Source organism: Cricetulus griseus, chromosome 7 (genome assembly GCF_003668045.3).
Source record: "Cricetulus griseus strain 17A/GY chromosome 7, alternate assembly CriGri-PICRH-1.0, whole genome shotgun sequence".
NCBI classification, from domain to species: domain Eukaryota; kingdom Metazoa; phylum Chordata; class Mammalia; order Rodentia; family Cricetidae; genus Cricetulus; species Cricetulus griseus.
Genome location: NC_048600.1, coordinates 129,309,393 through 129,379,927, shown reverse-complemented (window position 1 = coordinate 129,379,927; position 70,535 = coordinate 129,309,393). Strand labels below are relative to the sequence as shown.

General features: G+C 47.2%; 3 protein-coding genes across 3 annotated transcripts in view; 2 read left to right on the top strand and 1 right to left on the bottom strand.

Moving 5' to 3' along the window:
• Positions 1 to 6,129, top strand: part of Mxra7 (matrix remodeling associated 7) — a 25,108-nt gene extending 18,979 nt beyond the window's left edge. Inside the window, 1 exon segment of the mRNA XM_027425572.2 lies at positions 4,527 to 6,129. Coding sequence (XP_027281373.2) covers positions 4,527 to 4,641 — 115 coding nt within the window. The 3' untranslated portion in view covers positions 4,642 to 6,129.
• Positions 6,130 to 24,467: 18,338 nt separating this feature from the next.
• Positions 24,468 to 48,662, top strand: LOC113836687 (alpha-N-acetylgalactosaminide alpha-2,6-sialyltransferase 1-like). The gene is made up of 11 exons (XM_035448175.1): positions 24,468 to 24,565; positions 27,805 to 27,925; positions 41,120 to 41,225; positions 45,409 to 45,905; positions 46,664 to 46,832; positions 46,924 to 47,095; positions 47,288 to 47,426; positions 47,688 to 47,791; positions 47,985 to 48,074; positions 48,163 to 48,262; positions 48,471 to 48,662. Exons 1-11 carry the CDS (start codon positions 24,468 to 24,470, stop codon positions 48,660 to 48,662), a joined length of 1,788 nt encoding a protein of 595 aa, XP_035304066.1.
• Positions 48,663 to 67,051: 18,389 nt separating this feature from the next.
• LOC100763224 (alpha-N-acetylgalactosaminide alpha-2,6-sialyltransferase 1) overlaps positions 67,052 to 70,535 on the bottom strand; it is a 37,342-nt gene continuing 33,858 nt past the window's right edge. The window contains exons 2-9 of the mRNA XM_035448174.1: positions 70,039 to 70,535; positions 69,084 to 69,252; positions 68,821 to 68,992; positions 68,490 to 68,628; positions 68,125 to 68,228; positions 67,842 to 67,931; positions 67,654 to 67,753; positions 67,052 to 67,445 (exon numbers count right to left, since the gene is read on the bottom strand). Coding sequence (XP_035304065.1) covers positions 67,254 to 67,445; positions 67,654 to 67,753; positions 67,842 to 67,931; positions 68,125 to 68,228; positions 68,490 to 68,628; positions 68,821 to 68,992; positions 69,084 to 69,252; positions 70,039 to 70,535 — 1,463 coding nt within the window. The 3' untranslated portion in view covers positions 67,052 to 67,253. The remainder of the gene's footprint in view (positions 67,446 to 67,653; positions 67,754 to 67,841; positions 67,932 to 68,124; positions 68,229 to 68,489; positions 68,629 to 68,820; positions 68,993 to 69,083; positions 69,253 to 70,038) is intronic.

The following is a 70,535-nucleotide window of genomic DNA, read 5'->3' as shown; positions in this document are numbered from 1 at the left end:
CCTCGGATCTGCTCAGACAGAACTGTCCAGTTCCCCGGAAGTGGCTAGACTGGAGTCCTGGCCGCCGTGCACGCTAACCCTTTTGAGTTCCCTCTGAGCGGACATGACAGCCCTCCCCTGCTCCCCACATTAGCTCTGTCCCTGCCTCCCTCCGAAGCTTCTCTTGGAGGTGCCGCCTCCCTCTGTGTGACTGGGATCATTGGCTAGCAGGCTTTTGACACCCCTCTCCCCGGCAAGAGGCCTTTCCACTCCACTCCCAAGGTAGCGGAGCAGACAAAGCATGGCTTTTCAGCGCGACGGCATAGAGGGAACGGGGGACCAGCTTGTGGACTAGGCTGTGTTGACAGGTCAGTCTGAAGGACTGTCAACTTTTGACTCATGCAAATAGACAGAACCCAAGCAGAGGGCTTGGAACAGCATATTAGGGCAGTAAGGGAGGTGGGAACCCCAGCCCTAACTTCCTTTCTGGCTCTTCTCGAGTGAATTTCATGGCTGAAAGTATGCATTGACTCCAGCTTCCAGGAGAGGGCGCCAAAGGCACAAAATAAGATCACTTGACTGCAGAGAAGTATCCAGGCTTTTGGTCTTTCTGGGGAACCTCCCGGAGAAGGTGCAGCCCTCACTGGAGACAAAGACCCAGGCAGCAGGAAGCAAAACTTACCTAGGGCAATAGGATGTCACGAGTGTAACCAACCAGACAGCCAAGGATCCGCAAGCTCACTGCCCAGCTGCTCTTGTTTCTCAGAACGTGGCTGGGGGTGGTGGAGGTGGGGTGGGGACTGACCAGTGGAGCCTGTGTCACTGCACAGTGTGCAGAGCACACTGCTGGTCTGAGAAAGCTGCAGAGTCTAGCGTGGCCTCTGCGACTCCAACCATCACCCTTCTGGTCCCCGTGCCCTCTCTGTCCTTGTCCTGTGCTGCTTCTAAAGTAAACCGAGCGAGATACATGAACTTTTTCTCCCTATTTCTCTTTACAGAACGGAAGAATAATGAAGGTGTCCTTAGCCTCCTCCTGAAGGCTTTCTTTCCTTTTGACATCTTAAAAGCTTGATTTAAAAAAAAACAAAAAGCTGGGCGGTGGTGGCGCACGCCTTTAGTCCCAGTACTAGGCAGGCAGAGGCAGGCGGGTCTCTGTTGAGTTCGAGACCAGCCTGGTCTACAGAGCGAGCTCCAGGACAGGCTCCAAAGCTACAGAGAAACCCTGTCTTGAAAGAACAAACAAACAAAACAGGAAGCCCCCAGGGAGGAGCCCATGCAGCCTTGGGGTGGTGGGGAGAGTTTGTCTGCTAATCTGCTGACATGTTGACCCCCCCCCCCACACACACACCTTGGGTTCCCCTGGTCTAGCAAGATCTTCAGGAATGGTTTTGTCTCTGTCCTGCTCAGAGGTGTTGGGGAGGAGGTTGCCAAGACTATGTGCTCAGGCCTTGGGCTTTTCTCACCAGCCATATTTGCTCCCCACACTCCCTCATCCCCTCCCCCAACACCCTGTTCACACAACCGCCCTGTGCTTTTGTTCTCACTGAAGCCAAACCACCAGATTTGAGAAGAGACAAGAGAGGTGAAGCCCACCAGTGCTGACAAAGATGGTCACACACACACACCCTGGGGTCTTTCCTCTTTCTCTCTGGCAGGAAGGATTCATGCCAGGTGCTGGCTTTAATTGGGCCTCCCTTTTTGTCCCCGCCCCCACCCGCACCCCGGGAGTCTTGCTCGGGTCCAGGCCTCTTGTGTTCTTACCAGATTAGCCTAGTCTCCACTTTTCGCTTGCAATAGCAATATTAGCTTCCAGTAGGTTTCTGGGTCGTGGGATTGTGCATTTCCTAGGCTTTTCCTAGATGACTTTGAACCTCACCAGATGATCACCCAACAGCCCCAGGTTAGTTTTTCAGAATTTTATATTTGACAGTATTTATACTATATACCAAACAACTCTGAAGTCTTAGACTTGTTGGTGAAGACATGTTTTTTTCTAAAGCACTAAGTTTTTAGAAGACTTTCCATTTAATAGAAAGCTGTCAATTCCTAAGCCGTGCGTGCGTTCCTGGCGGCCTTTTCCTATGCCTAGTAATTTGGGTTCGGGACTTAGGGCTGAACAGGCAACACCTCAACATGCACAACTCAATGCCTTTGACACAGAGCCAGGTGACCTACAGAGTCCCGCTCACTTGTTCCTGAATAGCAATAGTGAAGTCCCTGTCTAGGCTGGGATTTCCTCCTCACAGGAGAGTGAGCTCTGGATACCCTTAGTTAGGCTTATGCGGAAACCTGAGCATAGCTTTGTGAGCACAAGCCCCACACACTCCTGGCGGCTTGGCTCGAAGCGGACAGCCTGTGTTCCAGCCAATAAAACATTAAGTAGAGGACCTTGGTTACTGTGTGTTTCTTCAACTTGCTTTATTAAAACAAAACGAAGACCTCTTTAGAAACAAACTTTAAACCTCCTCTCATTTTGATGCCTTTGATGTCCCAGCAGAGCACCAAGCCATATGCATACCTGATTAAAACACACACAGCCCAGGGCTGGAGAGGTGGGTGTTTGGCTAAGAATGCTGGCTCCTGCAGAGGATGTGGGTTCTGTTCCCAGCACCCAGATGGTGGTCCACAAGCATCTGTAACTCTGGTTCCCGGGGATCCAGTTCCCTCTCCTGATCTCTGAGGGCATCAGGCAAACACATACAGACATGCATACATGTAGATGAAACTCCTGAACACATAAAAATAAGTATAAATAAATAAGTAAATACCACAGCTCTGTGGGTTTGGGGTGGTGACAGACAGCTGTGATCCCAGTACCTAGGGGCAGAATTTACATAGTGAATTCCAGACTAGCAAAGACTACTATGTAGTGAGACCTTCTCAACACCCACCTCCCCCATAATCCTAAAAATAATAACAGTAATAATAACTACAATAAGTACACAATGATGACCACCAAAACATTATGGACAGCTCATTAAGAGGCAGTGCAAAACGTATCTGACGGTGATTTCATCCGTGGCTCTCAATACCTCCCCCCCACCATTCACCACACCTCTTTTCTTCACATAGTGGGGTACAGAGTGCACCCTGCACCCCCCTCTTCCTCTTGAGCGGAACTGACTATAGACCTGGTTTGTCCAGACAAAGGAGGGTAGGAATTGGGACATCGGTACTTCAACTTCTAGGTGCCACAGTAGACAGAAAAACGGTTTGTCGAGTGGAGGATGTGAGTGTGGAAGGGTAGAAATATCATTAAAAGCACAAACCTAGCCTGGCACACACCTTTAACCCCAGCCCTCAGGAGGCAGAGGCAGAAGGGTCTGTGAGTTTGAGGCCAGCCTGGTCTACATAGCAACTTTCAGGACAGCAAGAACTACAAAGTGAGGACTGTATCAAAGTAAAAAAAAAAAAAAGCATAAGTTGGGCATTGGTGGCACACGCCTTTGATCCCAGCACTCGGGAGGCAGAGGCAGGTGGATCTCTGTGAGTTCGAGACCAGCCTGGTCTACAAGAGCTAGTTCCAGGACAGCCAGGGCTCCACAGAGAAACCTCCACATGTGTGCTGTGGGGCTCACACACACAATAAGAACAATTTAAAAGTTGTTTTTGTTTTTGTTTTTTAGTCTCAGAAAAGAAAAAGCATAAGACCTAACACATCAGGACTGCTTCTCCAGACAGTCCAGTGGCTAACAGCTTTGCTGAAGCCTCCTCGGTTATGATGGACCCACAGCACAGCTATAGAAGACATGGCCCCGGGGAAGAGGCTAAGACCTGAGCCTGCAAGTGTGGCTCAAGTTCTTTCAGGCCTCAGGGCAGTTGAGACAGGAACTACAGAATCAAGAAATCAGGGTAGCAAGATGGAGCCAGGATGCAGTAGCCCTGCTGCTGAGGAGCACAGGGCAGTGTGGTAGAACAAACAGGACCACACACTGTTCCTGGCTTCACTGTCCAGCTCACCCTTGATATTTGCTGTGGGAGTCATTCCGCCCCAGTCAGATGGTGTGATGGAACCTCATAAACCACAAAGCGGCCACAGAAGCATGTGGTCAACACCGAGGTCCATCCGGATACCCACCCACTTTGTGTACATAAGGAAGAAGAGCCTCTTTCTCTAGGCAGCAGAGCCCCAGGGGCTAGATTTCACCCTGTGTCCCCCTTGCCCAGCACTCTTGCCTACACATCTGTATGCCCACGTCTGCATGCACCCATTTCCCTGGCTTCTGGCTCATCCCTCTGAACTGAAGCTGCTCCTAACCCATGCCGGTCTCTTCCTCCTTGCCTCACTGTGAGATGCAAATCAACTACAGGCCCAAGAGGAAACTGAGACCCAGTATTTCAGGGCCGAGTGTGTTCATGCAAAACACCTCCTGCATTTTAGGTGGGTCTTACACTGAAGAGCAAAAGTAGTTAGAAAAGAGGAGAGTTCTGCACCTGGCCAATGGAACAGGCCCCCAACCCCCCACTCCACCGCACCCCACTGCACCCCACCCCACGCCGCCTTCAGTCGGGAGCATCCTTTTCCTCTCATCCTCTCTTTTCAACAGAGTTCAGAAAGAACAGCTGGCTGCCATCTTCCAGCTCATGAAAGACAACAAGGAGACGTTTGGGGAGATGTCTGACTGCGACATGCAGGACCAGCTCCGCCTGTACGACATGTAGGCCTGTCGCCCAGCAAGACCTGACCCAGAGCACCCTGACAGCCCTGAGGGACTTGGTTCGCCCAGTTGTGGTTCCCAGACTACCTTGTAAAAACAGAGACGTGTGTTATATGAGGATTTGCCCAGCCCCTGCAATTTTTATGTCATGTTCAAGGAATCGGCATTGCTTTCCTCAGAGGAGGGAACCCCCGAACCCTGTGGCTTCAGCTCATTGGTGAGGGTCTGGCTGTGTCGTGTTCCACACACCCAGGGCAGGTGGTCCAGGAGACCCTAAGCACACTGTGTAGACGGAATACAATGCTATAGGGGAGATGGGTGCTATCTAGTAACACTACACTCTTCATCCTGTCCTAGGAGCATCTCTGGAAGTATCTGGGGTGGCAGTGAAAAATGATTAAAAGGGTCAGCTGTTACCCTGGGGTAGAACAGTGGGGTCAGTTACCCTGGGGTAGAACAGTGGGCTCTGTTACCCTGGGGTAGAACAGTGGGGTCAGTTACCCTGGGGTAGAACAGTGGGGTCAGTTACCCTGGGGTAGAACAGTGGGTCAGCTGTTACCCTGGGGTAGAACAGTGGGTCAGCTGTTACCCTGGGGTAGAACAGTGGGGTCAGTTACCCTGGGGTAGAACAGTGGGCTCTGTTACCCTGGGGTAGAACAGTGGGTCAGCTGTTACCCTGGGGTAGAACAGTGGGGTCAGTTACCCTGGGGTAGAACAGTGGGGTCAGTTACCCTGGGGTAGAACAGTGGGGTCAGTTACCCTGGGGTAGAACAGTGGGGTCAGTTACCCTGGGGTAGAACAGTGGGGTCAGTTACCCTGGGGTAGAACAGTGGGGTCAGTTACCCTGGGGTAGAACAGTGGGGTCAGTTACCCTGGGGTAGAACAGTGGGGTCAGTTACCCTGGGGTAGAACAGTGGGCTCTGTTACCCTGGGGTAGAACAGTGGGTCAGCTGTTACCCTGGGGTAGAACAGTGGGGTCAGTTAAGAGAGTTGCTGTCACTGTTGAAGTTCACCTTCAATACAGTCACACCTGGAGCAAGTTTGGCACACAGAGAACTGTGCGGGACACTGTAGACAGAAGGAATGAAACACAGCAGGACACAGCATGTGCTTAGCAATTTCAAGACCCCGAGTTCCATCCCCAGCACCAGACACCCTCCTCCGACCACCAGTCCCCCAAAACGACAGAGTGATCTGTACCTCTGTAGAGACAAAAAGGCCTTTTGATAATGAGAAAGTACCAGAAGGCATTGGGGAAAATGCTCCAGTGTCCCCTAGAATAGTGCCTGGGGTGCCGGGAGACCACTCAGTGATGACGCGGATGAGCTACAACAGCCCCTTCGTTCCCACCAGTCCTACTTCTCGTCACCCCACTCTGCCAGAAAGTTCATGGCCTGAGCAAGCAGAATCAAAGGTATGCTGAGGACAGGAAGCAGGAAAGCTCTTAAGACGGACTTTTATTTGCTAAATAAACTAAATCAATATAAAGACATAACTCAAACTATGGAAAGCAGAATTAACTTTTCAAAGATTTAATTTATTTTAACCAGGCATGGTGGCGTACACCCTTAATCCCAGCACTTGGGAGGCAGAAGTAGACAGATCTCTGAGTTTGAGACCAGCCTGGTCTACAGAGAAAGTTCCAGGACAACTTTACAGAGAAACCCTGTCTCAAAAAACAAAACAACAACACAAAAAAGATTTTATTTTATTATTATTAGTTTTTTGGTTATTCAAGACAGAATTTCTTTGTATAGTTCTGGCTGTCCTAGAACTCATTTTGTAGACCGGGCTGGCCTCAAACTCACAGAGATTCACCTGCCTCTACCTTCCAAGAGCTGGGATCAAAGGCGTGCGCCACCACCACCTGACAAGTTTGATGTTTTTTTTTGTTTTTGTTTTTTTTTTTTTTTTTTTTTTTTTTTGTTTTGTTTTGAGATGGCCTCACTATATAGCCCTAGCTGCCTCTGCTTGCTTCCTGAGTGCTGGGATTAAAGGTGTGTACTACCCACTCAGACAAGATTTTTATTTTTAGCTGTGTGTGTGTGTTCTCGAGCATGAGCTCATGAGCACATGAGCAGGCATCCATGTGCACATGGGTTGTGCATGTGAGTGCAGAGCCCCGGAGATGGCTCAGCAGTTCAGAGTGCTTGCTGTTTGCTCTTCCAGAAGATTTCAGTTCAGTCCCCACAGCCCCTGTCAGGCCGCTCACAACCACCTGTGACTCCAGCTCCAGGGGATAGGATCCCCTTCTTCTTGTCCCCATGAGCATGACGCTCGCATGGTACATGCACACATACATGTACACACGCACACACACCCATGTGCATTTGTGCACACTAAAAAGCATCCACAGACTCAGAAGCCATTCTTAAATATTCCTGGCGTCACTGGTGAACAGAATGTTCACTCCACCTCATGAGCCAAAACCAAGAGGAAATCCTATGAACTTACAAGAGTCAAGAGGAAGAAAAATCAACGACGTTGGGGTCACTGAAAATCGTAAGGCAGGTGTGACGGTTGACACAACGGCAAATTGACAAGACCTGGAATTCCCTAGCAGACGTACCCGGTCGTGTCTGGGAGGGCGTTTCCAGAGAGGTTTAACTGAATGTGGACAGCACGGTTCTGTGGGCTGGGCTCCTGACTGACAAAGGGCAAGTGAGCAGAACACAGGCATTCATCCTGACCTCTTTGCTTCAAGCCAACCGTGGACAGAGTGTGGCCAGCTGCACCACACTCCGCTGTCCTGCCATGACCCTTCTTCCCCCTCACTCCTCACAGAAAGGACTGGTTCCCCAAACTGGGCAGAGGAAACCCTTCTTCCCTTAATTTGCATTTTAACAGATCCTTGGTCAAAGCAGGGAGACACTGGGCATGAGTTAGAGACAGAGCAACTTGCTCCACAATCATAAGGGTGGAAGTTTGGATCCCAGTGTCTGTGTCACAAGCTGGGTGCTCCCACAAACAACTGTAACTTCAGTTCTGATGGGGGTGGAGACAGGAGGATTGCTGGGGCTTGCTATATTCCCCCTTAACTGAGAAGGCGTAAGCTCTTGGTTCAGAGAGAGACCCTACCTAAAAGGAATAAGGGAAATGTTAGCCAACACTCAATGCTCTCTTTTGGCCTCCATGTGCACATGAAGGCATGAGTATACACCACACACACACACACACACACACACACACACTTGAGTATGCACACAGAGAGAAAAATACATAAAATAATATATAGTTTTTGAGACAGCTTCACTGTGTAGTCTTGGCTGTCCTGGAACTCACTCTGTAGACCAGGCTAACCTTGAACTCATAGAAATCTGTCTGCCTCTGCCGTCATCACCCAGCTAAAGTAATCTTAAAAGAGGCTGTTCATGGTGGCATATACCTTTAATCCCAGCATGCAGGAGGCAATAGAGGAGGAAGGACCTCTAAGTTTAAGGCCAGAGTGGTTTACATAGTGAGTTCCAGGACAGCCAGGTCTATATAGAAAGACCCTGTGGAGAGGAGGAGGGGAAAGGAGGAAGAGGAGTTGGGGAGAAGAAATAGGAAAAGGGGCCAGGGGAGATGGCTCGGCCAAGTCAAGATGCTTGCCACCAAGCCTGGTGACCTGAGTTCAGTCTCTGTGATCCACATGATGGAAGGAGAAAACTGATTCCCATTAGTTGTCCTCTGATGCCCCCCCCAGGACTGCTGAGTGTACCCCCTCACATGTGTGTGTACATGTGTGTGTGTGTGCGCGTGTGTATAGACACACACACACACACACACACAATTAAAAAGGAATGTAAAGGCAATTAAAAAAATGGCCGGAAGGGTGGCTCAGCAATTAAGAACATGTACTGCTCATCCAGAGGACCCAAACTGGCCTGCCAGCACCCACGTGGGATGGCTCAAACCGCCTGTAACTCCATCGCCATGGGATGTAATGCCTTCGTCTGTTCTCTTCCATCCCTGTCTCTGTCTGTCTGTCTGTCTGTCTGTCTGTCTGTCTGTCTGTCTCTCTCTCTCACACACACACACAGACACACACCACACAAATAAATCTTTAAAAAAAAAAAAAAAAAAAAAAAAACAAGAAAGAAAAAGCAACCCAGGACAGGCAGGGGAAGCAAACAAAACCTACATGTGGCAGGCGACAGCAGAATATCCAGAGCCACAGCGTGGAAGAAAGGACCCTCTGGGACCATGGGAGCCAGCCTCCAAGCCTCTGGCCTCTCCCACTGTACTGGCCCCACACACTGCTCTGGAACCCTGACACCCACCCCCTACCTCACCCCACCCCCCAGCACCCCAGCAGCCCTTACAACACAAAGAGCAGTAGCTTGTCACTTGTGACACACTTGTACAGGTTCAAGACGTTCATGTCTCATTAGCAAGCCCACATTTATTAGAATAACCTCAGGTCTCTTTCCTTAAAGACACCACATACCGCCACCTCTGGACAGCCTTAGCTGGTACCAGGCTTCCTGTACAGAAAGTAATTGCTGTTTTCGGGGGCCATACTGAAGAAACAGGATCTCTCTCTATTGTAACGATATCTCTTTCTGCCAGCTGCCTGAGTCCTGCTGCCATGTTCAGGCCCCCAAATAACACACAGAGACTTAAATTAGGTACAATGCTGCTGGCCAATTACTAGGATTTCTTATTTGTTAGCTCTGTCTTAAGTATCAACCATAACCATTAATCTATATATTTTATAAAGACTTATCGAGGATGCCAGCAGCATGTGTCCTCTCTTGCCAGGATCACATGGCGACTCTCCTCTTTCCTACATTTCCCAGAATCCTCCTCCTCTCCTAGCCCCACCTAACTTGCTTCCCTATTGGCCAACAGTGCTTTATTTATCAACCAATAAGACAAACATGAACTAATAAAAAATTAATTAAAAAAAATAAGACAAACATGTATACAGAAGGACCTCCCCCATCACTCTATTATGTAGCATTGGCTGTCCTGGAACTCACTATGCAGACAGGCTGATCTCCAATTCACAGAGCTCCACCTGCCTCTGCCTCCTGAGTGCTAGGATCAAAGGCATGCCACATCACCACCCAGCTATGGCCCTGTATTTTTTTTAAATTAAGGATTGATTACTTTTTTCCAAATGTGATGATGTTATTATTTACTAATTTTAATTATTTATGTGCACATGAGTGCAGGTGGCCGTGGAAGCCAAAAGGCTTCAGATGCCATGGAGTTGGAGTCACAGGCAACTGTGAGATACTCAGTGTGGTACTGAGAAGAACCCTTGGGTCCTCTGAAAGAGCAAGCAGAGATCTTAATGGCTAAGTCACTTCTCCGGTTTTATTTTCCTGTGTATGAGTGTTTGCCTGCATGTAGGTATTGTTATGTTTTTATTTTAAAAAAAAGGAAAAGAGAAAGCTTTAAGATGAGACATGTTGACTAGTTTATTATACGGGCCCAGCAGAGTAGGGAGACTAAGAGAGAAGAGGAACAGGGGTAATGGCTGACTGCCATGGCCGGTCGCCATAGAGGCAGAGAGAGTGCATAGGTGAGAGAGAGCCAAGAAGAAACAGAGGAGAGTAGAGAGTAGAGAGAAAGCAGAGAGAGAATTTGGAGCTTTTAAAGGGAAGACTGCGCATGCCCACTGAGGTTCCACGCATGCCCAGAGTCTTCAGCAGGCCGTAATGCATGGCGGGTGATGTGGTGATGACATAGCACGTTTTCTTGTGGGTGCCCCGCCTGTGTCAGGGGGCGGGGTCTGTCTCTTAAGGAGGTAGAGCTGATGAGCATCAAAGCCTGAACCTTTCATTCCCATCTCTACTTATTATTAAAAAAGGTGGGGTGTTAGACATGGCAGGTTAAGGAATAAGGGCATCAAATTCTCAAGACTGCTTCCTGCTGATGTGGGGGGTGTTGACCATCTTTGGGGGGCCTGAGAAGGTTGGGGTGCTGCTATGTCCTGGGGTAGCTGGTTGTTTCATTGCAGTCCAAGTTGTACAGAACTCCCTGACGCCTCTTAGACCTGTTTGTTTGGATTCAATTCAGCTCCCTGGAACTTACAAGAATCCTTAGAGTTTGTGGAATCACATGTATTAGACACATTCGCAGCATATTCTTGTTAGAAGCAACTTGGCTGAAAGCATTACCATTTTAAAATTGACAGGTTTTTTTTTTTTAGGACAATGAAAAGCATCTTAACCTTGACCTTATAGTTATGATCGTTTAGTGGTATTGTTGAACTTTATTATGAACAGTAGCATGAGAAATAGAGAAATCAGGAACATTTCATTCTTTTTAATGTCTCAACTCACTTTATCATCACTTAAGCCTTTTTATCCTCAGACCTTTATAACTTTAATTCATACACCTTACATTACCATCTTAGACCTTCCATTCTCAGACCTTCATAACTTGCATTTATCCACCATGCTAGACCTTTCCATCCTCAGGCCTTCGTAACTACATTCTCAGACCTTCATACATCTTACACTTTCCTATCTTCACATAGATAAACCCTAAAATACCTGTTCCTGGAATCTGTTTGGCTTTAAGCTGGCAAGGCTACCATTCGTCAAAAGCATCAGAGTTCTTGAGAAGGATAAGATTTTACCTGAATCAATGAATTAAAGAATAACAGAGACTTGCCATCAGGCTGCATGGACAGCCACCCCCAAGGTCCTCCGTCCATAGTAGCAGGCTGCAGGACACCTGCCTTCTTGCTGATAGCATGTGACCTGTGGATTACAGACTATAGGAAGACTCGCCCACCATTGGCCCAAGCAACGCGGGGAAAATCGATTCCACTGTCATCTTGTCCACGGTCTGGAGTACCTTGTAGCAGTTGAGGTGAAGGGCAGGGTTGCTCAGTGATTAGCATTGTCACTGACTCGAGATGAAGCGTCTTCAGTGCCCATCAGTCTTCTCGGAGGAAATGGGGTGGGGCCAGCAGCTGGCCTATCTCTCTGTTATAAAAAGCTTTTTAACAAAACATTTTAAATGCCATATTCTCTAGATCTCTGAGCATTTGAGGGCTGTCTGTTTAGTATCTCAGCAGTTAAGTTTGCCTTTAGTTAGAGAAAAATCTCTTTTTGTAATAAAAGCTGTACCTTTGTAAACGGCTTACAGGATGCACTGAGTGGTATAAATATTTTGTTAGTTTGAAATAGACCTTTGTGATTTTAAATTTTGATCATCATTTAAAGATACATGAGTTAAATTTAAGTTGTATAGACTTAGCTTATATTTTAAGTATAGTTAAATTAGACCTTTATGACTTTAAATGTTTGCCATCATTTCAAGATACATGTGCAAATGTGTTTGCCTGGTACCCACAGAGGCTGGATAAGGGGCATCTGATCTCTGGAATTGGAGTTGTTGTTTAAGAGAGAGAGAGAGAGAGAGAGAGAGAGAGAGAGAGAGAGAGAGAGAGAGAGAGACAGAGAGAGAGAGAGAGAGAGAGAGACAGAGAGAGAGAGAGAGAGAGTTCACCCCCCACTGGTGGAGGGGAATGGGAAAGGGGTGGAAAGGCCAGTTCCTAAACTCATCAAACTATACTCCTTAATGTACTCCAACGCCAGGAGTATCGCAGCCGTTCTCTGCCCGACCGCTCACCTGCGTTCTCCCCTAAGCAGACTAGAGCCTGGAGCACAGACCTCCGAAGAATCCAGGATACTGTCCCATCACCCCCAGTCTGTGAAATACAGCTAGTCCAAGCTCAGCCCTGTCCTCACAAGGCGCCAGACCAGATAGATGCATGCCCCACCATTTCATCAGCCCCTGTGCCTGCCCTTTGGCGCTGTGCCCCAGCCACTTCAGCCCTGGTTTATCAAAGCAGCACTAAGTGTGAAATCAAATCACTGGTGGTGGAGTCTCCAGGGTCAGAGTTTCTATCCCTCAAAGCACCAACACCCCCAGGAGCCCTTCCCCAGGGCAGACTGGAATCAGGAATTGGGTGGCGGCTTGGATCCTTCAGGCCAGGTTCACTGAGTTATGCTGAGCTCTGTCTGCAATCAAGGGTTTTGAAAAGCATTTTTCTCACCCCTTTTAAGTTCTCTCATCCCTTTGTGCCTCATGCTCCAAAATTGTACCTTGTGTACGGATAGGCAGTCAGACATCCTAGCCCCTATTCACCTGCAAGATGAAGGCTGGTTCTCTCTCAGCTTAACTTCAGGAGAGGAGGCAGCTGGCAAGGGGGCAAAATTAAGAGAATTGTTCCAGCAAGAAAAGACGAGAGAACTGGAAGCAAGCTGGGCACAGGGGATTCAACTTTGAATACTTGGGAGCGCAAATCACACATTCAGACGTTAATTGATTCTGTCTGTTCCACACTTCGCCAGGTGGTGTAAGGCAGATCCACTAGACTGGGCTTGGGCCTTCTGGGCAAGGTGAGTGAAGAGTCCAAAAGTTTGGAGTCTGTGCTAAACTCCGAGCCCACATTAGTGTCCTCAGAGGGCAGAAGAGGGTGTCAGATTTTCTGAAGCTGAGGTTTTAGGCCCTTGTGAGTTGCCCTGTGGATACTGGGAATCAGCCCTGGTCCTAGGTAAGAACAGCCAGTGTGTTTAACTGTAACACAAAAAATAAAAGACCCAGAGACTGTTGTTGGGGTTCAACCTGAAGACCAGGGAAGCAAAGCAGCCAGCCACTGACTCAAGCTCGGGCTGAAAGGGCTGATCCACGCCCGAGCTCTTCACCAAGCCTCAAACTGCTGCCTCTTTTCAGCCTGGCTGGAGACCCTGAGATTTCAATGTTTTCCTGTCTTCCTTGGTACTGAGCCTTCCTATCGTCAGTGTGGCTGGAGAAACAATGCCTCCTACTGAGACCTTGCTCCTGTCTTATATACTCCCCATGAGTCCTGGGATTAAAGGTGTGAGCTATAATTCTCTTTTAGACTGATTCAAATTTGAGTAGATCTGGGTGACCTTGGACTCACAGAGATCTGTCTTCCTCTTAATCCCTAGGATTAAAGGTGTGTACCACCACCTCCTAGCTTCTGGCTGCTGGGATTGAAGGTGTGTGCCTGGCTGACTTTGCTTTCTGAATCCTCAGGCAAGCTTTAATAAATCATAAATAATATATCACCGCATTTAACTGCTAAACCAAGAAACTAGCTCTGGCTGCTGACATCCTTCCTTCCTTCCTTTTTTGCTCTGTATTTTCTGCACACTTAAGACTAAAGACTGGGGCTGGAGAGATGGCTCAGAGGTTAAGAGCAGTGGCTGCTCTTCCAGAGGTCCTGAGTTCAATTCCCAGCAACCACATGGTGGTTCACAACCATCTGTTATGAGATCTGGTGCCCTCTTCTGGAGTGCAGATATACATGGAAGCAGAATGTTGTATACATAATAAATAAAATCTTAAAAAAAAATCTGTCTAAAAAAAAAAAAAGACTAAAGACTGGATTTAACCCAATCATGCTTTGGTCAGAATTGCTTTTGTTTGTTTTGAAACAGTCTTTCTGCATAGCCTAGTTGGCCTGGAACTCACTCTGTAGACCACATCATCCTCAAACTCAGGGATCCACCTGCTTCTGCCTCCCAAGTATTGGGATAAATTTTGTTTATTTGTTCATTTTTTTAAATTTTTTTTATCATGCTGTTTAATTGAGCACGGTCGCCTAGAAAGGCAAGAGTACACACATTTCTCCAGCATGTCTCCTAGAGACCATTTCACCCACTGCTCTGTTTGGCTGCTATAATTTGATTGGCCAATTGATGAGTATTGTTCATTTTTTTTTGAGGCAGGGTTTGTCTGGGAAGCTCTGGCTGTCCTGGAACTCACTCTGTAGACCTAGCTGGCCCTGAACTCACTCTGCTTCCTGAGTATTGGGATCAAAGGTGTGCGCCACCACCACCCAGCTACTTTTTAGTCCTGAAAAAAAAAAAAAAAAAGACATGGTTTCCATCAAGTCCAGGATGCCCTTGAACTTCTGATCCTCCTGCTCCACCTCCCGAGTGCTAGGGTACAGGCAAGCACCACCATGCTTGCGGGTTAGGGAACAGACCCCAAAGGCAGGCTAGGCAAGCACTCTACTGACTGAGCTGCATCCTCAGCCCAGCTTCTAAGTTTCCCAGACAGTGGGTGAGGAGGTACATTCACTGCAGGGCTGTCTGAGGCGGAAGTGGCAGAATAAAGCCAGTGCCAGAGAGGAAGATGACAGGGGACAATGACAGAAAGCAACAGAATTGAGTCGAACAAGAATCTACATGCTTTGATTTTGCTGTTTCTGGTTGTTTTTGTGTTGTTTATTATGAGTTTTTTGGTGTTGCTTCTGTTATTTTAATTAATTTTAGTATTTATTTATGTGTGTGAGTGTAAGTCAGAAAAAAACGTGGGTGCGGTGGTGGCGCACACCTTTAGTCCCAGGGAGGCAGAGGCAGGCGGATCTCTGTGAGTTCGAGGCCAGCCTGGTCTCCAGAGTGAGTGCCAGGACAGGCTCCAAAGCTACAGAGAAACCCTGTCTTGAAAAACCAAAACAAACAAAAAAACAAAACAAAACAAAAAATACTGTGGGTGCCAAAATGTAAATGGAGTTCTTAATTGGTCTAAGTAATAAAAACACGGAGTCAGATATAGAGGAAAATGCTGAGAGATCAGAGAGAAAGAGCAGCCACCTCCACACCTTACCTCCTTAGCGTCTCAGCAGACAAGAGAGCAATTCCTGTTTGTCCCTGCTTATATCCTGTTTCCACCCAGCTATATCACTTCCTGTTTGTCTGTACTGACGGGGACCAAAATTATCTATTATAAAGTTTCTTGGGGTCCATTTTTCTGGAGCCTGAATCTCCACTGTATTTCAGATGCTGGCTAAGTGTGTTTCTTTGGCACTGGTTTCAGGGTCAGGGTTCATTTCTTTGGTTCTGGTTGCAGAGCCCAAGTGTGTTTCTTGGGCTCTGCTCGGGGTATGTTTCTTTGGCTGGCCCCTTCTCCCCACAATCACCACAGCTTCTCTCCTTGTACCATGAAGGGATCAAATTCAAGTCTTCAAGCTTGGCGTGTGTCTTTACCCAAGGAGACAGCTCCCAGCCCTACAGTGTCTTGTTTTGAGACGGCTCAGCTCACTGGTGAAGGAAGGGCTCTCTAACAGGTCCCAGCGTGGCTAACAAGGCACCAGCAGGTTTTGCCCTTTGTCCTGCCTTCCCTCCCCCTAGCTAAATTGTTAGATCACATTCCTAAAGCTAGCTCCAAGGTCTGTTTGCTTATTTGGCCACTTCATTATGCCTGATTAAAATGCCAAGCTCCAACTAGCAAAACACCAAGGTCCAGAAATCAAGATTCATATTTTGACTATACTGGCAGGACTATACTGGCAGGACTCAGCAACTGACCCCAACAGAGCCTTCTTCCCCTTTTCTCTCTTTAAAAACCTACTCCTGCAAAATCACCTGCTGCCTGCCTTAGTCCTATTCTGAAGCAGAACCCAATGCTTGTCCCACTGGGGCAATAAATCTCCTGTATGCTGAGAACTTGGTGTGGGATGTTGTGTGTTTCAGGGGTGGTGGAAGAAAGAGGGTCACTCCAAGATGAATTTTAGGCTCTCTGGAAGCAGGGAGAAACAGTTGCTATGAACTGAACCCCGAACAGCATGCAAAGGTGTATTTATTGATTGTTATGCAAAAGTTGTTTTTTGGGTATAACAATTCAGAATATCAAGGTCCCTGATTTAATCTGTATTAAAGGTCCTTCTGAAGGGGACCATCAAGCCCTTGCCACTGTAGTCCAGCCAGGTGTGCCAGAGGAGTCTTGTGAGCCAAGTCATACAGAGACTGTAAAGCTGCTTCAGAAAAACGACTCTATAGATAACAGAAAACAATTTCTGTTCCCCACAGTGATTTCTTCAAGGTCAAAGTACTTCTAGAAAACAACTGTTCATTCTGAAGTTCAATTTAGAATCAGTGAGAAACAACTATTTCATTCTCATCTTTACCCTAGGCACCATGATTCTATTAATTTTTCTTGTACAACTCAGGGTCTGGATATGTTCTGTAGCGACTCCTAGCCCCGCCCCTGCCCCTCAACTGGGACATTCATGTGGAGCAATCGCCTATTCTCTAGTCTGGGCTTCACTCAATAGCAACTCCCTCAGTCCCTTGACAGTGTCTTAGGCAAGCTCTTTACTTTAGGTGAGGCAATGTCAGATCCATTGTGCTTCAGACCCTCTGCCATTATCTCAAGCTGACACTCACCCTGGCTGCTAAAGAGGATGGCTGTGGTTGCATGGTCTAGGGCTAAGGTACTTTATTCTTTCTCTTGGGAAGGCCTAGCTCCTAGCTGGGCTGGACACTGGGAAATGGAAATGATCAGTACAGGCAAAAGGGACAGGTCCCAGGTGGAGAGCACAGATCTGATTGGGTTAAGTTATATCTGTTGTTGTTGGTCTCAGTTACACAGCTTTGCCCACATAGATGTAGGCAAACGTATGTCCACTGTTGACAGACCTAAGAAATGATCACACCCAAGAACAGTTTAGCAAATCAGGGAATTTATTGGAGTTACTTATAGGAGCATGGGTGGTTGTTACTCCAGGGGCATGGGTGAGGGGTTAGCTGTAGGGACATAGGTGAAGGGTTTCTCACAGGAGTGTGCAAGACTCAGGCTCTACCACACTCTCATCTTCCCAGCAAGCGCTCCCTGACAATCTTTAACTTTCCTGATCATAGGGTGACTGATGCCCAAGATACATTGTGTCCCCTTGGTTGTGAAATCCCCTCAGACAGGGCCATCTTGTCCTCCCCAATCCCATTGACAGGCCACCTCCCAATCTCTGGATTGGGTTCAGAGCCACCTAACTAGCCTGGGGTCCTGCCTTTCCTGTGCTTCTTCCTAGGCAATCTCAGAAAAATTTCCAGCCCCCCCCCACTACCTCCCAAGGATTGTGGAAGATTGGCAGAGAGCAGTGCCCACTTCCCTGGAGTCCCACTGTTTTCAAACCACATTGGTCTGCCCTGCTCCAGTTGTAACAACTGCTGTCCTGTCTCAACGGTTTATGGTTCCAAATAATAAGCCTAAAAGGAACTGTGTGGTCAGGTTTTTTCTTTTCTAGACCTTTTTACCCAAATGGAGTCTCCTACAGTGGCAAAAAAGAAAGAGCAGTGCCAACCGGCAACCTGACACAAGCCAGACACACCTTGGACGAGACTCGGTGAGGGGTTGTCTACCGCTGTTGGCCTACGGGTGTGTCTGTGGTGGGCTGTCTGGCTCGCCTTAGTTAAAATGGAGAATACCCACTCACTGTAGGCAGCACCATTTCCTAGGCAGGGGATTCTGGGCTGCAAGTGTAGGGATAAAAGGTAAGACAGAGAAACACCCTGACCCTGAAACCAGAGTCAAATCTGCCTCTGACCAACTGAGCACAAAACCAACCAATCCCTGAGCAGAAAAAAACAACGAATCCCTGAGCACAAAATCTAGCCAATCTCAGCTTGTCTAAGCTCAAGAGGATTGAAATCCCACCAATTCCCACTCTGAAAATCTTCTACCTGGAAAAACTCTGCTCCTAAGAAGCTCTGTGCCTGGTCAGTTGGCAGCTGCCTTTCTCCACCCTGGTGGAGGCAGCCACTCTCCTGGATTCCTCACTCTCAAATAAATCCCTTGAAAGAGTTTTGTGTGAAGACCTTCTTTTGTGGGAGCAGAGCAGAATCTCTTCTGGGAAACTTCCTTAGGGGAGCGAACACAAGTAAGGACTTTTCATAAGAGCTGGAGCAGATTGCTACATTCCTGAAAGGCTTTCCCGCTTAGCCGAGTGAAGCAGAGAAGAACTGAGAATAAAGGGACCTCTCTGCTGAGAAACTCTGCCCCCGGCAGAGTGGAGCAGAGAAGCAACCAGTATCAGCAGGATCCCCACATCCTGTGGGGAGATCATCCCCCACTGGAACCCAGCTTCAGGTATAGCCAGACTTCCTGACAAGTCGGGATACTCTTCTCTTCACAGCTGTAGTTATCCAGGGTACCTCTCTTCACAGCTGTAGGTACAGCCTGACTTCTGACAGTTGGGGTTCCTTTCCCTCTGGAGCTGTAACACTTGCATCATAAGAAAGTATACATTTGTTTCCTTTCTGCTATGTGGAATATTGCATTTCACTGTGTGAATGTGTCACAAAGACTGGCCAATACCTGGGCAGCTAGAGGCTAGATGGAGCTGGCAGACAAAAAGAGTGTGAAGAAGAGGAGTCTTGGGAGTCTTGAGATGCAGAGAAAGCAGGAGATGAACTTGCTATACTGAGAAAAAGTACCGAGCTATGTGGCAGAGCACATATATGTAAGAAATATGGGTTAATTTAAGTTATAAGAGCTAGTTAGTGACAAACTAAGTGATGGGCCAAGCATTTATAATTAATAATAGGTCTTTGTATGGTTATTTGGGAACTGGCTGGTGGGACAGAAAAGTCTGCCTACAAATGGCACCCACCGTCAGGCAACATAGAGATCCACATAAGACCTGAGAAAGCTTAAAAAGAAAAGAGAAGAGGTTCCAAACACACGAAAATGGTGTCAAACGCAACTTCTCAATAACCACTTTCTATCTGATAGGCTCGGTGCCAGTGGCAAACAGAGGCACAGCTTGTTAAAGAGGTGACTTCCTGGCTTGGGGCTAGTGGCTAACACGGGTGTGGCTCTTTTAAGAGGCCCTGCTACTGAACACTTAAACGGGGTCTGTAAACAGTGCATGGCATGCTATTGGTGGCAACAGGGACCCAACAACTTCCCAGGCTTGGGGCTGAGAATGTGGCTCCTGCTGAGACTCTGCCACGAACCTGGGCTCTTGGGGGGCGGAGGGGGGGGTTGAGCCAACCTCCAATGCTATTTACCAACACATGCGCTAAACCGAGCTGTGCTGGCGACTACCACAGCAGCTTAAGATTGGTCTCATGCCAGGTGGTGGCAGCGCACACCTTTAATCCCAGCACTGGGGAGGCAGAGGCAGGAGGATCTCTGTGAGTCTGAGGTCAGCCTGGTCTCCAGAGCAAGTTCCAGAACAGGCTCCAAAGCTACAGAGAAACCCTGTCTTGAAAAAAATCAAGCCTATGTATATTTTTAAACACACTGTGACCATTCAGATGTTTCTTTCATCTGGATCTGTCTTTACTGAACACCTATCTGTATTGCTCTTTGATTGCGTGAGATGAATATTTTGCGGGGGTGGTGGGGTGGTGGGGCTTGAGTTCACAGAGATCCGCCTGTCTCTGTCTCCCAAGTGCGGGTATTAAAGGCGTGCACTACCACCACCTTGTTATACCTAGGCTTGAGAGAGAAAAGATAAAGGGTATATACAGTCAAAGATTAAAAAATAGTTTAAAAATAATAAATTATAGTCTTTAAAAAAGGAAGGAAGAGCCGGGCGGTGGTGGTGGTGGTGCAATTCTTTAATCCCAGCACTTAGGAGGCAGAGGCAGGTGGATTTCTGTGAGTGAGTTTGAGGCCAGCCTGGTCTACAAAGCTACACAGAAAAACCCTGTCTCGAAAAACAAAAAACCAACCCCTCCAAAAAAAGAATAAAGAAATAAAAAAAATATAAGCCACATAAAGATGTAAAATACAGAGTCTGAATCCTGTATGGTATTATGTTGTCTTTCAATGTTCTGATTGCTAATAAGGAAAAGACATTGGATTATGAAAGTTGCTGGAGTAAACCAACCTATATTTTAAAAAATATCTTAACTTCAAAATATAAGTGAAAAAATATATAGCTTTGGAGGAGAGGTTATGCTTTTATTTCCACAGGTAAATTTGGTATAAAACTTTAGAGTCACAAAGATAAGACAGTATTTTCTCTAAATTTGCCGTTTTGTACAGGTGAACAACCCCACATTTGCTGGTATAATAAATGCTCTTTGCTTTTGCATACTACTTGAGTCGATGTTTGTCCTTCAGTGTTTCCTTGGAGCCTTACATTTGGTGCATTGGTGGGGAAACGCCGGGGACCTCTAACTCGTGAGTGAAGCATTTTTAGGAGAGCATGTTCTGTTCTCTGCCCATCAGTGAGTCTGGGTGTGTCTGAGTGTGTCTTTGTTCTGGTCTAGTATCTGGATACAAACTGGAAACCTACTGAGGAAGGGTGGATACATTGTTAACTTCCTCCTGGTTGGGAAGTCTGAGGATGCTCAGAACTCCCTTCTGGTGGGACAGGAAGGTTTCAGTCTGCAGCAGTTGGAAAACTCCATTCTGAATCTGGTTGTGGTAGCCACAGGTCACTCCCATTGTTGGGTTTTTTTTTTTTAAGATTTTATTTATTTATTATATATACAATATTCTGCTTCCATGTATATCTGCACACCAGAAGAGGGCACCAGATCTCATTACAGATGGTTGTGAGCCACCATGTGGTTGCTGGGAATTGAACTCAGGACCTCTGGAAGAGCAGTCAGTGCTCTTAACATCTGAGCCATCTCTCCAGCCCCCACTCCCATTGTTTAAATGGTCCCGGGGAACAGCACAGGCTGCTGTTTTTTGTTTGTTTGTTTGTTTTGAATACCAGTGGGTTTGTTTGTTTCTGCATGTGTGTTTGTGTTCTGTGTGTCCTCTTTTGTGTTTTTGAAAAATAATGTTGTGGGGTTAATTATGCAGTGGGGGAAACTAGTAATCTTTGCAGGAAAACGGACTGCCAGGCACTCTGTGCCCTCCAGCTGCTGCTCTGGCCATGTGCCACCACTTCCCTGCCCTTCCTAAGCCAAATTCTTCAGGTTGATACAATTTACAGCCTTATGATAACACCTCCCTCCAGACCAAGGTCCTTGCTGCTGCTACTTTCCCACCTTAACCCTCTCCTGTCCTGACACTGCCTAAGAAACTGCTGAATTAAACCAGCCTATATACTTTAAGATGTCTTGGCTTCAAAATAAAAGTAAAAAAAAAAATTATGTTCAGGAAAAATAATGCTTTTGTTTCCACAGGGGAAAAATACATGATTTTTGGTCATTCAGATTCAGTGGGTTATAAATATTTGTCACCATTTAGAGGGGTTGGTTATGAATTATTATGGGTCTTGGTAAGAAAAACCTACTACTAGTCTCAAATGTTTAACATTGGTACTGATTTTTTTATATATTGATACAAATTTAAGGTTATTTTTGTTTATATATATTTTATATTCTTGTTTAAAGGTATTATACCTATACAACTTATTTAAAAATATAGTGTATAATTTAAAAGATACAGGTTAAAAGCTAGTCATCATGTCACAGCCCTCTGGGTTGCAGGCTTCTATACGATTGGCCTTCAGTGAAAAGACTGCCAGGACTAAAACTCTTTAGTTTCATGGAGAAGTCCAAACCTGTTTCTTTTCTTTTAAAGATATTTTTCTTTTCTCTTTTTAAAGATTCATTTATTTATTATGTATACAGTGTTCTGTGTGCACATATGCCTGCAGGCCAGAAGAGAGCACCAGATCTCATAATGGATGGTTGTGAGCCACCATGTGGTTGCTGGGAATTGAACTCAGGACCTCTGGAAGAGTAGTCAGTGCTCTTAACCTCTGAGCCATTTCTCTAATCCCCCCAAACCTGTTTCTTAAAAATTGTCAACATCACATCTATGATCTATAAAAAAAAAACTGCAGTCTAGCTTCTGTAACGTCTAAGGATGTACTTATATCTGTTGGTAAAAAATGCTTATAGGATAAAAACAGGACCCGAGATGTCCATTTGACTAATATATGTAGTCTGTCTACATGTGTGTATATACTGCATGCTGGTGCCACAGAGTCTGGAAGAGGCTGCACTGGAGTTGCAGATGGCCAAGGGTTCAGGGAACCCACCCCAGGGCCTCTCTGAAAGCAGCAAGTGTTCTTACCAGGAGAGCCATCTCTCCAGACCCCCGATCTTTTGCCAATCTCTTCTCTCTTGTTAATCCTATCGAACTAGAGTAAAGATGATTACCCAAATTCTTTGGTCAAATTAAATAAGACTTATCTTCTGTTAGATAAGGCTATCTCCCTAAAGTGAGGTCTGAGAAAATGGCATTGAACATAGGAAAAAGTGGGGCTTATATAGCCCCCCAAAATTGCAAGGCTAGGGAACTTCCAAGGGGTTTGGGTTACATAGGAACTTAACAGAACATTCAAAATTATTTGGCAGAACATTTTTTATCAGAGTGAAGGGTAGGGTATAGGGTGTAGAACATATCAAATTCCATAAAATGGGTCAAATGCAAATGCAAACTTTACAGGAAACAAGAATGAACTACTTTGACCCTGTAACAAGACAGCTTTCCATCTTTTTTTTTTTTTTTTTTTTTTTTGGTTCTTCGAGACAGGGTTTCTCCGTGTAGCTTTGGAGCCTATCCTGGCACTCACTCTGGAGACCAGGCTGGCCTCGAACTCACAGAGATCTGCCTGCCTCTGCCTCTCGAGTGCTGGGATTAAAGGCGTGTGCCACCAACGCCCGGATTGATGACTTTCCATCTTAAGACTGCTTTTAAGTCAGGTTGGTCCGTCAGTCACACTGCCTCCTGAGTGCTGGGATTAAAGGTGTGGGCAGACACCACTGGGCCACAAAAGTTATTTTTAAAGCAAAGCAAGTTCTTCATACCAAAGTCCCTGTTCTAATCTATGTGTTTTGTGACGGAAAACATGGAACCTCTGCAACTCCAGTCCTTATTGAATACCACTGGCAGTATTCAATAATGCAAGGTGTTCCAGGTGTGACCAAAGTCTTGCAAAGCCTGTAAAGGTCCTTCTGAAAAACAGCTCTGTAGATAACAGAAAACAATCACTAATCAGATGCAAAAGATTTCTTCAGGGTTTAGGTGCACCTAAAAATAAGCCCAACACTTTGGTGGTCGTGCCAGACACAATGGCTACCCTGTGTGGCTGATTCACTCTTTCTCCAGTTTGGCAGTAATCTTGATAAGGAAGGACCAGGTTATGTGTCTACAGCACCCCGGGACCTGCTGACGGGGAATTGCATTAACTTTCCAGCCGGCTTTCAGGCAAAGTAGCAGTCACTACTGATCATTGTCCAGAGTGCAACTCAGCTCTTCTCCTCTATCCCTGGTGGAATGGAGGACGTCTGGGTCAGATGTGGCCAGGACTTGACTGACTCTCATTCTCTGCCTGCTGTGGATGGATGATCCATGTTATTGCAGGGGCCTTGGTGCCGTGATGGGAACATGAGATGGAGTATCTTTTTGTACTTGGGCTGAGTTCATTAGACACCCCTACTGTGTGGCTTTAGTGGCCCTGAATATTTCCTGTTGTATATTTACACAGCAATTTATAGCATTGTATGCTTCTCTCAATAAACATGGAATCAACTCACAAATAAAAGCTGAGCTCTTGTGGTTTTGTTGTTTTTATTTTGTATTTATTTATTTATTTCCTCAGGGTTTAGGTGCACCTAAAAATAAAAAAAAAAAAAAAAAAAACTTATCGATTTTTTGAGACAGGTTTTCTCTGTGTAGCCCTGGCTGGCCTGGAACTCACTCTGTAGACCAGGCTGGCCTCAATTTATAGAGATCCAGTTGCCTCTGCCTCCCAAGTCCTAGGATTAAAGGCATGCACCATTATGCCTTGTTTATTTTATTTTATTTTATTTTTTAAGATTTTATTGATGGGGTTGGAGAGATGGCTTAATAGTTAAGAGCACTTGTTCTCAAAGAAGACCAGAGTTTGACTCCCAGCACCTACATGATTGCTCACAACCGGTCATAACTCCAATTCCAGAAGACATTCTTTTTCCATCCTTCAAGGGCACCAATCATGCACACCGTGCCCAGACAGTTCTGCAACAAAACATTCATACACATAAAATAAGTGAATCTTTCTGTCTTTTCCCTTGGATGGCGTGTTTCTTTTTTCTTTTTACGTTTCTTTCTTTTTGCGAGTATAATAAATTTGCATCACTGAAGTGACTGAGTTGTGAAGACCCATCCTGAATGTGGGTGCCACGATTTTGTGGCACTATTCCCCGACCTGCGGGGAATCACGAGAGCTCACACCCCAATGTGCTGCGGTCACCAAAGAAGCTAGAACGGTAGGGTCGGGGGAACAAAGAACGACAGCAAGACAGGTTTCTGATCAAGCTGCAAATTTTTATTTTTCACAAGGACCTGATATAGGGGTGCCAAGCGGGGAGCTTGGCAGGAAGGGAGAGGTCGTTTGAGGCTGCTTGCCTGATAACCGGGCTGAGGAATGTCCCTGTGTGTGAGCCCTTGAGAGTGCAGGAGGTTAGCAAGGTCACACATAGGGTGCAGGTGTTTAGATAGTGGGTTAGAAAGGGGGAAGGGTTGCTAGGTAACCTGACCATGAAATGTATCTTTCCTTCTATAAGCTACTTTATGAGCCCAGGGAGGAAAGGATTGAAGGCAGCTATTCTTCTAAGGATAGTGTGTTTATGCTGGCAGCTTCTGCCCAAGTCTCTTACAGGTCCAAGGTTACTTTTGCCATGGCCCCCAACATGTAGGTAGGGCTCAGGACTGAATGAAAAGAAGAGTAAGCTGGTCAGTGCTGTGCATTGATCCAGTCATCGAGCTCTGCTCTTGACTGTGGGGGTAATGTGACTGTCAGAGCCTAGTCCAACGACTCATCTGGGTTACCTGAGCAGGGGCATGAGGATTGAGAAGTGGCAGATAAAAGAAACAAAGACAGAAACATGTCCATGTCTTTCAGCACACTGGACAGCCCGAGTTTAATTTAGACCCTGCTTATTCTCAGACTGGAGGCAAAGCAGAACAAAGAGCAACACAGTCAATTAACCAGCTCCCTGCACTGTCCTTGAATCCAGGAGCAGCCAGGTTCACCGTCTATCACGTGAGTCCTGCTAGCAGCTGCATTATCTATCTGTGTGCCTACAGCTGGCATCCGAAGCTTGTTGGTTAGATAATATGCTCTTTTCCCTGGGTTTAGTCAGAGCTTTCTCACGGTTCTCAGGGAGACTGGAGCAAACAAGCTTGAACTCTAATGCCTTGTAACTCAGAATAGACTCCAGATGGAAACTGAGTCACTTGTGGGCTCCCACATGTGACCAGTTGCTTCAAGGTCCTGTCATCTTGACCCTGCGGTAATGAAACCTTCCTTACTTAAATGGCTTTGGTTGGGGTGTTCCATTACAGAAACAGGAAAAGAAACTAAGACAGGCTCAAAAGTACAACAGACGGTGTTCTCTTGACACTTGGAGGACAGCCCTCCCCTTTAGATCCCTCGGAGCTGGAGCTGCTGGCTGTGAGGAGGTGTCTACAAATGGGCCCTGATTTTGATGGTTGGGCTTAGAACTCTCTGCTTTATGCTAATTGGAATGTAAATGCATCCGACAGAAATGGTAGGTTAAATATTGTTTGAGGCAGGGTGATGCGGGATGCCCTTCTGAACGCTTCGAATATGTGTCACTTTTACTGGTTGACAAATAAAATTGTCAACCTGATTTGGCCAGTGGCCAAGCAGAATAGAGTTAGGCGGGAAATCCAAACAAAGATACGGAGAGAAAGAAACCGGAGTCAGGGAGACTCCATGTAGCCGCCAGGGAAGCAAGACGTGAGGTAACAAGCCAAGAACATCGTAGAAAAATATAAAATACTACAAATATGTTAATTTAATGGTGAGGGCTAGTCAGTAATATGCCCGAGCCACTGGCCAAACAATTATATTTAGTATTAAGCTTTAGAGTGGAGTGCGATTTTATAAGCAGATGCGGGAACTGACAGGTGGAACAGAAAACCTCCAGTCGCAACAGGGTCTCATGGGTATCTAGTAGCCCAGGCTGGCCACCTCAAACTCACTCTGTAGACGGAGCACTTTCCATCATTCTGCTTCCTCCTTGCCTGTGCTGGGTTACAGGTGTGGGTTCCCACACTCAGTTTATTTGGTGCTGAGGCTGGAGGCCTTTGTGGCTGTGGGGTAATTCTCCTGGTCAGTGTGACTATGTATTCTTCTCAGAGGTTAACAAAGAAGCTGCTTTGGCCTATAGCAAGGCAGAGTAAAGCTCGGCAGGAAAGCCAAACTGAATACAGGGAGAAAGAAGGCGAGTTGGGGGAGTTGGCAGCCAGTTGCCAGAGGAACCAAATGTATGAGAGCACAGGTAAAACTATTAGACTCGTGGCAAAACATAGATTAATAAAAATGGGTTAATTTAAAAGTAGGAGCTAGTTAGTAACAGGCCAGAGCTGTTCAGCCAAGCATTTTGTAATTAATATTAAGTCTCTGAGTGATTATTTAAAAGCATCTGCCGAACGGGTCGGGACAGAGAAACCTCTGTTTACGCTGGGTGTGTGTTCACTAAGCACTTCACCACCCAAGTCCCACCCCAGCCCCTTAAACACATTTGGACCTGGTATTTTCAACCTGCAACCTGTTTATCTATTGGTCTATGGCCCCATTCCAAGTCAAGCAACGCTGTACAATGTTCCTTCTGAAGATGAGGAAGGGTTTTAAGTGTAGATGGCTATACACCATGTAAGCATGCTGAAAATTCACCGGGTCAAACCTCAAGAGAGCAAGCCATGCATTTCAGAAAGTGTTATCTCATGGTGTGTTAAGGCAGTCAGGAGTGCATCTCCTGCAGAACAGAATCAGGGAGAATAGGCGTGGCTGGGGTGGTGCTCTGTGGCAGAGTCCTGCCTAGTGTGCTCAAGTCCTGGACTTGATATCAAGCCTGCAGAAAAGAAGAGCAGGGAAGTTGGGTGTTGGTGGTGCACGCCTTTAATCCCAGCACTCAGAAGGCAGAGGCAGGAGGATCTCTGTGAGTTCGAGGCCAGCCTGGTCTACAGAGTGAGTGCCAGGACAGCCAGGGTTACACAGAGAAACCGTGTCTCAAAGAGAGAGAGAGAGAGAGAGAGAGAGAGAGAGAGAGAGAGAGAGAAGGGGAGAAGCAAAAATTAGCAACAATGCCACTGAACATACCCCCTCTGTAGGAGACTGGAATATTCCACTCTCTAAAACCTCCTTGGCATAAAGATCACTCTGAGCTGTTTATTTTGGGAATCAGGATGGAGGCGATCTTTTATGCCAGGAAGAGAAGGGTGATTAAATCTCAGGAGGGCTTCACAGAGGAGAGGGCAATGTAACATGAACTTGCACAGCACCCCGTTTGCTTGGGTCTTTCCCGGTGACTTTCATGACTAACTCACCTTTAGCCACTTCCCATGGTCTCACTAGAAATGCTACAGGAGCAGCCTCCTGAGCCTGAGATTTACTGTTTTCTCTGGTTACCCCCACACACATGAGCTGTCTGCATGCTAGATGTCTGCTCTCCTCTCACAGATGAGTCTTCCCTTACAGGAGCCCGGCTGAAACAAAGGAGCAGGAGGAGGACCGCCACTCCACCAGCTCCAGAGAGCTTGCTTTCAGAGCGTTGTCCATTCTGTCCATTGTTCCTTCCCGCCAGCATGCAGACCTTCAGGTAGCCAGGCCTGGTGACAGGCAATTTAATGCTGGCATTTGGGAAGCAGAGGGAGGGAGAGAGAGAGGCAAGCCTCAGTCACTTACTGAAGTGAAATCTAGATTTGGATGCACGAGATGGTGTCTCAGAAGGAAAAAAAAAAAGAGTTTATTGAATGAAAGGAAATAAAAAGGAGTGAACGTGACTGCTTCTACATGAGGTGGAGGGGAAAGTTTTATTGTAGGTATGAGGGGGAGCATAGCCAGGGGAGAGTCTGGGAGAGTCCAGGGTGGACATGAGCGGTCTGAGCTGTGCCATGTGGGGAGAGGGAGAGAAAAAGGGCATGGGGGATGTCCTGTGTGCGGTGAACAAATGTTTCTCTTCTTGGTTGATGAATAAATGCTGGTTGGCCAGTAGCCAGGCAGGAAGCATTGGTGGGGCTACCAGACTAGGAGAATTCTGGGACGAGGGAAGGCAGAGAGAGTGAGTCACGGCGTGTAGCCACTGAAGGAGTAACACTGCCTCATGGCAAAACACAGTTTAATAGAAATGGTTAATAATTAAGAGAGAGCCAGACAATAAGAAGCCAGAGCCATTGGCCAAACAGTTTATAATTAGTAGAGGCCTCAGTGTACTTATTTGGGACTAAATGGCTGCGGACCAAGCAGGACAGAAACTCCACCCTCAAGAAGGGAGAGGGGAGAGGGAAGAACCAGGGGCAGCAGCCAGGAGGCCACAGGTACAAAGGGGTGGGAAACCAAAATGGCTGCATTGTATATGGAGCCCATTTCCCTGGGCTGGGAAGTTCAGGGTAGGGGCCAGGTAGGCCAGGCATACCCTGGAGCAGGTAGGGCTGAGGATTGCTGGGAGAGCCTGGCAGTCAGGGGTTTGTCATGGTTGGAAACTTAACATTTATCACACAAAGGTAATCTTTGGGGGACCCTGAGAAAATTCAGGATTATGGTCAAGTCCTGACTGGAGTATTCTGTGAGGCTGGATCTGCTCAGCCAGCAGCCTTAAAACTGTTCTGGATGCAGAATTCTGAGGAGACTGTAACAGGCATTTTGAGATGTTGGATCACCTGGGCTACCCATTATCATTGGAGTCTGGTCCCCTTGCTCTGAAAACACAAACTTTTAAAGGTAACATTCAATACAAGTATAAATGGCGCTTTGTTTACAAGCCAGCCAAAGACGGTATTTGGTTTGGGGGGGGTTGTTTGTTTGTTTGTTTTTCAAGGCAGGGTTTCTCTGTGGCTTTGGAGGCTGTCCTGGAACTAGCTCTTGTAGACCAGACTGGTCTTGAGCTCACAGAGATCCACATGTCTCTACCTCCCGAGTGCTGGAATTAAAGGTGTGCGCCACCACTGCCCGTTGAAAGACAGTATTTTCTTAATGTGTTTGAGCAGGTAAAATACCCATGGTGTGTCTTGAAGTTCTTCTAGGCTTATTTCTTAATGTCCATAGTCAGAATTTCAGGGTGTCGTCCTTGATCAAACCTGATTTTCTTTAACTGGAATGAATCCACAGTTTCTCATTTTCTGTAGAAATAAAAGCATAGCCTCTCCCAAAAGAGACACATCTCTGACTTCCATTTTGAAGTCAAGATATATTTAGAATACTTAGGTTGGTTTAATCTAGCAGCTTTCATAATCCAGTGTCTCTTAGCAGCCAAAGGAAAAAAAAAAAAAAAAACACAAAGACAACACAACAGCCGGGCATTGGTGGCGCACGCCTTTAATCCCAGCACTTGGGAGGCAGAGACAGGTGGATCTCTGTGAGCTCAAGACCAGCCTGGTCTCTAGAGCGAGTGCCAGGACAGGCACCAAAGCTACACAGAGAAACCCTGCCTCGAAAAAACCAAACCAAACCAAACCAAACAAAATTAAAGACAACACAACATACAGCATTCAGACTCTGTGTGTTTCCCATCTTTTTGTGGTTCATTATATTTTTCATTACTCTATTTTTTAATGGAGTTTCTCTATCCTTTCCTTTTCTCTCCCAAGCCTATGTATATTTTTAAACACACTGTAAACTGTTTAGAGGTGGGTTTTTGTTTTTTTGTTGTTGTTATTGTTTTGGTTTGGTTTGGTTTTTTTTCGAGGCAGGGTTTCTCAGTGGCTTTGGAGACTGTCCTGGAACTAGTTCTTGTAGACCAGGCTGGTCTCAAACTCACAGAGATCCCGAGTGCTGGGATTAAAGGCGTGTGCCACCACTGCCCCATGTTTTTGTTTTGTTTTGTTTTGTTTTATGTGACTTTGCCTTTACTATATTTCTCTGTCTTATCCTGACCACACAAGTCTTTAATCTGCTAAGCATATTGATTAGGGGCCAAAGGGGTGGCTTTGGTGGCTGACTATACCCCACTCCTTGTTTCTGAATGCCAAGCTCCAGGCGGAGGTACCAGTGGGAGTCACATATACTGCCCCAACTCTGAAGAGTTTTGGGGCCCACACTGCCACTGAGTAGTGAGCCAACCACTGCTGATACCCCATTTAAGTGTTTGGTAGTGGGGCCTCTTAAAAGAGTGGCTGTTTTTTTCCTGCTAACACTGAGTCAGGAAGCCTTTCTTTTTCTTTCTTTTTTTTTTTTTTTTTTTTTTTTTTTTTTTTTTCGAGACAGGGTTTCTCTGTGTAGCTTTGGAGCCTATCCTGGCACTCGCTCTGGAGATCAGGCTGGCCTCGAACTCACAGAGATCCCCCTGCCTCTGCCTCCCGAGTGCTGGGATTAAAGGCGTGCACCACCAACACCCACCCGCTCAGGAAGCCTCTCTTAATGGAGCCATGCCTTTGCTAGCCACCACCAAACAGCCCACTGGCGGGAAAGAGGTCACCAAAAAGTCCAGCTTGACCCTGTTCTTGTGTGTTTAGTATGCTTTTTTTTTTAAAGCTTTGACAGGCTTTATGTGGAAATTCTTTCCGAGTGTTAGACACCATATGTAGATGGAATGAATATTCCTGTCCTGACCACCTGTTCCCAAATACCCAACGGCAACTTTCCAAATAACTGACTCAGGGGCTTATATTAATTGTAGATGCTCAGTCAATGGCTCAGGCGTATTACTAACTAACTCTTACAGTTAAGTCAACCCATATTCCTTATTTATGCTCTGCCCCATGGCGGTACCTTTATTAGCATGACAACTTCATTTTCTCCTGCTCCCTCTGCATCGGGCTGGTGACTCCCCTGACTCCACCTTTACTCTTCCCAGAGTCCTCTGGGTCTGCCTGGCTCTCCTGTACTTCCTGCTTGGCTACCAGGCTGTCAGCTTTTTACGAACCAATGAGAGTAATACATATTCACAGTGCACAGAACTATTATTCCACAGCAGGTACCAATGTTAAACCTGAGATCTGTGAAGGGAAAAGACAAAATCCATGAAATAAATCACAGTCGCCAAACGAAAGGAAGCTGTATTTTGGGGTGCACCTGGGACTGGCAGCCCAGGTCAGGATTTGAAAGAGCAGCCCCTGGTATCTTCTTGAAGTTCCTCCTAGAGGGGATATACCTGCTCCCTGGGGCGAGAGAGTCGGCTGTTACACATTGTTAGGAAAGATACAATGAAAGGGAAGGAACAAGTGTGTGTGTGTGTGGGGGGGTGTTGCAAGCTGTTTACACCAGATCTCAGAAACCGGAACTTATTCATTACAAACAGAAACCTTACCTTGCAAAGACAAACAAGAACTTACTTTTATCCTTTCTTTCTTTCTTTTGTTGTTGTTTCGGATCTAACACAGGACAAATGGGAACTTCTCAATTACAAATAGAAACCTTACCTTGCAAGGGCTTAACACAGACTACAAACAGAACGCTAAACCTGCAAGGTCTACTTTTCCTGTTTTGGTCTCATTAACTTGCCAGGTATATTGCTCCCACTTTGGGTTCACACCACAGAGCGGCCTACATTGTCCCGTGGACACAGAGATCTGCCTGTCCCTGACTCCACATTGCTGGAATTAGAAGCCTGTGCTTTCATGCACTGCTCTTTTGTTTCCCTTTTATTTTAGTATTATTATTGGACGAGGGACACTCATGTCAGAGGACAACTGTATGGAGTTGGTTCTCTCTCTCTGCCTTTCCATGGATTCTGGGGATCAAAGTCAGGCCACTAGGGTTGAACATCGCCTGAGCCATCTTTCCAGCCCCTGGCTCCCCCACCCTTTTTTTTCCTTTCATGTGGCTTTTGAGGATTGAACAGACTAATTAGGTCTTCACCCCTGCAAAACAACCACTTTCCCAACAGGGCCATCACCCCTGCCCAAGAGCGATGACTCCACAGGAGGCTATTCAGAAAGTGCTTACAGAGTCAAACAGGGAAAGACAGACAGAGGACAGAAACAGAATACAAGAGTTACCTGAAAGGGAGGGGCTCCCCTGTTCTGGTGCCAGGAAGTGCAGTGTGCATTGTGGGATTTAAACCCATTAGCTGTCTTACAAGCCACAACTTCTAAAGAGCCTGCTAGCATCTCTCTTGACCCTAGGAGGGTGGGGAAGGCACTCACTGGTGCGTGATGTGTGTGAAGGTCAAGGGCTTGGAGGCAGAAACAGATGCAGGGAGATGTGAGCAATGAACCCAAGGCCGAAAACACTCAGAGCTCCACCTTCCAAGCCGCCTTTGCACGTTGAGTGCTTGCACAGTTCAGCATCCCGGAAACAGAAATCGACAATACTTCTCTGTTTTCTGAAAACCTGCACCTGAGAGTATGTCTGTGCACAGCTGTGCAGGAGCCCATAGAGGTCAGAAGGGGGCAGCAGATCCCCTGGAGCTGCAGTTGCAGATGGTTGGGGGCTGCCCAGTGGGTGCAGGGCAAGAGCAGTCTGTGCTTTTGACCACTGAGCCTTCTCCCTAGCCCCTATGTTAGCTCCTATTTGTGAAGCCTTCCACGGTTCCATGATGCCAGCAAGTCCTAGACATGCTACTTGCTGGTGCTGTGCCAGTCACAATTTCAGAGAAGCTAAGAAAGTGGACATGCAAAGGTGACTGTGTACCGGTTCCTTGCCAGCAGCACCCAAGTGTGGTGGATGCCATCCACTGCTTCTCTGTTTTATGGATGAGGCTGGGAGAGGAAGTGACCAGATAAAAGTGAGGCTGTTTATGACGGATACGTGGTCTCATATAATTCTCCAGAATTTGGCTTCAGAGACTAGAAAGGAAAAAAAAAAAACAAAAAAAAACTTGTTTGAACAGAAGGAGTTTCTCTTCCTTCAACCCATGCCAGCTCAAAGCCAGACTCCACCCCTTCCTTTCCCTCCTCTGCTCTCCCAAGTGGCTGGATGGAAGGAAAGGCCAGCACTCCTGGCCCCGACACCTGTACAAGGAGGCTATGTGACATCCACATCAGGAGACTTGCCCTCATCGTACGTGCTTGTAGGAACCAGCCAAGCACCATGAAGACCTGTCCTGGGCGACTGCATCCCTGGAGTCTAGGTATCCTGGTTTTGACTTCAATGGCACTGTTCTTCATTGTATCCTCCTTCATTAAGGAGCCTAGCACAAAGCCTTCCAGGTAAGAAGGAGCCGATCCTGTGATTCCCAGAAAGACTACCCAGTGGGGAGGCCTGGGGAACTCTGAACCACCTTGAAGTCCACTTGGGGTGTTAGAGTCAGGAGTCTTTACGAACCAAGTACCCCTGGAAGGAAGGGCAGTGTCAGAACTCAGGAAGGTTGCAGATGGAGGTGGTGGTGGTGACCAAGGTGCCTGGGGTACCAGGAGGCTTGTGCAAGAAGGCAGGCAGGAGTTAGGAACCCGTGGACTGAGTCTGTAGAGATCAGACACAAGGCAAGTTGCCCCAGAGGGCTGCTGAGTAACAGGGCAGCTGAAGAAGGGCTTGCTCTCACATGCCATTCTCCTTGACCTGAAGCAAAGACTTAGCCTGTGGATTTCCTGTGTTTCAAGGGTATTCTCACCCTGAAAAGTGAGTCAGGAAAATTTAAGATCTCCCATGGGCGGGGGCAGGAAGGGGGACCTTCAAATCTGAGCCCTAAGCCACTCCTCCACCAGAACTTGTAAATATTTAGCATGTTTCTAGCTGTGAGACCCTCTTCCCAGAATCAACATTTGAAAACAATGCATTCAAGCCAGGCAGTGGTGGCTCAGGCCTTGAATCCCAGCACTGGGGAGGTGTAGAGGCAGGTGGATCTCTGTGAGTTTGAGGCCAGCCTGGTCTCCAGAGTGAGTTCTGGGACAGCCAGGCCTACACAGACAAACCCTGTCTAGAAAAAAAAAAAAAAAAAAAAAAAAAAAAAGAGGAAGAGAGAGAGACAGACAGACAGGCAGACAGACAGACAGACAGACAGAAAAGAAACAATACATTCATTCTCTCCTAGAGAGGAGGAAAGTACACAGACACTGGGCGATGGGCTGGGGATGAGGCTCAGGGGGTGGCATGCTGGGCAGGCGTGAACAAGCCCCACTCTGATTCCCTGGATCAAACCAGGATGATGGCAAATCCTAGGACTTGGGAGGTAGGGACAGAAGGATCAGGAATTCAAGTTCAGCATCATAACATGTTCAAGGCCAGCCTGAGCTACAGGAGAGAAATGAACCAGGAAGTGAGGGTCCCCGACTCTGTTGCTCCTTAGTACCCGGGCAAGCACAGTGCTCACACTACCATATCAGACCCTTCTGCAGTGTACATATGAACCAGGCATTGTCCTACACGCTTCCAGTTTCTCACTCCTGGTTAGGAGTCACTCAACTTTATGCTGCCCTGCCTGTCACAGAGCTGGGCTTAAACCCAGGCATCTCCATCCCATAACCTGAACTTGATGCCTGTAGGTGATGTAGCTGAGGGTGACTTTGAACTTCTGATCCTCCTGCCTCTCTCCTCCCAAGAGCTGGGATTGCAGGTGTGATCCACCATGTTGGCTTAGGACACTTTTTACCTGGAAAAGATTTGTCTGTCTTTCCTGTGTGGTCATTAGGTTGTGATTAGGAGAGTTCATGATTTGGGGAAAGTCTAGTCCAACACTCTCCCCCCATGCAAAACATCTTCTAAGTCTCCTGCAAATGTCTCCATACTTTTGTTCACTTCAAGAGTTTATTTAGAAGATATTTAGTTTTGCTTGTGGTATGAAGATGTCTTTGTGTCTGTTGGAACCTTTGTTTGTTTGAGACAAGGTCTCTCTATATAGCCCTGGTCTAACTTGCTATGTAGATTAGGGAGACCTCAGACTCACAGAGATATGCCTGTCTCTGCTTCCCAAGTATCAGATTTAGACACCTGTACATCTATGCCCAGAGCTCCATGGCTATTTATTTATTATTTATTTATGTCACTTGATTGCTCAGTTCTCAAGTATGCATTTTGTCGATGACAACAGCTCTCGGTATCAAAGGTCATCCCTAGAAGAACACAGGGAGGTTGAGGGGGTGGGAGGACTCCAAGGCTACTTCAGAGAAGCTTCTAGTAGGATGGGCTGCAGGAGAACCACTCCAGGCCCCAGTACCCAGCCAATGCCACAGGCTCCCAAGTGGGTATGGTAAATAGACTGGTCCCATTTCTGGTCTAGAGACTTCTGAAGGCCGAATGTCAGTGCAGTTGTGCACTGTGTAACACGTGGGAAGACCACGGAACTACTCTATCCTGTCCCGGGTCTCCATGGCCCTGACAGCCGTGGAGCAGGAGCTTAGCACTTCCTGTGTCAGGGGTCAAGGAGTGGAACACTCATTCCCAGAAAAATGTCTGTGGACAATGATGTTGCTGGGAGCTATGGGAGGCAGGAGCCTGGGAAAGACCCTCTGAGGGGGCCTCACAGCACAGGCGCCATCCCAGGGAAACCTCAGACATTGACTGTTGAGGCCATGTCAGCAAGAGCTGGGCAGCCAACAAGCTGACTGAACCTCAGGGCAAGCAAGGGCATCTCTGTCCCAAGCCAGGTTGTGAATACAACTCAAAGAGGCTTTGAAAGGGGAAAAGGGCTGGGGAAAGGGTGTGACTGACTGGTAGAGCAAATGCCTAGAGTCTGTGAGGTCCTGGGTTTGATTCCCAGGACGGAAACTAGAAGGAAGGGGGGATAGATAGATAGATAGATAGATAGATAGATAGATAGATAGACAGATAGATAGATGGATGATGGATACATAGAGAGATACACACACATGTACAAACATGCATGCATAGGTAGGTAGATGATAGGCCATAGATACACAGATAGACAGGTTAGATAGGTAGCTACATCAAGCACAGACAGACACACAGTGTCTCACTATTTAACACAAGCTAGCCTCAAACCACTCATCCTGCTGCCTCAGCCTCCCAAGTGCTGTGAGTATGGGCATGTACTACCGCTCAAAACTAGAATGAGTTTTAAAATCAGCTGAAGGGACTGTGACGTGAAACGTGTTCAATAAACTAACTATAATTAGTTATTTCAAATGATTGACAGAGGGAACGGTTGCCAGGGAGAGAGGTCCCCGAATGAGTCTAGACGGCCTCTGTTGAAGCCTCAAAGACAGAATGCAGTTTGGTAGAGTGACCAGTCATCGGCCTGCAGGCAGGGAGGAGTACACAGAGAATGGGGCTAACCTAGAACAACCCATCAGCCTCTCGGAATGGGGAGTAGCATCCCCAGTATGGGGGGCTTGCCTGGGAAGCAGGGGGCCCCTGGAGAAGGGGGGGCAGAGGACGGTGGCCAAGGATGTTTGGAGCAGAAAGGCTGCCTCATGAGAGCAGGATTTTTGCAGCCATCTAGGGTGATAATCAGTGCAGTGGGGCAAAGGGATTGGCTAAGTAGTTAATTCTGGCAATAAATGTAGGAAGGAGGCGTCAGCCACTGAAGCCAAGGAGGGTCCTGGACAAGAAAGAAGTGAATTTCAAGATATGCTTTAAAGGGGTAAGGGGAGGAAGTGCAAACATGGGGGTGGTGCAAAGGTGACCCCAAGTCTTACAGCTTGGAGGGGCCACAATGCTGCTGTAGCAGCCAATGGATGGAAGCAGCAAAATCAGTAAAAGACAGCCAGCAACAGGCAAGTGCAGAGAAGCACGCCTGGGACCCCAGCACGGGGGAGGCTGCAGCGGGAGACTCTTGGGCGAGTCAGCTATCACCACACAGAGCCCTGACTCAAATCAAGAAAAAGATGGAAGGGATTGGGGGGATGGCTCAGTCAGTGACTTGCTGGTTCACGATGTGAGCATCTGAGTTGATTCCCAGCATCACGGAAAATCCAGGCTTAGTGTTAGACACTGGGGAACCCAGTGCTGGGGAGGTGGAGACAGGTGGATCCCTGGGGGGTCAATGGCCAGTCAGCCATCCAAGCCTACTCATCAAGCTCGCAGCCAATGAGAGACTCTGTCTCTAATGGGAAAGTACAAGTGTCTAAGGAAGACACAGAGGCTGACCTCAGGTGTCCACGTGCACAGGCACCAACACACATGTGCACAGGCACTAACACACATGTGCACAGGCACTAACACACATGTGCACAGGCACAAACACACACAACAATAGTTTAGTACAGTTTAAAATGATGAAAGAAAGCCATGGAAGTTTTACCTGGCTTTTTGGGGGTCAATGTGATGGTGGCAATGCCCTCTCTGACCACACATTGATTCAGAACTGGAGCCATTCCATCAGCCACACCCCAGGGACCGTCTCTGTGTGGCTTTGATCTTTACAACTCTCTATGATTTTTGTCTGTTCATCTTTTCAAAGAAGATTAATATGAGATCCCCAAAGGTCAAGGCTGGTCTTTCCCCACCCGGGGCTGCAAAGAAGGGATTTTGGCCCTGGGTGCCATTCTTACTCCACCCCTTTCCGCTGAGCTCTCAAGAGATCAACAGTCCAGCAGAAGGCAGCAAGACATGAATCTGAAAGTGTGAGTGTTTGTGTGGTGCTGTTGTTAGTGCTGAAGCAAGCTGGACGGTTGTTACAGAAGAGAGTGGGAAGGTTCCAGCAAGTATGGGGAGTGCCAGAGCATCATGGAGACAACAGGGCTCCTGTCATGTCCAGAGGCCACTTCAGCAAGGGGCACATTGCAATCTAAGAATGCAGCAAGTCAGTGTCCACTCAGGAACATGAGACTAATGGGAGGCCGAGTGAACCTGAACCTAAGATCTATGTGAATTTTTAATTTTATTCCGTTTGAGTATAAGGCATGTTCATGGAGCTGGAGAAATGGCTTAGCAGTTAAGAGCACTGGCTGCACTTTCAGAGGACCCAGGTTCAATTCCCAGCACCCACATAGTGGCTCACAACCGCCTGTAATCCCACGGATTTCTAGAGAAGCCAATGGCCTCTTGTGGCTTTCCCAGATTCCAGGCACACACATGGTGCACATACATGCAGGAAAAACACCCGCACACATCAAATAAACTAAAAATTAAAACCAAAAGAAATATATCTATTTTCCAGAATGTGTATTTGTATTATTTCTAACTATGTGCATGATGGCGTGTGTCTGTGCACATGAATGAAGGCGTCCACTGAGGAGTGGGATCCCTAAACTGAAGTGGGTGTGAGCCACCTAAAGGGGTGCTGGGAACAATCCAATGGGCCTTCTGGGAGAGCAGTATGTCATCTGAACTGCTGAGCCATCTCTCCAGCCAAGAAACAGGCAGATTTTCCCTGACCCTCTGCTTTCAGGGCTCAAACCGCTGCTTCAGCAAACTGCAGAATTCAATCCTAGAAGGCCACACTTCTTTGTTCCTTGATGGCGTTCCCAGGAAGCCATCAAGGGCTCCAGGAGAGCTGGTGTGGTGCCCTGTCACAGGAACAAGCAGCCGACTTTAATAATTTATTCATCTTTATTTTATGTGCATTGGTGTTTTGCCTGCATGTATGTCTATGTGAGAGTGTCAGTCAGATCCTCTGGAACTGGAGTTACAGACAGTTGTGAGCTGTCATGGAGGTGCTGGAAATCAAACCCAAGTCCTCTGAAGAGCAGCCAGAGCTCTTAACCACTGAGCTATTTCTACAGACCCAACAGGTAGCCAATTTTTAAAAAATTTTTAAAAAGATTTTGTTGATTTCTTATGTATACGGTCTTCTGCCTGCAGACCAGCAGAGGGCACCAGATCTCATTAAAGGTGGTTGTGAGCCACCATGTGGTTTCGGGAATCGAACTCAGGACCTCTGGAAGAACAGTCAGTGCTCTTAACTGCTGAGCCATCTCTCCAGCCCCAGGTAGCCAATTTTAAGCCATTAGTTGGGCTGCTATGGAGACCACCGTTTTCCCTGTTTTGGGGCTTCTACAGACCCACCTAGCTAGGGAGATCTTCTGACCCTGCCTGTGGTCCTGTCTTCCTTGGATCAGCATGTAACCATTCCCCTCAGGTTCTTCTCAGGCCCTTAGAGCCCACCTGTAACCTCAGCACACTGGAGGCTGGGGTCCCCAGAGCAAGCGAGCTGGAAGCTGGGTTAGTAAGGGCGGGTCGAGGTGAGGGAAGGCAGATATGTAAGGTGGAGAGCAACTGAGGAAGGAGCGCTATGTCAGCCTCGACCTCCACACACATACACGCATGTGCTCGTCCGCACACACGCGTTCTGCCTCACAACCAAAAGACAAGTTAATTAACTGAATGCCTTTTGTTGACTGCCTTGTAAAGTCCTTGTGATAGTGTCATGAGGCTTTTTAAAAAAACTTTGTGTGTGTTCACGTGTGCTGTAGTACACACAGGGCCGTCAGGGGACAAGTTTCAGGACGTGGTTCTCACGTGGGGCTCAGGAATCAAACTCAGGTTGTCAGACTTGGTGGTAAGAGCTTATACCAGCTTGTCAGCCCCAATTAGTAGTTTAAGGTAGGCTGGCCTCAATAGGTTGGTTGTTTACAAAACAGGATCTGAACATGTCCAGGATGACCTGGAACTCACTGTGTAGCCCAGGCTGGCCTGGATCTCCTGCTCATCCTGACTTAGCTCCTCCCTAGGAGCTGAGGGCTGGAATGGGCAAGGCAGGTGTTAAGAATGCTGAAGAAATGGGGCTTCAAAAGGTTGTGACTGGTCAGGGCAAGGCGGAAGCAGGCAGGGCACGGCTGAGCCAGGCTCTGTAGGGCTTTCTCTACCCAGTGTGCACCAGTGTCCACTTACCAAGAGTTTTCTCAGATTCAAGATCAACCAGTAAAACAAGCTGGAATTAGCCATGGGTAGGAGACAATGTTACTGGAGTTAGGGTCAGAGCCTGGGTCCTGGCAGGCCTAACAAGTCACCACTACTTGTCTTCAATAGACAAATTAAAAAAAAGGAGCAATAGTAAAGAGAGCATGGTGGCACACACCTTTAGTCCCAGCGTTTGGGAGGCAGATGCTGGCAAATCTGAGTTCAAGGCAGACAGGGCCACACTGTGAGTTCCAGGACATCTAAGCAACATAGTGAGACCTTGTCTTGAAAACAAACAAACAAAAACTTAAAATAAAGTAATAGTGAAAAGCAGAAAGATTCACTTAGTGTGGTCACCTTGGGAAAGGAGACAAAGGTCCGGTGATTCCCAAGTCCATCTTCAGGGCAGGGCCTCGTGTAGGGACCAGAGGACATCAGCCATCTTCTCCATCACTCGCACTTGATTTTTTGAGATAGGGTCTCTCCTGAACCTACAACTCACCAGCTGGCTCACTGGATGGCCTGTGAGCACTTCCTATATAAGACCACTCAGTGTGTGTGTCCCAAGGAAGAAAGCCCTTGGTTAAGCAATGAGGGCCCAGGGCTACCAGAAATGCTCTAGTCTCTGCCCCTCAGGACAGCAAGCTCTGTGGACATGCTGAGCGTTGAACTTGGGTCTTTATGCTTAAGCAGCAAGCATGTTCCCACTGAGCCATCCCCTTCCCCCATCCTAATATTTCTATCTTGGAGTGCAATATCTTACATCTTTATCTCCCAGGAGCATCAGAATTATGTAATCAAATTGCTTTTTGCCTGGGGATTGTCTTGCGAGTGTTCACGCTGTCCTTTTGAGTAAGAGTTTTTTAGAAAAGTGCTCTTCTCAACCGGACCAGGTCCATGTACAAGGTCGGGGCCTTGGAACTGAACACACAGAGCAAGCAGCTCCTGAACTCTGTGCTTGAGAATGAGGGAACACCTGTAAATATACCCACATAGGCACACCTACTCATTATAAGCAAATTTACTCTAGATCATTAAATGAAACTAGATTACAAAATGTTGCAACTACCTGGGTCATTGCTTCGACTTCCTATAAAATATAAACAAGTCACCAAGTAACCAGAGCACCTACAAAACAGAACGACCTGCAGAGTCACTGCACCACCCTTGCCTCTAGACAGATTCCAAAGAGGGGCTCTTTATCTCCTCATACAGCTGTCTGTCCGTGCTGTATGCTGTGTTTAATGTAGAAGGCCTGCTCCCTCGGCTGGGCGTGTGGCTCAGTAGGTAGCTCTGCCCAACAGGCCTGAGGCCAGGAGTTTGATCCCCAGCACTGCACAAACTGGACAAAGAGGTCCATGTATTCCCAGCATTAGGAGGTGGAGGCAGCATGATCAGAAGTTTAGAGTCATCCTTGGATACACAGTGATTTAGAGGCCAGCCTGGGGCACATGAAATATGTCTTAGTTTTTAAAAAACGTGTGTGTGTTTGTGTGTAAATACATACCCATGTATGTATCTGTGTAAGCATGCATGCTAGAGAGGCTCATCCGTTAAGATTGAGTTCTGGTCTTGCAGAGGATCTGGGTGTAGCACTCACAGCGAGCTCTGTGTGTGCCTGAATTCTTGTGCACGATACCCACACACAGACAGAACAACATTTAAAAATAAAAGGAGCCGGGTGGTGATGGGGTTGCCTTTAATCCCAGCACTCAGGAGGCAGAGGCAGGAGGATCTCTGTGAGTTTGAGGCCATCCTTGTCTACAGAGTGAGTTCCAGGAGAGGCTCCAATCTATAGAGAAACTGTCTTGAAAATCCAAAACCAAAAGAGAGAGAGAGAGAGAGAGAGAGAGAGAGAGAGAGAGAGAGAGAGAGAGAGAGAGAGAGTTAAGTCTTTGTTCAGTTTTAGGGTCAGGACAATGCCCTCCCGGGAAGATTAGAACAAGTTTCCTAGTTTAGGAAATTAAGAGATACAATGTAACCAAAAAGCTGTCCGCCCCTCCCCCACCTCTGGAGGGAAGGCAGGACCAGGAGGAAAGATTAGCACAGACTGCATTTCTTCAGAGCTGGGGGATCCACCTGGTCTTCTGCCTCTGACAGAGAAGATCCCTGACTGCCCAGGCCTGACATCTGGCCTCATTCAAATCTGCAGTATGTGGGTATGTGTCTCAGTGTACCCTGCACAGAACAGACACTTAGTGAACAGCAAGTGAGTGACATCTTTCTTATATCCTCTGTGACAATACTACAAAAATGTCTCATATCTGAGAGACTGGAACTTTCCCTGGAACTCACAGCCAGAGCTAATCTTACACGTGGTGATCACATAAGACTTAAGACTGTCTATTCTCCTGTGTACTCAGTCTGTTTACCCCACACTTTAGATAGCAATATAGCAGGTATGTAACAGTATAACACTTATGTGCCTCCAATTTCCCATATGACCAACTTTTACAACCTGAGCAGCGCTATAACCCTGAACTCTGTTCTCCTGGGTGTCTCTGACCCAGAGAACAATCCATGCCCATCATTTCCTGAATGCAATAAAGATAGAGGGTGGAGCAATCTTAGAAAATGTTGGACACATCATTTGGATATTGCTTGATAAACAATGATATTTGTCACAGTGAAGTTGGTCTGTTGGAGCCAATGACTGCATCCTTTGTAAAGCTGCTGAAGATATCTGTAGAGTAACCCGTTCCTTCCCTGTGTGGTGATTTCCTGCCGATCATAAAGACAGAGCAAAGCCCTTAGTCGGGGACAGACACACTGGTGGACTCAAAGTAGAGGCAGATTCACAAAGCAGCCTTCAGGCAGGCACAGATTCAGGCTCAATCAAGAGATGGCATGGGACAGAAGACACAGGGAGAGTGAAGTAGAGAATTCAAATCTTAATCCCAGCACTCGGGAGGCAGAGGCAGGTGGATCTCTATGAGTTCGAGGCCAGCCTGGCCTAAGAGCCAGTTCCAGGACAGGCTCCAAAGCTACACGGAGAGACCCTGTCTCAAAAACAAAACAAAAAAGTAAATTAACTGCTCATAGATCACATGCTTTTGTTCAAGTCCATTTCCTTGCTGGACCTAGCGGCATGGCTGTAATCCCAACACTTGAGAGATGGAGGCAGGAGAATGAGTAATAGAGGACTCTCCTCTGCTCTGTGGTGAGCTAGAAGCCAGCCAGGGTTGCCTGATTCCCTGTCAAAAATAAAAAAAACAACAACATGAGTGTGAGAGGGAACAAACTAATACCTGTTAAATATATATATTGAGACAGGTTTTCTCTGTTTAACAGTCCTAGCTGTCCTGAAACTCACTCTGTACACCAGGCTGTCCTGGAACTAACCTTACAGAGATCCACCTGCCTCTGCCTTCTGAGTGCTAGGATTAAAGTCGTGTGACACCATTGCCCAACTATTTTAAATTTTTTATGTGTATGATTGTTTTGCTTGTATGTATCTATGTGTGCCATGTGTAGGCCTGGTGCCTGTGGAAGCCAGAGAAAGGTATGAGATGCCCTGGAACTGTTACAGGTGGTTGTGAGCACCATAGGAGCACTAGAACTGTTACAGGTGGTTGTGACCCCCATGGGAGCACTAGAATTGAGTCCCAGCTCTCTGTGAGGGCAGCACATGCTCTTAACTGCTGAGCCAGTTATCTAGCTTTTATTTATTTCGAGATAGGACTTTTCTACATAGCCTTGTATATCATGGGACTCACTGTGTAGACCAGGCTAGCCTGGAATTCACAGGGCTCTACCTGCCCCTCTGCCTTCCAGGTTCTGGGATAAAGTTGTGCACCACCACCCCTTGGCATTTTACTTCTTTATTTGGAGAGAAGGGGCACACAGGTAATTGCATGTGTGTGGAGGTCAAAGGACTGCTTGGGGGAGTTGGTTCTCTCCCACCACCCTGTGGGTTTTGGGGACCCAACTCAGATCACCAATCTTGATAGTCACTGCTTTCATCTACCAAGCCTCTTGCCAGCCCCAACGTTTGCAGTTTGAACCTGACACCCTGCACTCTGTTAGTCGGTAATGCCAGCAGGCTTTGCTCAGATGACAAAAGCAGTGGTCCACCATACAGATGGGATGACAGGCTCAGGTTCAGACAGGCGCTCAGACTTTCAGGTCTGCGGGTCTGTCCATGTCACATTCTTTCTTTTTTTCCCTCACCCTGCCTCAGTAAGTGTCCTGCATATAGCTGAGAAAGGGAAGGCTGGGTTTTAAATGAATTCACCAGACCCAAGATAAATGATAAATAGGTGTTTCTAGGGAAGGACTTACACAGATGATAGAAAATAATCACTGTGGTCTTTGTGCTCCAGAAGATGCAGTCTCTGCTCTCCTGATGCTCTCAGAAAACCAAGAGAGCTCTTGCCAGCCCCTCCTCCACCTTAATGGGTCACTTCTGCACCTGAAACCACACCCAAAGGGTGTGGCCACTACTACCAGTTCACTGGCAAGGCAAGGTGCCACTACAAGAGAGAGTGGTAGAGCAGACAGGACTTGAGACACAGATACCCAAGATGAACAGGAGCAGTGATGAGAGGGACACGTGAACAGGGACTGAAAACGTGGGACTCTACCTGGGTCATGGCCAGACTAGGTCCAGATAGGATCTTTCCCCACATTCCTGGATCCCCTCAAATCTCCCTATAACATAATTGTCTAGAAGTCTAGGGAGAAAAGCACAAATCATGTAGGGACTCACAGAACAACTGATGCCAGCTACACAACAGAAGGATGCTGTCTTAGTCAGTGTTCTATTGCTGTGAAGAGACACCTTCACCAAGGCAACTAATAGAAGAAAACATTTAATTGGGGCTTGGTCCATCCTCATCATTGCGGTGGGTGTGTGACAGGCAGCAGGCAGGCAGGTGTGGTGCTGAGAGCTTTACATACTGATTGATGTACAGGCAGAGAGAGAGAGACCAGGCCAGGCTTGGGCTCTTGAAACTTCAAAGCCACCCCAGTGACACCCCTCTTCCAACGACGCCACACCTCCTCATCCTTCCCAAACAGTTCCACAAACATTAGAACCTATGAGGGCCATTCTCATGCGAACCATCACAGATGCTTTCAACAGACCTACATAAAAGTAGAAAAACAGGGGTGGGGGAGTTGATTAGATGGGAAAGTGATTGCCACATAAGCATGAGTTCAAATCCAAGTTCCACAGGCACCAGCCTGTAACCTAGAGGATTCCTGGGATGGGTTAGCCCCCCAATCTAGCTGCATAGCGAGCATCAGGTTCAGTGAGAAACTCTGCCTCAATTAATAAGGGGGAGAGTGATAAAGGAAGACAGGGCTGGGTTACAGGTGCCAGCATGGCTCTATTTATTGCTGTATTTCTGTTTTAACGTGGGTGCTGTGGATTCAAACTCCGCTGCTCATGCTCACACAGTAAGCACTCTTCCTCACTGAGCTGTCTCCCTGCCTCCTACTGATGGTTCTGGCCTGTTTGTATAGCATCCAACCTTCATCAAGAGTTATCTGTGTCCAGGTATCAGTTTATAAGGGAGAACAAAGAAGAAAAATCTCAGGAGACACTAGAAAAGTACACACCCCACAGACCCATCACGAAGCTGCCACCGAGAGCTCAAATAAAGAACAAGACTGCTGTCAGGACAGAGGAGCGGGGCCAGCAGAGTCAGAACAGTGAGGAAGCCAGAGGAGATGGGGAGAAGAAGAGAAAGGCGGGGCCTGTGGCAAAGACACTTGTTCCAGAAAGTTGGGGAAGAAAATTGGCAGCCACAGCAACACTGTTAACAAGGCTGAGAAAGAAAGCGACCAGCAGAGGAGCTGTTCCAGCCAAGGAGAAGGTGGCCCAGGTCAAGCCCTCCCCCTCCTCTTTCCCTCACCACACCACACAAAGAAGGCAAAAGCTGAAGGCATCCAACTTCAAGTCTGAGCCTCACTGGGATTTTGAGGAAGACTACCGCTTGGATGTGGGGGGCCTGCAGACGGTGAGTTGGGACCTCCTCACTCCCTCTTCTCCCACACCCCACCCCCATCCCCACCCCAAGCAGCACCTTCCTCTAGGCCCAGCTTTCAATTTACCTTGAGCCTCCCTGTGCTCGGCCAACACTGCAATGCGTGAATCCTTCCTTCCTAGGACAGCCAAAATCAGGAGGGAGAGGCAACTCAGAAAGTCGTGGGTGGGAAGGGTTTGCTTTGGGACCAAGGACGAAGGCTGGGGCAGATCAGCAATCTGTGGGGACACAGTGCAGACAGTTCTGGGGTGTGGCACACGCATCCTTATTCTATGGTCCTGGGACAGATAGACAAGATGATAGCCTCCTGCCCAGCTGCTGCCCTCCCAGAACACTGGCATCCCTGGGAAGCCCTCTCAAGAACCTCCACTCTCCTCCAGGCTCAAGACAATTTCCAAACCCTCAACCCCATACCACCTCCCTGAACTCTCTCATGCCTGCCCTGGAGGGCGATGTTGAAAACCTGTTTGTGTGGATATCCAGAGAGTGAGATCATAGTCCCCACAGTACGGTGGTCATTCCACCTGTGGCCTTCAGATTTACAAGGCTGTAGCTGCTCAGGAGTTTTCTGGGACCAAGGTGGGCCAGCCATGCAGAGTTAGACAGCCAGGCATGGGGTCCAGAATGAAAGACCGAGCAGGGGCAGGAGCTTTCAAGCTGAAATGCCCAGCCCAGCCTCTGGCTGATGGTGCCCAGCCAGCCTCTGGCCTGACATGTGCTCCCACAAACAGACCTGTCCCGACTCTCTGAAGATCAGGGCCTCCAAGTCACCGTGGCTCCAGAATATCTTTCTGCCCAACCTGACTCTCTTCCTGGACTCTGCACACTTCACCCAGGGCGAGTGGGACCGCCTGGAGCACTTTGCACCGCCCTTTGGCTTCATGGAGCTCAATCAGTCCCGTGAGTCCTCACTTGAGGGCAGAGGGTGGCCGGCTCCCTGCGTGGGGTCTGCCCCATCCAGGACTCTGAATGGAGCCCTGCTCTGTTGCAGTGGTACAGGAGGTGGTGACCCGCTTCCGACCCGTACCCCAGCAGCAGCTGCTCCTGGCCGGCCTCCCCCCGGGGAGCTCCAGGTGCATCACCTGTGCCGTGGTGGGCAATGGCGGCATCCTGAACGACTCCCACGTGGGCCAGGAGATAGACAGCCACGACTATGTTTTCCGGTATGTTCTCCATCTCCAGCCCTCTGCCTGTAGATATGGGTCAGTATGGGAGACCTGACAAGTGTCCCCATGTCCTTATGTGACAATGGTGTGTGTCCACAACTCTGCCTCCCCTGCTCCGTCCTTTCTCAAGCACCACCAGTTTTCTCTCCTGCATTAGTTCACATCATCCACTTTTGTTTTTCTGTGTAGACTGAGCGGCGCTATTACTAAAGGATATGAGCAGGACGTGGGGACGCGGACATCCTTCTACGGCTTCACTGCCTTCTCCATAGTCCAGTCGATCCTCACACTGCGTGGTCGAGGTTTCCAGCATGTGCCTCTGGGGAAGGTGAGAAGACAGGAATGGGCGTGGCCGCATGGCCCCTGGATGAGGGAGTCACGGAGGAGAGGTGTGGACACCTTGTGTGTGAGTGGAGTCTGGATCATCAAGAGCTCCGTCCATATGAGGGAAGAGCAGTGAGCTCAGCCTCTCAGGCCGTGGGGCAGCCAGGGTACAGTCTGGAATCCGAGGTGGGCCACACCTCCCCCCCACCCCTGGCCACAGTCCTCAAGACTGTCCTCCTGGACCACTTGCTGTGCTTGTCCCCAGGATGTCCGATATCTCCACTTCCTGGAGGGCACCCGGGACTACGAGTGGCTAGAAGCGATGTTTTTGAATCAGACCATGGCAAAAACCAAACTTTCCTGGTTCAGGTACCGCTTCCCTCTTGCCCCCAAAGAGCAGGCCAGACTGAACAGTGAGTGGCTGACTTGAAATCCTTAGACAGGAGGGGCTGCCTGTGTGCCACCTGGAGATGGGATAGGGCTCACACCATGACCCTGACCTGGCCCCCAGCCGGCCAGGTAAGAGAACGGGTCCTGAGTGATCGATCCATCCCCGACACAGGCACAGGCCCCAGGAAGTGTTCCGGGACGCCTTGGACTTAGACAGATACTTGCTGCTGCACCCAGACTTCATCCGTTACATGAAGAACAGGTGAGAGCAGAAAGAACGGAGGGGAGGGGCGGGGGCCCTCTCATCCTAGCAGTCTCCTGACGGTTGGGGACCTGGGTATTGTGAACAGGTTTCTGAGGTCGAAGACCCTGGACACTGCTCACTGGAGAATATACCGGCCCACCACCGGTGCCCTCCTACTGCTTACCGCCCTTCATCTCTGTGACAAGGTAAGGTCTCAGAGCCTGTCTCAGGGGGTGGCCGCAAATCTCTGATGGGAAGGGGGATGGGGAGTGGGCATGCGCACGCATGCGCACCCAAGGATCCTGCATCCAGACCCATCCCTAGGGCACAGAACCAGGTTAAAGGATAAAGGTCCCGTGAGGTAAGGCCCAGGACAGCCAGTGCAGCCCAGCTCCTCCTCCAATCTCCATGCAGGTGAGTGCCTATGGCTTCATCACCCAGGGCCATGAGCGCTTCTCTGACCACTACTATGATACAGTGTGGAAACGGCTCGTCTTTTACATAAACCATGACTTCAAGCTAGAGAGAACCGTCTGGAAGCGGCTGCACGATGAAGGCATCATCAGGCTGTACCAGCGTCCAGAAAATCCGAAGGAGAAGAGCTGAGCAGCCAGGCTTCAGCAGTCTCCTGGATCACACAGGGCCCGGGGCACAAGGATTCCTCAGATGTCCCCAGCCCTCTCCCAGGACTCTGACCTGCTCCAAGCCCCTCCAGAGCCCCAAGAACAGCTGTGAGACCGAGGCTTTGGCGCTCTCTGGAAAGTCACTGCAGGCTCTGGGAGTTTCTTGCTCAAACCCCACACTTAGAATTTGAGCCAAGCCTTGAACCATTCAGTTTATGTTCTCCAACTCTGTCTTCAGGATCGGGATTCGGAGACCTAAAAGGACACTAAAGAACAGATTGAGGCACTTTGGTAGTGCGTGGAAGAAAAACAAAACAAAACAGGACCCAGCCAAACAAACAAGCAAACAAACAAAACCCACCCCAACAAAAGCATTATTTAGACTTAATGCCTAGTGTGGTACCAAAGGGCTTGGGATTTGTTCAAACAGTGCAGTGGCGGCTCCGGGCGACAGGGGGCGGCAGCTGAGAGCCCGAGCGCGGATTGCCTCTCCTCGGGGTGGGAAGGGGAGTCACAATGCTAGTGGTGAGTGGTGAAGTTTGGGATGAACAGAGCTGATGGCCCTGCTTTGGAGTGATTGGCAGGGGCAGCGCTCCCGCAGAGTGGAGCCGCTCCAAAGCACAACCGGACACAGGGCTGAGCAGGACGAAGTTGCCAAAGACAATGCAGCTGCCAGGGCATCCCGAGGTGCAGCTAGGCAGGGCAAGCAGGTTTGTCCCAGGTGGCCTTCAGGGAGGCTGGCTGAAGGGTGCATCTGCCCAGGGTCGCCCCTTTGCCTGTGTCCTGTTCTGGACAGCTCTGGGACTAGCAGGTGGTGTTGGGAGAGGGTCCTGCTGTGACCATGACCATCACTTCCCAGGTGTGGAGAGTGACAGTTGCGGCCCCTGCTGCCCTATCACCACAGCTTTGCAGGGGTGGCCTCCCCAGTCAGTCCCATCAGGAGAGAAAACAACAGGGCTGCAGGGACATCCTTTGCACAAGTGCTTCCCACGTCCAAGCCGGTCCTGATTCTACTCAGGCTAGCTGAGCCTCGTTTTGTGACTTCATTCTGCCCACCTCATACAGTGGACTGTTAACCCACCCTGGAGGGAGCAGGCAGTAGAATCAGAAAAGAGGTGTTTGTTGGTGCAAGCTTGCCTAGCAAGTCCCAGTCCAACACTGAAAGGAAACAAAGTTAAATAATAATAATAATAATAATAATAATAATAATAATAATAATTGCTACAGAGATAGCCCAGGGGTTAAGAGCACACACTGCTCTTCCAGAGGACCTGAGTTTGGATTCCCGTTTCAATGTTAGGCAGCCTCAACAACCGCTAATCCAGCTGCAGGGCACCCATTGCTGCCTTCTGCAAGTACACACAACCACACAAGGACACACACAGACACATAATTAAAAAAATAAAATAAACTTTGGCCTGGAGAGGTGGCTCAGAGGTTAAGGGCACTGGCTGGTGGTCCTGGGTTCTATAAGAAAGCAGGCTGAGCAAGCCATGGGGAGAAGCAGTAAGCAGCTCCCTCCAGGGCCTCTGCATCAGCTCCTGCCTGAAGGTTCCTGCCCTGCTTGAGTTCCTGTCCTGACTTCTTGAAGAACAGTGATGTGAGAGCAAATAAATCCTTTCCTCCCAACTTACATTTGACTCTATCTATCTAGATCTGTCACCATCAACCAGGAAAAGGAAGGAGGGGCGGGGCTGAGTGAGGATCACACAGGAGAGTCCTCCCTTTAATACAGGGACTCAGTTGTGGTGATCCCCAACCATAAAGTTATTTTGGTTGCTGCTTCACAACTGTAACTTTGTTACTGTTATGAATTGTGACAGCGATATTTTGGAGATTGAGGTTTGTCAAAGGGTGGTGACCACGGTTGAGAAACACATGTCTAAGAGAACTCAGGGTGTTGAGTGTGGCCGAATGGAGCAGTGTCTCTGTCAATTCACCACAGACAAACAAGCAGTTCTGGAAATCAGTAAAACCATTGATGAATTTATTTAGTTCATCCAAGTTCTGCACTGCACAAAAAGCTCACCTGGACCCCGGGCAGAAAGCTGGTGAGGTTCAATGTGCTGACTGGTGTCAGTTCTGAACTGTGTCTGAGGTAGTCAGTCAAGCGTGTCCCAGTGCAAGCAAGACATGGAAAAGGAATCAAAGATGACAGGAGACTTAAAGTCCTACTGGATTTGTTTCTGTCCTCCCTTCTTGTTCTCTGAAGATTAAATTCCCTGTGTTTGAGCTGTCTGAATAGGGAACTTTAATAGCAATTTGACAGCAATATTTTGGAGATAGAGGTTTGTCAAATGGATTGTGACCCATGGTTGAGAACCACAGGTCTAAGAGAACTCAGGCTGTTGAGAGTGGCTGAATGGAGCAGTGTCTGAATTGCTAACTGTCAAAATAGCAATTTGTCAGTAAGGATTAACCCTTTAAATATTGGTGGGTTTTTAAAATGTGTTTGATCCCCCCTTGGGCCCCCCCCCCCGTGTGTGTGTGTGTGTGTGTGTGTGTGTGTGTGTGTGAGAGAGAGAGAGAGAGAGAGAGAGAGAGAGAGAGAGAGAGAGAGAGAGAGAGAGAGACAGAGAGACAGAGAGAGACAGAGAGAGACAGAGAGAGACAGAAAGAGAGACAGAGAGACAGAGAGACAGAGAGACAGAGAGACAGAGAGACAGAGAGAGAGACAGAGAGACAGAGAGAGAGACACACAGAGAGAGACAGAGAGAGAGACAGAGAGACAGAGAGAGACAGAGAGAGACAGAGAGAGACAGAGAGAGAGAGAGAGAGAGAGACAGAGAGAGACAGAGAGAGACAGAGAGACAGAGAGAGAGAGAGACAGAGAGAGAGGCAGAGAGAGAGAGAGACAGAGAGAGAGACAGAGAGACAGAGAGAGAGAGGTAGAGAGAGAGAGACAGAGAGAGAGACAGAGAGAGAGAGAGAGACAGAGAGAGAGAGAGATATGAGGCCTGTGTGGAGGTAAAAGGAAAACCCTAGGGAGTCAGCTCTCTCCTCCTACAGTGTGGGTCCTAGGGAGGTGAGTGTCTTAGCCCTCTGAGCCATGCCAATGGCATTTAGTTCTTTTAAAATCAAAGTTGAAAACTGAGGAAGAGGAGGAGGGAGATGAGGGAGGAGAAGGATTGGGGAGATGATAGGAAGGGAAGTGGGAGAAAGAAGAGAAGGGGGAGGAGGGGAGAGGAGGAGGAGATAGGGTGGGAAAGGGGAGGAGGAGAGGGAGGGGAGGAGGCAGGAAGGGAAGAGAGGAAGAGGAGGAGGAGAGGGGAGGAAGTCTTCAGCAGCCAGAAGTCACTCTGAAGGAGTCTCTTCCACCTAAACCTAAAGGACCCGAGGAGGAGCATAAATCTTGTCAGGGGGTGAATTTCAACAAAGCAAACAGGATTGGCTGCGCATGTAAACGCAGAAAGAACCTGCAGATGGGGCCTAGAGGTCAGAAGTCACAGTTTCACACCCACCCAGTAACTACACATTCACACAGAAACCATCTAGATAGAAAAGCTTACAACAGGGCTGGAGAGACGGCTCAGAGGTTAGAGCACTGACTGCTCTTCCAGAGGTCCTGAGTTCAATTCCCAGCAACCACATGGTGGCTCACAACCATCCGTTATGAGATCTGGTGCCCTCTTCTGGTGTGCAGATATACATGGAAGCAGAATGTTGTATACATAATAAATAAATAAAATCTTTAAAAAAAAAAAAGAAAGAAAAGTTTACAACATAATTCCCCACCTCCCAACAATACTTTGCAATGCTGGTGGGCTTTGAGAAGAGCTGAAGGTGGGACCTGGAAAGGTGGCTGAGTGTTTAGGAGCACTGGATGCCATTCCAAAGGATCCAGGTTATCTCTGCTCCAGCGGCCCAACGCCCCCTGCTGGCTCCTGTGAGCACCTACATTCATTTGACTCATTTGCCATACTCTCACAAGACATGCAAATATATACATAAATAAAAATAATCAAAATTAATGCCAAAAAGGAACGAAAGAAAAGCTGGATTTCCAAGAAGGGTCCCAAGTGGCTAACTGGGCCTAGGTTCAAAATGATGCCTGGTGGGGTCAGGTCGGCTACATATTCCTGAAATAACCCCAAGCTGAACCCTTGCAGCCCTCTCCTGGGATGTTCCTATTTGAGCTGCCAAGATAAACAGGCTCTGGAAAGTTCTATTTTGCCTTCAGGACCTGACCTGCTATGACCTACAGTCAGCCAATCAGAAGTGAATATTTGCTATTCGTTGACACCCTCATTTACATATCTGACCCAGCAGAATCCTGGGCCAGGACTTTCTCTATAGGAGCCAGTTGTCCCCTCTTTGTTCCTGAAGATTTTTCCTGCTTTCTTTGAGAGATGGCTTTCCCTGTATTTGTGAACTACTTCTTCTTCTTCTTCTTTTTTTTTTTTTTTTTACTTTCATAGTTTATTCATTATAGTGGGAAATTACCAATATGGAGCCAAGTGGAAATATAAGGATATTTAATAGGGAAAAGCCTTACTTAGAGAGCGACCTAGCCAGCCGGTGTGGCAGCGGTCTGTACGAAAGCCGAAAGGGTGAAAACTGAAAGAGAAACTCAGCCAACTCAGACTCTTACTCTACATCACCCTGACCACGCCCTCGCAGGCATGTTCGGGAAGACCTGTAGCCAGCCCCTAAGCAGGCATGGCTACAGGTTCCCCTATAATTCCCCTTTTAATCTAAAAGAGGATTAAAACTGAACAGTGTGAACTATCCAAAATTAACAATAATAACGGTGAAATATAGAAGACACAACAATCTGCTTATGTCACATCCTAACTATTTTAACTAAACCCTAAAGTCATCTGAAAGAGATGTCCAAGCCTGAACACCTTCTTCCAATCCCAACCATAAACAATAGGAAGCTATCCCTAACTAGGTATATACACTATCCTAAGTGACAACAATGGGGAAGGGGGCGTAGCATCCTCCAAGTTACTTCCTGCTGAAATGGGATGACGATAGCCTTGTGGGTCCTGAGGGAAGAAAATATTAGTATAGTGAAAGTCTTGAATGGATTGTATCCAGTCCATATTAGATGGGATTCGCTTGATTGAAGATCTCGCTTAAAATCCTCAACTTGATTGAAGTCAGTACCCGAAGCTCTGGTGTGAGTGTCAGTTGAAATGGAGCAAGTTGGATCCAGTGCAGTCGAGGAGGTGTGGCCCATTTTCTTTCCAGGGTGTCCAGGGATTGCTGACAGGCAGGTCTTCATTGGCTGTGTAGGACTCAAACAAACAGCAGAGAAATGTTTGCTTGTGTATGTACACATGCTGGGGAATGCAACCATGAGAGCATAACAATTACAAGAGGGTGTACACCTTGAAAGAAAGATCCAAGAAAAGACAAAAGACAGTCCCCAAATTCTTCTTTTATTCTGTATTACATCAATTGGCTTCTTGATACAACACAGAAACACTAAAGCTTAGTTAAATAATGTGCTTGGATTTTAGAGGAGGAAAGCCAAATCCACCAAAGCAATGGTTTAATTGAATAGGGACTAGAAAAATAAAGAGAAATAGAGTTCTCTGAGAGACAGCTGTAAAGTTTACCGTATGGCATGTTCCTTTTGTTTGATGGTTATAGCTACCTTTTCTTCTTAAGCATCTACCCATGCAGTGTCCTTTGCCTTCTGGAGATGAGTTTTCCTGTGAAGATAAAAGCAAAATACTTTCCTTTCCTTTGGGGGGTTTCTATTTAGTTTATAAGATATACCTTAGTAGAATACCTGTCATTTGTCCTCGTTGAGAGGTTTTTCCTTTTCCACTCAAATCTTGATCAACTTTGATGGTATCCAAAGTTTTTCTTCTCCTGTAGAAACCAATGCAAAACCCTGACCCCCAACATAACACATGTCCTGGTTTCCATACAGTGGTTAGTACATCTTTGAAGTATACCGGCTGATTGAGTTCAGCAGTTTTTTCCATAGTCCAGTGTCTTTCTGCAGCTGTTTGTCCTTTCTCATTGGCATTAAGAAAGTTTAGTGTTAATAAAGCATTATGCAACCTATGTTTGGGGGGTTTAGTCTTCCAAGCTTGTTTGTTGAGCATCTCCTTAAGTGTTCTATTAGATCTCTCAACCACTGCTTGTCCTGTAGGATTGTGTGGTATCCCGGTAACATGCTTTATGTTATAATATTTGAAAAGTTGTTCTAATTTTGTAGAGACATATGCTGGAGCATTGCCAGTTTTTATTTGTGCAAGTATACCCATAACTGCCATCACCTCTAGCAGGTGTGTAATAACAGAATCAGCTTTTTCAGAGTTAAGAGCAGTAGCCCATTGGAACCCTGAGAATGTGTGTATAATATGATGCACATATTTCAAATTTCCAAACTCTGCAAAGTGAAAGACATCCATCTGCCAAACCTCATTTCCCCCGAATAGCCTAAGGAGGATTACAACCTGCTGGCAATGGAATTTGATTATAAAAGGAACAAGTAGGACAGTTTTTCACTATCTCCTTGGCTTGTTGCCAAGTGATGGAGAAGTCCTTTTTCAAACCTTTGCTATTTACATGATGTTTCTTATGAAATTCTGAGGCTTCTAGCACACTTCCAATTAATAAACGATCAATCTCCTCATTGCCTTGTGCTAGTGGGCCAGGCAGACCCATGTGGGATCTGATATGTGCAATGTATATAGGATTACTTCTGTTTCTGATAGTTTCCCGTAACTGTAAAAACAGAGAAGTTAATTCCGTATTATCAGGAATGAATTCTGCATTCTCAATATGTAACACGACTCTCTCTGCATACTGAGAATCAGTAACTATATTAAGAGGTTCTGTAACATCCATAAGTACCATGAGAATTGCATATAGTTCTGCCTTCTGTACAGAGATGCAGACACAGAGATCAAAGAGATGCAGCCAGGGGAAGCCTCTGCTGAAAGCCGAGGCCTACTCGACTCTAGGCAGCTAGAAACTGTCTCCAAGCTGGGTGGATGGTTCTGAGCAGCTCAGCCACAGCGGGTCAGCTACTAGCCGGGAGCACCTATGGAGAGAGGGAGCTTTCCTGGTCTAGGCCACAGGCTGGGTTGAACCCACAGCCTGTCCCAAATGGGGTGTAGATTTCCAATATCCTGCCCCTGACAACCAGATATAGTGGGAAATTACCAATACGGAGCCAAGTGAAAATATAAGGGTATTTAATAGGGAAAAGCCTTACTTACAGAGCGACCTAGCCAGCCGGTGTGGCAGTGGTCTATACGAAAGCCGAAAGGGGTGAAAACTGAAAGAGAAACTCAGCCAACTCAAACTCTTACTCTACAATCACCCTGACCACACCCTTGCAGGTGTGGTCAGGCAGACCTGTAGCCTCCCCTAAGCAGGCATGGCTACAGGTTCCCCTACAATTCATAGAATAAAATAAAATAATATTACAGGAAGTTTGGGGGTTTTGTTTTCTTCTAGCACTGTGGATTAAAACTAAGGCTTTATACAGGCTAGGCAAATGCTTTGCCCAAGAGCTGTAACCCCTGGCCATTACGACTTACTTGAGGTCATTTATTTAACTTGATGTCGTATATTAAACCAAGAAGTTACCCTCTTCCTTCTCTATAATGTTCCTCTATTTGTTGTTGTTTTAGTTTAACAAATAGTTTATTCTGTGTTTCCTTCGTGGAGTCTTACCAGAACTTTTAATCCACAGTGATCTCTTTCCCTGCTAATTCTTGTATGTTCTACCCATTAACCTCATACTTTTATAAACACGTGTGTTGCTATTTTCCTTTTTTTTTGACTTTTTTTATTTGAATTACAAACAAGATTGAATTACATGACAATCCCAGTTCCCTTCTCCCTCCCTTCCTCCTCTACCACCCCCCAACTAAAATCCTACCTGTCATCTGTCCTTTGTTCTAATCTACACCTGACTCACAATTTCTGCTTCCTCATGACCTCTGCATCCTTCCTCTTCTTCCCTTCTCACTCTCGTAGCTCCCTCCCCCCTCTTCCCATGCTCTCTATTTGCTCAGGGGATGGTGACCCTTTCCCTTTCTCCAGGGGAAAGTTTGTCTCTTTTAGGGTCTTCCTTGTTTACTAGTTTCTCTGGTAGTGTGGATTGTAGGCTGATAATCCCTTACTCTAAAATCCACATATGAGTGAGTACATATCATGTTTGTCTTTTTATGATTGGGTTACCTCACTCAGAATGGTTTCTTCGAGTTCCATCTATTTTCCTGCAAATTTCAAGATTCCATTGTTTTTTTTCTACTGAGTAGTACTCCATTGTGTAAATGTACCACATTTTCTCTATCCATTCTTCAGTTGAGGGGCATCTAGGCTGCTTCCAGTTTCTGGCTATTACAAATAGTGCTGCTATGAACATTGTTGAACAGATGTCCTTGTTGTATGAATGTGCTTCTTTTGGGTATATGCCTAGGAGTGGAATTGCTGGATCTTGTGGTAGACTGATTCCCATTTTCTTGAGGAGTCGCCATACTGATTTCCAAAGTGGCTGTACAAGTTGACACTCCCACCAGCAGTGGAGGAGTGTTCCCCTTTCTCCACATCCTCTCCAGCATAAACTGTCATTGGTGTTTTTGATTTTGGCCATTCTGACAGGAGTAAGATGGTATCTCAGAGTTGTTTTGATTTGCATTTCCCTGATGGCTAAGGATGTTGAACACTTTCTTATGTGTCTTTCAGCCATTTTAGATTCCTCTATTGAGAATTGTCTATTTAGTTCTGTACCCCACTTTTTAATTGGATTGTTTGGTGTTTTGGAGACTAGCTTCTTGAGTTCTTTGTATATTTTGGAGATCAGCCCTCTGTCAGATGTGGGGTTGGTGAATATCTTTTCCCAGTCTGTGGGCTGCTGTTTTGTCTTGCTGACTGTGTCCTTTGCCTTATAGAAGCTTCTCAGTTTCAGGAGGTCCCATTTATTAATTGTTGATTTCAGTATCTGTGCTACTGTTCAGGAAGCAGTCTCCTGTACCAATTAATTCAAGGGTATTTCCCATTTTAATCTTCTAATAGGTTTGGTGTGGCTGGGTTTATGTTGAGGTCTTTTATCCATTTTGACTCAAGTTTTGTGCAGGGCGAAAGGCTTGGGTCTATCTGTAGTCTTCTACATGTTTGCATCCAGTTATGCCAGCACCATTTGTTGAAGATGTTCTCTTTGTTCCAGTGTATATATTTGGATTGTTTGTCGAAAATCAGGTGTTCGTAGGTGTGTGGGTTAATATCAGGGTTTTCAACTCTATTCCATTGGTCTACCTGTCTAGTTTTGTGCCAATTCCAAGCTGTTTTCTGTAATAGAGCTTAAAGTTAGGGATGGTGATGCCTCCAGAAGTTCCTCTATTGTACAGGGTTGTTTTGGCTATCCTGGGTCTTTTGTTTCTCCATATAAAGTTGAGAATTGTTCTTTCAAGGTCAGTGAAGAATTGTGTTGGGATTTTGATGGGGATTGCATTGAATCTGTAGATTGCTTTTGGCAAGATTGCCATTTTTACTATGTTGATCCTGCCTATCCAAGAGCATGGGAGATCTTTCCATTTTCTGGTATCTTCTTTAATTTCTTTCTTTAGAGACTCAAAATTCTTATGGTACAGGTCTTTCACTTTTTTGGTTAGTGTTACCCCAAGGTATTTTATGTTGTTTGTGGCAATTGTAAAGGGTGATGTTTCTCTGATTTCTTTCTCCACCAATGTGTCATCTGTATATAGTAGGGCTACAGATTTTTTTGAGTTAATCTTGTATCCTGCCACTTTGCTGAAGGTGTTTATCAGCTGTAGGAGTTCCCTGGTAGAGTTTTTCGGGTTACTTATGTAGACTATCATATCATCTGCAAATAGTGAGAGTTTGACTTCTTCCTTTTCAATTTGTATCCCCTTGATCTCCTTTTGTTGTCTTATTGCTCTAGCTAGAACTTCAAGGACAATATTGAAGAGATATGGAGAGAGTGGACATCTTTGTCTTGTTCCTGATTTTAGAGGAATTGCATTGAGTTTTTCTCCATTTAATTTGATGTTGGCTGTCGGCTTGCTGTATATTGCTTTATTATGTTGAGGTATGTTCCTGTTATCCCTGATTTTTCCAAGACCTTTATCATGAAGGGGTGTTGGATTTTGTCAAAGGCTTTTTCGGCATCCAGTGAGATGATCATGGTTTTTTTTTTTTCCTCAGTTTGTTTATATGGTGGATTACATTGATGGATTTTCGTATGTTGAACCATCCTTGCATCCCTAGGATGAAGCCTACTTGATCATGATGGATGATTTCTCTGATGTGTTCTTGGATTCGATTTGCCAATATTTTATTGAGAATTTTTGCATCAATGTTCATGAGGGATATTGATCTGTAGTTCTCTTTCTTAGTTATGTCTTTGTGTGGCTTGGGTATCAAGGATATTGAAGCCTCATAAAAAGAGTTTGGTTATGACCCTTCTGCTTCTATTGTGTGGAATACTTTGAGGAGAATTGGTACAAGTTGTACTTTAAATTTCTGGTAGAATTCTGCACTGAAGCCATCTGGCCTTGGGCTTTTTTTGGTTGGGAGACTTCTGATGACTGCTTCAATTTCATTAGGGGTTATAGGTCTATTTAAGATGCTTATCTGTTCTTGATTTAATTTTGGTAAGTGAAATCTGTCCAGAAAATTGTCCATTTCCTTTAGATTTTCTAATTTTGAAGAATATAAGTTTTTGAAGTATGACCTGATGATTCTCTGGATTTCCTCTGTGTCTGTTGTTATGTCCCCCTTTTCATTCCTGATTTTATTAATTTGCATATTCACTCTTTGTTATTTGGTAAGTTTGGATAAAGGTTTGTCTATCTTGTTGATTTTCTCGAAGAACCAACTCTTTGTTATATTGATCCTTTGTATTGTTCTCCTAGTTTCCATTTTATTGATTTCAGCCCTCAATTTGATTATTTCCTGGCATCTGCTCCTCCGGGGTGTATTGGCTTCTTTGTTTTCTAAAGCTTTCAGTTGTGCTGTTAATTCTCTAGTGTGATTATTCTCCTGTTTCTTCATGTGGGCATTTAGCGCTATGAACTTTCCTCTTAGCACTGCTTTCAAAATGTCCCATACGTTTGGATATGTTGTGTCCGCATTCTCATTGAATTCTAGGAAATCTTTAATTTCTTTCTTTATTTCTTCCTGGACCCATGAATTGTGCAGTTGGGTGTTACTTAATTTCCATGAGTTTGTAGGTTTTCTATAGTTCGTGTTGTTGTTAAATTCTAATTTTAATGCGTGGTGGTCTGATAAGATGCAGGGGGTTATTTCAATTCTTTTGTACCTGTTGAGGTTTGCTATGTTGCCAAGTATGTGGTCAGTTTTAGAGAAGGTTCCATGTGGCACTGAGAAGAAGGTAAATTGTTTTGTATTTGGATGGAATGTTCTATAGATATCTGTTAAGTCCAATTGTGCCATAACTTCTATTAGTTCTTTTGTTTCTTTGTTAAGTTTCTGTCTGTTGTTCCTGTCCAGTGGTGAGAGTGGGGTGTTGAAGTCTCACACTATAAATGTGTGCGGTTTTCTGTGTGATTTGAGTTTTAGTAATGTTTCTTTTACAAACGTGGATGCCTTTGTATTTGGGGCATAAATGTTCAGAATTGAGACTTCATCCTGATGGATTTCTCCTGTGAGGAGTAGGAAGTGACCTTCTTCATCTCTTTGGACTGATTTTAGTTTAAAGTCCATTTTTTTTGATATTAGGATTGCTACCCCCGCTTGTTTCTTAGATCCATTTGATTGGAAAATCTTTCCCCAACCTTCAATTCTTAGGTACCGTCTGTCTTTGAGGTTGAGGTGAGTTTCTTGTATGCAGCAGAAGGAAGGATTCTGTCTTCTTATCCATTCTGCTAACCTGTGTCTTTTTATAGGGGAGTTAAGACCATTAATGTTGATGGATATTAGTGACCATTGATTGTTCATTCTTGTTTGTTTTTGATTTGGTATGGTGGCGAGATTATTTGTGGGATTCTATCCCTTTTTCCCTTTGGCTGTTGGTAAAGTGGGGTGATCTATTGCCTATATTTTTCTGGTTGTAGTTAACTTCCTTGGGTTGCAGTTTTCCTTCCAGAACTTTCTGCAGGGCTGGATTGGTGGATATGTATTGTTTGAATCTGGTTTTGTCATGGAATATCTTGTTTTTTCCATCTATAATGATTGAAAGCTTTGCTGGGTATAGTAGCCTGGGCTGGCATCCGTGGTCTCTTAGTGTAGGTGAAATATCTATCCAGGACCTTCTGGCTTTCAGAGTTTCCATTGAAAAGTCAGGTGTGATTCTGATAGATTTGCCTTTATAGGTTACTTGACCTTTTTCCTTTGCCGCTCTTAATATTTTCTCTTTGTTGTGTATGTTTGGTGTTTTGATTATTATGTGGCGAGGAGACCTTTTATTTTGGTTCAGTCTATTTGGTGTTCTGTAGGCTTCTTGTACTTTCATTGGCATGTCTTTCTTTAGGTTGGGAAAGTTTTCTTCTATGATTTTGTTGAATATGTTTTCTGCACCTTTGAGTTGGATTTCTTCACCTTCTTCTGTACCTATTATTCTTAGGTTTGGTCTTTTCACGGTATCCCATATTTCCTGGATATTTTGTGTTAGGGATTTGTTGGACTTTAGATTTTCTTTGGTTGATGAGTCTATTTCTGCTGGTGTGTCTTCATCTCCTGAGATTCTCTCTTCCATCTCTTGTATTCTGTTGGTTATGCTTACATCTGTAGTTCTTGATCCCTTACCCAGCTTTTCTATTTCCATCCTTCCCTCAGATTGTGCTTTCTTTGTTGTCTCTATTTCAGTTTTTAGGTCTTGAACTGTTTCCTTGAGAGATTTGTTGATATCTTGTATTTTTTTGGTTTGTTTTTTCTTCCATTTCTTTAAGGGATTTTCTCATGTCCTCTTTGAGGCCCTCTATTATTTTTCTGAAGATGTTTTTAAGGTCATTCTCTTCTGGTTCATCTGCATTGTGATGTTCAGGTCATGCTGGTGTATGGATCCTAGTCTCCGGTGGTGTCATATTGAGTTTTCTGTTGTTGAATGTGCTTTTACCTTGTCCTCTTCTCCTCCTTTCTTCTGGTGGGTGTAGCAGGAGTTTCTTGCTCTCCTGGTGGGTATGGGACCAAGGTTCCCTTCTGGTAGATGCAAACAGATCCAATACTCTGATGTATGTCCTCTTCTCGTGGATGGAGGTGTCACTGTTACCGGGGCATTGGCAGTGTTCCAGTGTGTTGGGTCCCTCTGGGCCGGCAGATGGAGACAGAACTGTCACTGGGTGCTCAGTGTGTCGGATCCTGGCCCCGAATTCGGTCCGGAGTGCAAATCGCTGGTGTCAGATGACTCTGAGCAGTGGCGACTAACAGGACTAATAGGCCCTGGCCTACCTGGGCCGGCGGATGGAGGCAGAGCTGGTGACCTACTTCTTAAAGCACTCCTCCTTCTTTTGCTTGTTTGGTGGCTGTGGCAACATGTGCTTGTGTGTGCGAGTGTCGCCTGTGTGTGACACATGCAAAAGTTAAATTTTAGGAGAACCAAAAAGACAAAAATAGGATCAAAATCTATGTACAAGAGCAACGAATTCTAATTTTTTTTGTTTTGCTTTTAAGATTTATTTTGCAGCTAGGAAGATGGCTGAATGGTTAAGAGCACTGGCTGTTCTCCCAGAGGACCTGAGTTCAATTCCCAGCACCCACATGGTGGCTCACAACTGTCTGAAATGCCAATCTCAAAAGATCAGATGCGCTGTTCTGGTTTCTGTGGGCACCAGACATGCATGTGGTACATAGACATACCTTTGCCTTTGGGTTTATTTACTGTATGTTTTATGTATGAGCTTTTTGTCCATATATATGTCTGTACACCATGTTTATTCCTGGTACCTGTAGGAACCCAGATGAGGCTGATGGATCCCCTGGAACTAGAGTTACAGATGGTTGTGAGTCACCATGTGGGTGCTGAGAACTGAACCCCACACACAGTCGCCGTTGCAGGTCCACATTCTTAGCTCCTCTGAAATTGTGACTGGTACAGCACCAGCAAGCAGTATGTCTGAGACGTGTTCACATCCAGGGGCCGTGAAAGACTTCCCAAGTAGGAGCTAACAGAAGGGCTGGGGAGAAGGCTCAGTGGTTGAGAGCACAGACTGCTCTTGCAGAGGGCCTAGGTTCAGTTCCCAGCACCCACATGGCAGCTCCCACCCATCTGTAACTCCACTCCAGGGGATCTTCTGTCCTCTTCTGGCCTCTGTGTTCTCATGCACAGACATACTCCCAGGCGCACACACATAACATATACATACAGAGAGAGCCTATTATGCACATATGCATATTTAAAGGTGCTTATGGCACCTGTCCCCAGGATCTGGGGACAGTGGTCACCCCCATCTCACGTGGAGTAATTCATCTCTGGTTGCCCAGGACTGCAGAGCACAGGGCTGACCAGGGGTCCAGATCCCACTGTCCAGAGACTGCATTCTCAGCCTCTGCACAGAGTGCTCCGAGGGATCGCCCATCCCTTTGATTTTAAAGAAAGGGGGAAAAGCATATGAACGCTGGAGAGAGAGCTCAGTGGGGATCACTTGCTGCAGGTTTTCGTCTCCCTTCTCTTTTCTCTCCTCCTCCTCCTCCTCCTCGCTCTCCCCCTTGTCCCTCTTCTCCTCTGTCTCCTCCTTCTCCCTGCCTCCCTCCTCTCTCTCCCCCTCCTTCCTCCCTCCCCTCCTCCTCTTCCTCAGTTTTCAACTTTGATTTTAAAAGGACTAAATTGCCATTGGCATGGCTCAGAGGGCTGAGACACTCACCTCCCTAGGACCCACACTGTAGGAGGAGAGAGCTGACTCCCTCAGGTTTTCCTTTGACCTCCACAGGGCCCCCATCCCCCTCTCCAATTAATCCCTTACTGACAAATTGCTATTTTGACATCGTCTTAAGTTACCTATTCAGACAGCTCAAACACAGGGAATATAATCTTCAGAGAACAAGAAGGGAGGACAGAAACAAATCCAGTAGGACTTTAAGTCTCCTGCCATCTTTGATTCCTTTTCATGTTGATATCTCCACTCAATGCCATAGTTTACCAGGAAATACAGGGTCCTTTCTGCAGGTTCTTAGTCTCATAGATAAAAGAACTTAAAAACCGCCAACTGTGGTGGCACACGCCTTTAGTCCCAGCACTCAGGTGGGTGGCACAGGCAGGCAGATCTGTGTGAGTTCAAGGCCAGCCTGAGTGAGTTCCTTCATGGACAGCCAGGTCTATATAGAGAAACAAACAAGCAAACAAAACAAATGAACAACAACACAAAAAAGAATTTAAACCTAGATTCACAAGGAAACTGGAGGATCATTTTATCTATCAGCCTATTAGTTTAAGCCCTATTATCTATACCTTTTTCTCTTTTGTATAGCATTTTTATTTTTTAATTTTTTTTTTTTTTGGATAGGGTTTCTCAGTGTAGCCTTGGCTGTCCTGGCACTTGCTCTGTAGACCAGATTGGCTTTGAACTCACAGAGATCTGCCTGCCTCTGCCTCCTGAGTGCTTAAAGGTGTGTGCCACCACCAACTTTATATAGTATTGTAGAGATTCCAGCTGTCCAGTGCTTCGTTGCATGAGTTTAACTATTTACACATTGATTGACTTACTTTGAGACACAGTTTTGCTCTGTAGCTCAGGCTGGTCTCAAACTCACAAGCTCCTGCTTCAGTCTCCGAACTGTTGGGATTACAGACATGTAACTTCGTTCCTTATGTTCACACAATCCATGTGTAACTTCTGTTGATTGAGACAGGCTCTCACTATGTAGCTCTGGCTGGCCTGTAACTTGCTATATAGGTCAGGCTGGCCTCAGACTTGCCTGCTTCTGCCTTAGTACCAAGTTAGTAGGGTGATTTCCCTGGCTACCTGGGTCTATCTGACCTTAGAGTCCCCAGTCCTTCTGTCAGCTCATGGTTTAGGACCATACTGTTTTAATCACAAAGCCCTTACAGTGTGCCTTGGTAGTTGGTAGAATTGGGCCTATCTGATGGTTTTCTGTTCTGGATTCCTGGGTCTTCTTACCTGTTTATTCATCTATGGTCATTTTAGTGGCAGTTTTCAATGTAGAAAAAACTCTTTTGCCCTTTGTATTGGAATCACATTCTGTGTATATACTAGCGTGGTGGTTACTGAAAATTTTATTGTATTGAGTCAACTTTTCCAAGAACAAAGAGCAGTTGTTTACTTGATTGGAAGCCGGAAGTGAGGATTGCATCCACTGGAATTAAAGTAACAGTTATCTGTAAACTACCAAATGTGTACTGAGAATCAAACCCAGAACCTCTGGAAGAGCAGCCAGTGCTCTTAAGGTCTAAGCCATCTCTCCAGCCATTGGATATTACCTGTCTTAGTCAGGGCTACACTGCTGTGATGAAGCTCCAAGAGCAAATGCTAGTTGAGGATGAAAGGGTTTATCTGTCTTATGCTCCCACATCACTGTGGTTCATCACTGAAGCAGTCAGGACAGGAACCCAAGCAGGGCAGGAACCTTCAGGCAGGAGCTGATGCAGAGGCCATGGAGGGAGCTGCTTACTGGCTTCTCCCCATGGCTTGCTCAGCCTGCTTTCTTATAGAACCTGGGACCACCAGCCAGGTATGGCCCCACCCACCATGGGCTGGTTCCTCCCCCATCAATCACTAAGAAAATAACCTATAGGTTTGCTTGCAGCCCAATCTCAGTGTTCCCTCAGTTGATGTTCCCTCTTCTCTGATGACTCCAGCTTGTGTCAAGGTGACACACAACCAGCCAACACAGCACCTTGTCTATACCTATAGCTTATAGCAGGCTCCACCATGTCATCTAAGCATGCTGCTTTGAGGTCTTATGATGGTTATGCTGCTAACAGTTCCACACAGTACATAAAGTTTATTTTTTAAAGATTATTTATTTATTATACATACAGTGTTCTTCCTGCACACCAAAAGAGGGCCCCAGATCTCATTACAGATGGCTGTGAGCCACCATGTGGTTGCTAGGAATTGAATCAGGACTTCTGGAGGAACAGCCAGTGCCCATAACCTCTGAGCCATCTCTCCAGCACAAGGCTTATATTTTATAATTATGTGACATGTGTGTCCTTGTATGGTTGTCTGCATATGACTGTAGGTGCCGCAAAACACAGAAGAACACATTGGATCCCTTGTGGCTGGAGTTATAGGCTGTTGAGGTTGCCTAACATGGAAACGGGAATCCTAACTCAGGACCTCTGGAAGAGCAGTGTGAGCTCTTAACCCCTGGACTATCTCTGTAGCCCTCAATATGATGGTGATGACGGTGATGATTCGTATTATTATTAAACTTTGTTTTCTTTCATTTATTATTATTTAAATTTATTTCCTTTCGTTTAATATATTATTAGTATTATTATTATTTAACTTTGTTTCCTTTCATTTATTTTATTTAACTTTGTTTTCAGTGTTGGCCTGAGACTTGCTAGGCAAGCTTGCACCAACAAATACCTCTTTTCTGATTCTACTGCCTGCTCCCTCCAGGGTGGGTTAACAGTCCACTGTATGAGGTGGGCAGAATGAAGTCACAAAACGAGGCTCAGCTAGCCTGAGCTTGGACGTGGGAAGCACTTGTGCAAAGGATGTCCCTGTAGCCCTGTTGTTTTCTCTCCTGTTGGGACTGACTGGGGAGGCCACCCCTGCAAAGCTGTGGTGATAGGGCAGCAGGGGCCGCAACTGTCACTCTCCACACCAGGAAAGTGATGGTCATGGTCACAGCAGGACCCTCTCCCAACACCACCTGCTAGTCCCAGAGCTGTCCAGAACAGGACACAGGCAAAGGGGCGACCCTGGGCAGATGCACCCTTCAGCCAGCCTCCCTGAAGGCCACCTGGGGCAAACCTGCTTGCCCTGCCTAGCTGCACCTCGGGATGCCCTGGCAGCTGCATTGTCTTTGGCAACTTCGTCCTGCTCAGCCCTGTGTCCGGTTGTGCTTTGGAGCGGCTCCACTCTGCGGGAGCGCTGCCCCTGCCAATCACTCCAAAGCAGGGCCATCAGCTCTGTTCATCCCAAACTTCACCACTCACCACTAGCATTGTGACTCCCCTTCCCACCCCGAGGAGAGGCAATCCGCGCTCGGGCTCTCAGCTGCCGCCCCCTGTCGCCCGGAGCCGCCACTGCACTGTTTGAACAAATCCCAAGCCCTTTGGTACCACATTAGGCATTAAGTCTAAATAATGCTTTTGTTGGGGTGGGTTTTGTTTGTTTGTTTGTTTGTTTGTTTGGCTGGCTGGGTCCTGTTTTGTTTTGTTTTCCTTCCACGCACTACCAAAGCGCCTCAATCTGTTCTTTAGTGTCCTTTTAGGTCTCCGATTCCCGATCCTGAAGACAGAGTTGGAGAACATGAACTGAATGGTTCAAGGCTTGGCTCAAATTCTAAGTGTGGGGTTTGAGCAAGAAACTCCCAGAGCCTGCAGTGACTTTCCAGAGAGCTCCAAAGCCTCGGTCTCACAGCTGTTCTTGGGGCTCTGGAGGGGCTTGGAGCAGGTCAGAGTCCTGGGAGAGGGCTGGGGACATCTGAGGAATCCTTGTGCCCCGGCCATGTGTGATCCAGGAGACTGCTGAAGCCTGGCTGCTCAGCTCTTCTCCTTCGGATTTTCTGGACGCTGGTACAGCCTGATGATGCCTTCATCGTGCAGCCGCTTCCAGACGGTTCTCTCTAGCTTGAAGTCATGGTTTATGTAAAAGACGAGCCGTTTCCACACTGTATCATAGTAGTGGTCAGAGAAGCGCTCATGGCCCTGGGTGATGAAGCCATAGGCACTCACCTGCATGGAGATTGGAGGAGGAGCTGGGCTGCACTGGCTGTCCTGGGCCTTACCTCACGGGGCCTTTATCCTTTAACCTGGTTCTGTGCCCTAGGGATGGGTCTGGATGCAGGATCCTTGGGTGCGCATGCGTGCGCATGCCCACTCCCCATCCCCCTTCCCATCAGAGATTTGCGGCCACCCCCTGAGACAGGCTCTGCGACCTTACCTTGTCACAGAGATGAAGGGCGGTAAGCAGTAGGAGGGCACCGGTGGTGGGCCGGTATATTCTCCAGTGAGCAGTGTCCAGGGTCTTCGACCTCAGAAACCTGTTCACAATACCCAGGTCCCCAACCGTCAGGAGACTGCAAGGATGAGAGGGCCCCCGCCCCTCCCCTCCGTTCTTTCTGCTCTCACCTGTTCTTCATGTAACGGATGAAGTCTGGGTGCAGCAGCAAGTATCTGTCTAAGTCCAAGGCGTCCCGGAACACTTCCTGGGGCCTGTGCCTGTGTCGGGGATGGATCGATCACTCAGGACCCGTTCTCTTACCTGGCCGGCTGGGGGCCAGGTCAGGGTCATGGTGTGAACCCTATCCCATCTCCAGGTGGCACACAGGCAGCCCCACCTGTCTAAGGATTTCAAGTCAGCCACTCACTGTTCAGTCTGGCCTGCTCTTTGGGGGCAAGAGGGAAGCGGTACCTGAACCAGGAAAGTTTGGTTTTTGCCATGGTCTGATTCAAAAACATCGCTTCTAGCCACTCGTAGTCCCGGGTGCCCTCCAGGAAGTGGAGATATCGGACATCCTGGGGACAAGCACAGCAAGTGGTCCAGAAGGACAGTCTTGAGGACTGTGGCCAGGGGTGGGGGGGAGGTGTGGCCCGCCTCTGATTCCAGACTGTACCCTGGCTGCCCCACGGCCTGAGAGGCTGAGCTCACTGCTCTTCCCTCATATGGACGGAGCTCTTGATGATCCAGACTCCACTCACACACAAGGTGTCCACACCTCTCCTCCGTGACTCCCTCATCCAGGGGCCATGCAGCCACGCCCATTCCTGTCTTCTCACCTTCCCCAGAGGCACATGCTGGAAACCTCGACCACGCAGTGTGAGGATCGACTGGACTATGGAGAAGGCAGTGAAGCCGTAGAAGGATGTCCGCGTCCCCACGTCCTGCTCATATCCTTTAGTAATAGCGCCGCTCAGTCTACACAGAAAAACCCAAGTGGATGGCGTGAACTAATGCAGGAGAGAAAACTGGTGGTGCTTGAGAAAGGACGGAGCAGGGGAGGCAGAGTTGTGGACACACACCATTGTCACATAAGGACATGGGGACACTTGTCAGGTCTCCCATACTGACCCATATCTACAGGCAGAGGGCTGGAGATGGAGAACATACCGGAAAACAAAGTCGTGGCTGTCTATCTCCTGGCCCACGTGGGAGTCGTTCAGGATGCCGCCATTGCCCACCACGGCACAGGTGATGCACCTGGAGCTCCCCGGGGGGAGGCCGGCCAGGAGCAGCTGCTGCTGGGGTACGGGTCGGAAGCGGGTCACCACCTCCTGTACCACTGCAACAGAGCAGGGCTCCATTCAGAGTCCTGGATGGGGCAGACCCCACGCAGGGAGCCGGCCACCCTCTGCCCTCAAGTGAGGACTCACGGGACTGATTGAGCTCCATGAAGCCAAAGGGCGGTGCAAAGTGCTCCAGGCGGTCCCACTCGCCCTGGGTGAAGTGTGCAGAGTCCAGGAAGAGAGTCAGGTTGGGCAGAAAGATATTCTGGAGCCACGGTGACTTGGAGGCCCTGATCTTCAGAGAGTCGGGACAGGTCTGTTTGTGGGAGCACATGTCAGGCAAGAGACTGGCCCCAGAAAGTCATCGGCCAGAGGCTGGCTGGGCACCATCAGCCAGAGGCTGGGCTGGGCATTTCAGCTTGAAAGCTCCTGCCCCTGCTCGGTCTTTCATTCTGGACCCCATGCCTGGCTGTCTAACTCTGCATGGCTGGCCCACCTTGGTCCCAGAAAACTCCTGGGCAGCTACAGCCTTGTAAATCTGAAGGCCACAGGTGGAATGACCACCGTACTGTGGGGACTATGATCTCGCTCTCTGGATATCCACACAAACAGGTTTTCAACATCGCCCTCCAGGGCAGGCATGAGAGAGTTCAGGGAGGTGGTATGGGGTTGAGGGTTTGGAAATTGTCTTGAGCCTGGAGGAGAGTGGAGGTTCTTGAGAGGGCTTCCCAGGGATGCCAGTGTTCTGGGAGGGCAGCAGCTGGGCAGGAGGCTATCATCTTGTCTATCTGTCCCAGGACCATAGAATAAGGATGCGTGTGCCACACCCCAGAACTGTCTGCACTGTGTCCCCACAGATTGCTGATCTGCCCCAGCCTTCGTCCTTGGTCCCAAAGCAAACCCTTCCCACCCACGACTTTCTGAGTTGCCTCTCCCTCCTGATTTTGGCTGTCCTAGGAAGGAAGGATTCACGCATTGCAGTGTTGGCCGAGCACAGGGAGGCTCAAGGTAAATTGAAAGCTGGGCCTAGAGGAAGGTGCTGCTTGGGGTGGGGATGGGGGTGGGGTGTGGGAGAAGAGGGAGTGAGGAGGTCCCAACTCACCGTCTGCAGGCCCCCCACATCCAAGCGGTAGTCTTCCTCAAAATCCCAGTGAGGCTCAGACTTGAAGTTGGATGCCTTCAGCCTTTGCCTTCTTTGTGTGGTGTGGTGAGGGAAAGAGGAGGGGGAGGGCTTGACCTGGGCCACCTTCTCCTTGGCTGGAACAGCTCCTCTGCTGGTCGCTTTCTTTCTCAGCCTTGTTAACAGTGTTGCTGTGGCTGCCAATTTTCTTCCCCAACTTTCTGGAACAAGTGTCTTTGCCACAGGCCCCGCCTTTCTCTTCTTCTCCCCATCTCCTCTGGCTTCCTCACTGTTCTGACTCTGCTGGCCCCGCTCCTCTGTCCTGACAGCAGTCTTGTTCTTTATTTGAGCTCTCGGTGGCAGCTTCGTGATGGGTCTGTGGGGTGTGTACTTTTCTAGTGTCTCCTGAGATTTTTCTTCTTTGTTCTCCCTTATAAACTGATACCTGGACACAGATAACTCTTGATGAAGGTTGGATG

Coding starts and splice junctions, on each gene's coding strand:
- LOC113836687 (XM_035448175.1), top strand. CDS start 24,468: ATGTGGGTGCCACGATTTTGTGGCACTATTCCCCGACCTGCGGGGAAT. Junction 47,096..47,287: donor AGCCACGACTATGTTTTCCG/GTATGTTCTCCA, acceptor TTTTCTGTGTAG/ACTGAGCGGCGCTATTACTA. Junction 48,075..48,162: donor ATCCGTTACATGAAGAACAG/GTGAGAGCAGAA, acceptor TATTGTGAACAG/GTTTCTGAGGTCGAAGACCC.